At 34.1% G+C, this 66,076-nt stretch overlaps 5 protein-coding genes, 1 long non-coding RNA gene and 1 pseudogene across 6 annotated transcripts; 6 read left to right on the top strand and 1 right to left on the bottom strand.

The window, feature by feature from the left end:
- Positions 1-6,619: 6,619 nt before the first annotated feature.
- LOC106441727 lies at positions 6,620-7,845 on the top strand (annotated as a pseudogene).
- A 16,226-nt stretch (positions 7,846-24,071) lies between these two features.
- On the top strand, positions 24,072-28,853 carry LOC106441729. The gene is made up of 3 exons (XR_002654823.2): positions 24,072-25,168; positions 25,250-25,319; positions 26,923-28,853. It is a non-coding gene; the product is annotated as an uncharacterized LOC106441729 (long non-coding RNA).
- Positions 28,854-37,599: 8,746 nt separating this feature from the next.
- LOC106443425 (alcohol dehydrogenase-like 5) lies at positions 37,600-42,036 on the top strand. Its single transcript, XM_013884989.3, has 9 exons — positions 37,600-37,842; positions 37,950-37,996; positions 38,078-38,406; positions 38,589-38,671; positions 38,792-38,867; positions 41,052-41,116; positions 41,268-41,363; positions 41,491-41,649; positions 41,759-42,036. The coding sequence occupies exons 1-9, from the start codon at positions 37,648-37,650 to the stop codon at positions 41,876-41,878; spliced, it is 1,170 nt and encodes a 389-aa protein (XP_013740443.1). The 5' UTR covers positions 37,600-37,647; the 3' UTR covers positions 41,879-42,036.
- A 139-nt stretch (positions 42,037-42,175) lies between these two features.
- On the top strand, positions 42,176-43,345 carry LOC111201879 (putative defensin-like protein 234). Its single transcript, XM_022694215.2, has 2 exons — positions 42,176-42,818; positions 43,010-43,345. The coding sequence occupies exons 1-2, from the start codon at positions 42,752-42,754 to the stop codon at positions 43,204-43,206; spliced, it is 264 nt and encodes an 87-aa protein (XP_022549936.1). The 5' UTR covers positions 42,176-42,751; the 3' UTR covers positions 43,207-43,345.
- A 1,467-nt stretch (positions 43,346-44,812) lies between these two features.
- LOC106443426 (probable pectate lyase 16) lies at positions 44,813-56,442 on the top strand. The gene is made up of 4 exons (XM_013884990.3): positions 44,813-45,866; positions 45,969-46,072; positions 46,173-46,311; positions 53,461-56,442. The coding sequence occupies exons 1-4, from the start codon at positions 45,150-45,152 to the stop codon at positions 53,680-53,682; spliced, it is 1,182 nt and encodes a 393-aa protein (XP_013740444.1). The 5' UTR covers positions 44,813-45,149; the 3' UTR covers positions 53,683-56,442.
- A 594-nt stretch (positions 56,443-57,036) lies between these two features.
- LOC106437649 (probable WRKY transcription factor 31) lies at positions 57,037-64,827 on the top strand. The gene is made up of 6 exons (XM_048745617.1): positions 57,037-57,537; positions 57,766-57,864; positions 58,115-58,276; positions 58,725-59,117; positions 59,449-59,562; positions 59,665-64,827. Exons 1-6 carry the CDS (start codon positions 57,304-57,306, stop codon positions 60,277-60,279), a joined length of 1,617 nt encoding a protein of 538 aa, XP_048601574.1. The 5' UTR covers positions 57,037-57,303; the 3' UTR covers positions 60,280-64,827.
- Positions 62,591-64,651, bottom strand: LOC106435502 (glycine-rich cell wall structural protein 1-like). Its single transcript, XM_022712874.2, has one exon. It carries the CDS (start codon positions 64,649-64,651, stop codon positions 62,591-62,593), a length of 2,061 nt encoding a protein of 686 aa, XP_022568595.2.
- Positions 64,828-66,076: the final 1,249 nt, after the last annotated feature.

The following is a 66,076-nucleotide window of genomic DNA, read 5'->3' as shown; positions in this document are numbered from 1 at the left end:
AGATGTCGTGTTTTGGAAGACTTCCTTGTAGCTTTTCCTATATATACTGTTATAGTTTGGTACGAAGAATAAAAGTTGACAAATATTTTCTTTAAATCTATTCTAGGATGTCATCTAAATTCGCATGGCCAAACCATGAGAAGGTCATACAATATATTGTATATAATTATAGGGGATTTGCATTCAACTTACCGTTTATATAATTATAGAAATTCATATGTAAGATGCTTACTTAAAAACCTTTTTAATTTGCAGATTGCTAAAGGGATATGGCGCAAACTTATGTTTTCAAAGGAAGAAAACATGAGAGAAGACGAGTATGTGAATGTACTTGAACATCAACAGAAACAAAAGTTTTTGGAATGGATGAAGAATCAATCAGAACTTGCTGGAAATGTAGCGTGCTCTTCTATAAGTCGTTTTGTTTGGCATACTATGTCTAAAACGTGGAAACCAAAAATGCTATCTAAACTCATACTTCTAGGTAAGATCTCTTAATGGTGTCACATCCATAATTATATAACACTAGAGAACATTATATTAACCTAAAATATAGAAAGTGTGTATTCTTTCCTTAAATAAAAGCTACGGAATTACCTAATATGATTTACATATATATGACAATTAATGATTATGAATAATAAAGATTTGATAACAATTTTTGCATCCTTCTTCATTTTTGTTTAAATTTATATTATTAAAAAAAATTAAACAATCACATTAACCATATAATAAAAAATTAGATTTTTTCTTATATGTCATATTTTGAATTTTTTAAAATGACTTTAAATTACAAAAGTGAGGAAACCTTATATGTTATATATATTTTTTAAACGACTTTAAAATACAAAAATGAGGACACCTTATATGTTATATTTTTCTTATATGTTAGAATTTTCTTATATGTTATATTTTGAATTTTTTTAAAACGACTTTAAATTACAAAAATATAAGTTTTCCTTAAGTATATGACTAAAACCATTAAAATGACATGTACCAATTCGACGGTTGATTTGAAAGCTTTCAAAACGATATGGAAGATAAAAGTCAAAATAATTTAACTATAGAAACAATACTGTTCACTTTTTTCAAGAATGTGTTCGATGGAAAAAAATAGGTTTTTATGTCATACTAGAGAACATTATATTAACCTAAAATATAAGAAGTGTGTATTCTTTCCTTAAATAAAAGCTACAGAATTACCTAATATGATTTACATATATATGACAATTAATGATTATGAATAATAAAGATTTGATAACAATTTTTGCATCCATCTTCATTTTTGTTTAATTTTATATTATTAAAAATAATAAACAATCACATTAACCATATAATAAAAAAATAAGATTTTTTCTTATATGTTATATTTCAAAAAATTTAAAATGACTTTAAAATACAACAATGAGGAAACCTTATATGTTATTTTTTTTTAAAAAAAACGACTTTAAAATACAAAAATGAAGACACCCTATATGTTCTATTTTTCTTATATGTTATATTTTTTCTTATATGTTATATTTTGAATTTTTTTAAAACGACTTTAAATTACAAAAATGTAAGTTTTCCTTAAGTATACGACTAAAAACATTAAAATGACATGTATCAGTTTGATGGTTGATTTGAAAGCTTTCAAAACCATATGTAAGATAAAGGTCAAAATAATTCAACTGTGAAAACAATATAGTTCACTTTTTAAAGAATGTGTTTGAGGGATAAAATAAGATTTTTATGTCATAATTTGTCTAATGTCCACTAGAGAACATTATATCCCCTATATTTTAATTGAGAAGCATTTGAAAAATTAGAACTTTAATTTTGTATTAATTAAAAAAAATCTCAAATCCTAGGTGACACTCTAAATGCCTTCTAAATTCCATTTCAAAGAATTCTGCAGCATCTAATATAAAGTATAATTTAATCTAATGGTGTCACATTATTCCATAATTATACAACACTAGAGAACATTATATTAACCTAAAACATAGGAAGTGTGTATTCTTTCGTTAAATAAAAGCTACAGAATTACCTAATATAATTTACATATATATGGCAATTAATGATTATGAATAATAAAGATTTGATAACAATTTTTGCATCCTTCTTCATTTTTAAAAAATTTATATTATTAAAAAAAAATAAACAATCACATTAACCATATAATAAAAAAATTAGAATTTTTCTTATATGTTATATTTTAAATTTTTTAAAATGACTTTAAATTACAAAAATAAAGAAACCTTATATGTTATATATTTTTTTTAAACGACTTTAAAATACAAAAATGAGGACACCTTATATGTTATATTTTTCTTATATGTTAGAATCTTCTTATATGTTATATTTTGAATTTTTTTTAAAACGACTTTAAATAACAAAAATGTAAGTTTTCCTTAAGTATACGACTAAAAACATTAAAATGACATGTATCAATTCGATGGTTGATTTGAAAGCTTTCAAAACCATATGGAAGATAAAAGTCAAAATAATTTAACTGTGGAAACAATACTGTTCATTTTTTTCAAGAATGTGTTCAATGGACTAAATAAGGTTTTTTATGTCATAATTTGTTTAATATCCACTAGAAAACATTATATTAACCTAAAATATAAGAAGTGTGTATTCTTTGCTTAAATAAAAGCTACAGAATTACCTAATATGATTTACATATATATGACAATTAATGATTATGAATAATAAAGATTTGATAACAATTTTTGCATCTTTCTTCATTTTTGTTTAAATTTATATTATTAAAAAAAATTAAACAATCACATTAACCATATAATAAAAAATTAGATTTTTTCTTATATGTTATATTTTAAATTTTTAAAAATGACTTTAAATTACAAAAATAAGGAAACCTTATATGTTTTTTTTTTAAACGACTTTAAAACACAAAAATGAGGACACCTTATATGTTATATTTTTCTTATATGTTAGATTTTTTCTTATATGTTATATTTTGAATTTTTTAAAACGACTTTAAATTACAAAAATGTAAATTTTCCTTAAGTATACGACTAAAAACATTAAAATGACATGTATCAGTACGATGGTTGATTTGAAAGCTTTCAAAACCATACGTAAGATAAAAAGTCAAAATATTCAACTGTAAAACTATACTTTTCACTTTTTCAAGAATGTGTTCGAGGGAAAAAATAAGGTTTTTATGTCTTAATTCGTTTAATGTCCACTAGAGAACATTATATTAACCTAAAATATAAGAAGTGTGTATTTTTTCCTTAAATAAAAGCTACGAAATTACCTAATATGATTTACATATATATGGCAATTAATGATTATGAATAATAAAGATTTGATAACAATTTTTGCATCCTTCTTCATTTTGTTTAATTTTATATTATTAAAAAAATAAACAATCACATTAACCATATAATAAAACAATTAGATTTTTTCTTATATGTTATATTTTGAATTTTTTAAAATGACTTTAAATTACAAAAATAAAGAAACCTTATATGTTATATATTTTTTTTTAAAAATGACTTTAAAATACAAAAAAAATGAGGACACCTTATATGTTATATTTTTCTTATATGTTAGATTTTTTTCTTATATGTTTTATTTTAAATTTTTAAAACGACATTAAATTACAAAAATGTAAGTTTTCCTTAAGTATACGACTAAAAACATTAAAATGACATGTATCAATTCGATGGTTGATTTGAAAGCTTTCAAAACCATAAAAAAGATAAAAGTCAAAATAATTCAACTGTGAAAACAATACTGTTCACTTTTTTCAAGAATGTGTTCGATGAAAAAAATAAGGTTTTTATGCCATAATTTGTTTAATGTCCAATGCGATCAACCCATGATGTATTAATTATAGTTTTATTATTTTTAATAAAAATTTATCCGATCCATCGAAAAGAAATTATATAATAACAACAAAAAATATTTTATATATATAAATAAAATGATCAAATATATAAAAGAAACTATCGATAATATATACAAATAAACTTGCGCAGGTCTTATCCTAGTCTTAAATGAATCATCTCAATTTATAGTCTGATTTGATTCAACCAATTAACTTCGATAATAGAACCATCATTGACATTCTCTTCTCTAATCCCGTTCCTTTGTTATCAAACTCCGAACATCAATCATCCTTCAATTCAATTCAATCTAATTTTCGAACATTCCTCGTAATCGCGCGCGTTAATGGAGATCGCTCCATTTTCGAGTAGATTCAAGCTCTACGATCAACTCGAGCTTCTGGAGTTTCCCAATAAGTTCTTCATCAAACCCGTAGATTCGCATCATCAAGGCTTCTCCGTCGATCGCCGCGACGTCAACATCAAACCTCTCGACGGTATCAATCTTCCTTCTCACATATCTCTATATATGTTTTCTGTTTTGATTAATGAAAATAGCTGTAGCAGGAAAACTATTTCGGACAGGAATCTGTATTTCATTTCGCGAGCTGTTGTGTTTGATGTGACTATTCAGTTGATCTATTTTGCCAGAATAGCTTCTCACTTCTTCTTCTCAGATAGATCTTTGAGTATTGCCAGCCTCACCACCCCTCTGGCATGATCCATCGCCGATCGTTTTAGCTTCTTCGTGTTATTCACCGGCACCACTGTTGATTTCACCTTTTTGATCCACCGGCAAACTTCTTCACCGTTTGAACCTCGATACAGCTTCTATAGCCGCGTTAACCGCATACCAATCGTCAAAATCTTGGCTTTTTTGCTTTTTTTTGTTTTGTTTTGTTTTTGGATTTCTCGTTTTGAATGAGTTATGGAACCACTGGAGAATTGTGGTGGCTGTGGCTGTGATGAAGCGACGTTCAAGACGGTGGAGAAGATATATTCAACAATAAACCAATTCTTCGGAATGTGAAGAAGTAGATCCGTATTTGCAAGGTTCGAGGTGGCTATGTTGGTGTTCATGCTTCGAAGAGAATGTGAAGATTGATTTGTTGGATGCATCGCTTGGGTCTGCCCGCCCTACGCGCGAGATTTAATTATTTTTTTTGCTATTTTGGTTTGTATAGTTGTTATTTGGTCTTGTAATTTGTGCGTGAAGATTGTGAGTAGGAGTGGTATCTCTATGAAAACGATCTATGTTTTAAAGTATGTTTGAGATCGATTGTTTGATTGGAAGATGGATGTATGAAGGATGGTTTATTTACTTTACTCATGGTGGTTGTATCTATATTATAATGTTCGGGGTTTTTTTTAATTTATTTTTACTCATTGGGGGAATACTTGTTGTTTATATGATTTGGCCTTGGAATGATTGGTTTGTGTTTTTTTTTAAATTATTTTATAGATCTTTCGTGGTTAATTGGTTATTGGTTATCTTGTTCAAACCACCAAATTTGAAAATGAGAAAATTTAGAATAAGTTTGTTTGACGTTTTATGTAAAATTGGTTTTGAGGAATGCTATCTAAACCCCACGTTTAGTGTATACTGTGTTATCATATATTTGAACACCAGGAACACACATGACTTAGTTTTTTTATATATTATTTTGTGTTTGTTGATAATTTATGGTGTACACTATCTCAATGTATCATAATGACAGTTAAGTATTTTGGTTGCGTCACAAGTTATATGTACGATTCTATCTTTAAGTGTTTGTTTAATCTTTATAAGTCTCTAATGAATTTATGATAATCCATATGTGCCCCATATTCAACCGGTTTACAGTGGATATAGTGTCTAAATTATTAGGCTTTAATGTGTTTTGAGATATACGTTAAATGATTATCCTAAGTTAGTTCGTTCAGATGATGATCTCAATAGGTTCTTCAAGTTTATATATTTTTGTCAAGTTTTTATATGGCCGTTTTCGTTCGTACTATAAAAATATAGATTTTTATTCCATATTAATTTATATATAGGATACTGCTATAGTTTTTATTTTGGAATTTGGTAGCATGCATATATTTTTGAGACATTTTTCTTTGAAAAACTATATTTTTGAGACTATATTATGGTTTACCAGTCTTATGGACGGATATTAAGTAAACTGATATCCGTTTACATTTTTGGAATTTGGTAGCATGCATGTGAATTTAGTTGTTTTACATTTATTCAAAATTTATTTTATATTGATTATGATACTAAGTAAACTGATGGTGATTGGGTGTTGAACACAAACCATGGATTAGTGTTGATTGACATACAAAACATGTATTATTTCTTGAATGCTTGTTTTCAAGATTCATAGTACTTTTGTTTCTAACTTGTTTATTTTTCCGAAAATGGTAGTTTAAACAATGTGTAAATGATTTATTTTAAAACTAAAAGTATTGTTATTCATTTTTTTGTAATAGAAAATATCTAAAATTAAGTAAACACCACAAAAATCTAATATTGAGTGGTACTTTCTTTTGCCAGCTGAGTGTTATCATTTAAAATGTACACCACTAAATATTTTATATGTCATTATATTTAATACTTCCTCTCTGTTCCTAAATGTAGGATGTTTTACAGAATTTTGATGTTCTAATATATAAGATGTTTTTTATTTTCTTAGGTAACTTTTATTTTATTAAAAATTGTGTTCTTAATCATATTTTAATAGTCTATTTTGTAATTGGTTGAATACCATTAATTTATAGTTTTAATGATATTTTCTAAAAGAAAAATAGTTTTCTTAATATGTGTGTTTCTACCTAAACATCTTATATTTATAAACGGAGGGAATACTAAATAAACATGTTATCCGAATAACCTATTATGATTTTAAATAGTACTGATTATTAGAATTTTTTTTTCTTTTTTTTTCTTTTTTTTTCTTTCCCTTTTCTCCCTCAATTGACATCTTTCTAGGGTTTCGTATCTCGCTCTTCCTCGAGGAATCGATCTTGTGCAATAACAGGTGGTTAAGCAATGGGGAAGAGGAAGTCAAGGGCAAAGCCTGCTACAACGAAGCGAATGGACAAGCTTGACATACTGTCTTTAGCTGTCCTTTTTGCAATCACGGCTCTAGTGTCGAATGCCAAATTAGTATGAAGGAGGTGATTGGTATTGCCACTTGTAGAATCTGTGAAGAAAGCTTTAGCACTACTATCACAGCTTTGAGTGAAGCTATAGACATCTACAGCGAATGGATTGATGAGTGCGAGAGGGTCAATGCTGTGGAAGATGATGTCGAGCAAGAAGAGGAAGTAGAGGAAGAAAAAGTATATGAAGAAGAAGAAGAAGAAGAAGAAGAAGTGGAGGAAGGGGATGATGAAGATGAACGTGTCTCTGTTAAAAGGAAGTTTAACTACCGAGACGATTGATCTTTATTAAAAACCATGCAAGTCCTTTTAGACATTTCCCTTATGTTGTAATATCTACTGACACTCGTTGTTACCTATCACCATCGTTTCCTTTTGTTTTACATTTACTGAAACAGTAATCTCAGCTCTGTACACATAAAAGTTAAAACCTAACCAAGATCGAGAAGAAGATGAGGTTAGTCAAGTTTAGAACCGTCAAGAGCAAGAAATGATAATCATTCGTGAGCGGGGTTTGAGATTTAAAAATAAATTAGACTATATTTTTCCCATTAATTTTCTTATATTTAATATATTCATTATATAGTTGGCAAAGTGTATCATCTTTTTCGTTGACCTTGTTCTACGTTCAATCATAAGTATGTATCAATATTCTTGTGACAACAAAAAACAAAAAAAAAGATATCATTATTCAAATTCAGCGTACAAAACACACACGCACCAACAACCCTATCAGAGAAACTCATACCATCAAGCTCGTTGCCCTCGAGTCTCCTAAAAACGATGAACCAAAAATGAAAGGCCGAAGCTTTAACACATACCACGCCATCACCATGCCTCAGCCACAGGACCTACACTCACTAAAAGAGTAACAATAAGACTCAAAACTCCTCGAAACGTCTGTGGCACTTTCGGCATCATCAAAATTGAATATTAGTTAAATCATATGCATATAGGTCAAGGGTGAAACCTATATCATTTGCTCACAATTGCTAAAGTCTTCAACTTGTTTAGCCTTCCTCTTGTAGACAAGATGATGGAGTTGCTTTCCTCTGTAAACTTCCTGCAACAATCCACCACAAAGCACAAGTGTAACTCTGTTGTCTTTCACTCTACTCTGGTCCACAACAGTAGCAAAACTCATGCCCACACATACAAAGAACACAAAGAGATATCTCAACATTGATATAAGAAACCACAAAGCCAAACAATATATAGATATGAAACGTTCTATGGGTGTATGTCTTACCGGCAAGTCATGTGGTTGCAGCCTTGAGCAATTAAAATCATTACACGACATAGCTGACATCGTCTCCACCTCTTATACCTAGCCAAGCGATGCAATATATATTTAATGAACCTGAAGAATCTGAAACTCTTCACTGCTCATAGATTCACGCCAAGGAACATTACGGTCCACACACGCAAACCTCTCACAGAATGGACACTTCACACAACAGCTATTCTCTGTCTGACTACAACAGCTATTCTCTGTCTGACCACGGTCCACACACGCAAACCTTAAAAGCTTGGTTAAGATCACATAAAGGAGCAAGCTTTAGAACAAACCCATTTTATAGAAACGAAAAGAAAACAAAGAGAGTCTAGAACAGTTGTAAAAAGACAGTCTAGAACACACCTGCTGCTTAGATAGCTTCTTCAAAGTTTTCTCCTTGATATCAAGCAGTACACAATACTAATACTTCTTCGTTTGCAGAAACCTATTACCATGGAATCACAAAGTGAGTAAAGCATTCATCCTTTTATCAAATCACTCGTCAAATCACAAATCAAGCACCATTCAAAATGAAATAAAAGCAAGGGTTCCAGGTTCTCTTGTTGCACTAAGAACAAAACAAAATTTTCATTTAAACATCAATTTCACTAATCTAAATGTGAGTTAGAAACAAAACTCACAGAGATAGAACCTAACCCAAAAAGCATATAAATTACAATCAGGTCGTGAGCTATGGAACTGAGCCATGAAGGAAACAGGTTTAAGATTGAAGCCTTCGGTTAACTTTTCGCAACGCCTTGGAGATTCATCTGCAATCGAAATCAAATTTAGTCAAAGGCAAGAAACAAAAGGGTGAAGCAGGTCGAATCAGATGTCAAGTAAACCATCACCTGAGAGGGATAGTTTGGAGACGCAGCGGCGAAGCCGGAGACGCAGCGGCAGATGAGCCATATGGAGTAGATCTGATTCGTCGTCCATCGAAGCCTCTTCTCCTCCTCTGCTTATGAACACAGCCGTTTCCACGTTCTTCGTTGCAGTAGTAGGGTTCGATGAGCCCAAGATATTAAATTTAATGAAAAGCTGCAGTTTTCCTATTGGACACGTGTCAAAACACCATGAAATGACTTTTCTTCGTGGCATCCTACGTGTCTCTCTAAAGAGAGAGCAAACATGATTTTATATAAATAGATATATAGATAGATAGATGGTTTTTCCCTTTATTTACAACCTCATATAATTTGATTAATCAAATATAAATCATCCCTCAGATCAGAAATTTGGAAAAAGTTATTTATAGCCCATTACTTAGTCTAATATTTTTCATATGGAGATAGTGGTTTTAAATATAAAATTCCTCATAATAAGGACGAGAGAAATCGAGGGACAGATTCTCAACGTTGTGTGGCATGGCACACTTGATCCACCGGTCGATGTGGGGAATGTCCTCCCTCTTGGTGGCTTTGAGGTATAAATTCTTCGTCTTGGGATCTGTATAGTGAATTAGGGTTTCGTTTACTGAAGCGGCAATCAGCGTATCCACATCTAAGGTGAGAGAAGGTATATCGCACCATATATGCCTCCATCGTCTAGACAAGAGGAAAGTACTGATGGCTACTTGATCACATCTGGTAAATTGCTGATCTTGTCTACTGCTGCTTTGATTTTCTTGTCGTCGACCATATTCAGGCATAGCTTTTATTGTAACGACCCGTGAACAGAACCGATACTATTTGTTTAATTTGAATTATAATTAAATATTAAAAAAGGAATGCAACAAATAAATATTAAAATAAACAATTCACGCGTAGCGTGGACACACCTCAGATTTGTTTTCATAATTTGGACGAACAAGACGTTTGCGATTGAGAGGACCAAGCAATCCAATTTCTTATGATTTTTCTGTTTTATTCCTTAATTTCCAGCTAAGTTAATAAGTGGGGGTTTTTGTTTTGTCATTTTGAAAGAACATAGCACCATCAAAGGATGGGAGGAGGATCAATGTAGCTAATCAAAATAGATAAAACCAAAAAACAACACTCCAGTAGGAGCAAAGAAAACCAGAGATAAGGAGACCCGAAAAAAGCGTAAGCTCTACGTAAAAGAGCCTTTCATGCTGATGCTTCCTGGCCAATCTGGGTAGCTAACCATGCAGGACCATTCCTAGCGACGTACGATTGATACCTTTGATCTCTTGTCACACTTACTGCAATTAAATTGGCAATGAGGTTACACGAGCTTGTGACATAGCTGATCTTGGCATCTCTGATGGAATAGATCGCCGATAGGACATGAGAGACATGCTGGAAATGTCCAAAACAGAGAAGTGGATGGTCCATTGCCTTTTTAACCTCAAGAGCTGAGAATTTAAAAAACACTTTCTTAAGTTTCAGATCACTCATGGCTTCAGCTGCCCAATGTAGAGCCAGAACGTTGGCTTGATGCAGCGAGCTTACATTAGCAAAGGCTCTTCTACTGTGAAGTAAAACAACTCCTCTTGCATCTCGCACCACCCAAGTAGCTCCCGCTATTGTAGAACCTCCATCCAGTGAGGAGCCCACGTTACATTTCAAGAAAGAGGCTGGCGGCTTCTGCCATTTCTCTGGAACAGAACCCATGAACATTGCCGAATACTCTACTGTAGGGAGATTATCATGCAGATTAAGCCACACCGCCGTATCCTCCATAGTGGGTTATTGTCTCCTTCTGGAGAAGAGATCAATTCCACCAGTTTATCTATTTTTTCTGCTTCAAAGAGTTTAGACTTTATGCTTTATGTACTTTGATTTTAAAGAATAAATGAAAAAACCAAAAAATGCAATTTTAATTTACCCAAATAAATTCATGTTGTTTTAACTATGTCTTGAAAAATTAGCAAAACATATAAGAAAACATATTGAATACATGACTAACTCATAGATTTCATAAATTTTCCAGCTTTAAAAATGGTTAATCAAACCGATTATCCTTCATGTAATAATATAATTCCATTTACGTTATCCACACGCAAACCCCATTGGTATAACCTATATCTATATATTTTAAATACACAACCATATACATTCCATATTTCTATTTCATTATCAAATTTTAACAAAATTCTCCTCATTCTATCTCACAAAAACTAAAATAGAACCTATGTATATAAAAACTACACTAACATAAAGTGTGTGTGTTCTCGGTATAACTAAAGCGGGCACTTCGTCTGCAAAAACAAACAAATATATTTCCAAGCGAACATCTATTATACTAAGAAAAACCTCATTATGAGAATAATGCAAATACAAAAAATAACAAACATTATCCAGCTCTCATACAAATACACACTACACATCATTATACATGGTTTTCGAAATAAGTAACAACTCAACGTAAATAAAACAACAAACTTATCACAAACCATTGACTCAAAATGTTAACGCTCCTACATCCACCGGCCCAACACACAATAATTTATCATTGATTTTCAGCTACCGTCTATCATTGACAATCAAGATAATTTAAAAGACTCAACAACTGAGTACATGGAATTCGTGCTAACATACCATCACATTCATAACCCCGACTCAACCTTACTTATTCAAGAGACTACTGAATATGTGATGAATAAGCTACCAAACGGCTGCAATACCATAACTGATGATCTCCAAGTTACTCTTACCATCTGGGACTACAACCAAAACGCGACTGCAAGACTTTCTTATCATCACAAATCTAAAGGAAACAAATAGGTCTCCAACTACAGAAGAAGACAATGATATATGCACTATATGCTTCGAAAATTACAACAATGGAAACAAACTATATGCTTTCTTACTATCTACCTACACTACTTAAACCATAAAACCATTAGCAACACCATGGATCCAGATATTGCTTCATCATCTAACATATAACTAAAACTTTCAAAAGACCATCCACCAATCAAAATATGCTACATCAAAAAAATCCAAATTACAACAAAGGACAGCTGCCCCGAGCGTAGCGCGGACAAACCACTAGTATTGAATAAAGTTGAACCAAAACAAACTAAAGAGGAAATGTCATAAACAGTTGTAATCCAAAATATAGGGGGTGATTGATAAGTACTCTCAGTGCTTTCCAGAGCTTCTTTTCTTTACTTTAATTTAACAATCTTGCTTAAAGAAAATAATTTAAAGCAGCTAGAGCACTAAAGTTAAAATAGAAAAATATTAGGTTTGGAATTCAATTTTTCTAAAACTTTATATTTAGTTCTTTGAAAGTTATTGATATAAATCTAATACAATAAAAGCTACAGCTGCATATATTCTAAAGCAAAAAAAGCCTCTAGTAATAATAATATATGAAAGCCTTTTGAACACATTTACGTAAACTTCATAGTCTCCACAAAGTCTAAAAATAATAATAATACAAGGTACCTTTCTGTGTACATACAAGAGAGAGATACGAGGATACATAGCTCAAATGAGGTACTAAAAGGGAGGGGGATTGCCTAATCTTCGTTCAGAAAAGTTTTGTGTTGTGGAGAGATTCTTTTAGGGTTTTATCAGTAGAAACCAAACAGAACAAGGTGTTCAATGCTCATGTGATTAAAACTTAGAGCATTTGTAATCCATACAAGCTAGAGAATAACAATGACAAAGAGTTGGTCAATTTTGGGGCGAGGGGTGCAGAGATACCAGAACAATGATTCATTTGTTTGGATCGGCGAGCTTTTTCAGCCCCAAAACTCACTGTCCATAAACATCAATTATATCTGTATATATAGGGGATCTTTTTATACATATCAAAGTCTTTTATGGCATGATCGCTAGCTGTAGCCGCATATCAGCTGCGCTCAATATGCAGATTTTTGTTGGATCAGATCTTTTCTTTCGCTTTGCCGGAAGCTTTTTAACAAAAACATAAATTCTCAAGTAAAAATAATATCTGAAAAAAGCCTTTTGAATGAACACACTAACATAAACTTCATAGTCTCTACATAATCTAGAAAGATTTTAATAGATATACCAACCTTAAGCTCTTCTTCAAATCCCTCAATATTGACTCTAGTGAAAGTCTTCCTCTCCAAATTGTAGAAGTAAATGTGGAAAGGGTGTGATAGAAGAGGCCGGGCGCAGCGTCAACACAATTTCACTTGTACCAGTCATTCACAACCCGCTCTTGTCTTTATGAAAGGAGGCAATACGTAAGTATGCTCGTCCATTTATGGATTCCAGCATCTTCTAGAACCCACAAGATTATTTCTCTTTCCCGGTATGAACAATATAACCTAATTTACCTTGGTAGTTGAACAAACAACCCGACATATCAAAACCCTCTGGTGACATGTCTTCTGTGTTAACAAAGCTGAACTTCTCTAGCTCTAACGTCGAAACAAACTATAGTAGCAAGGCCTCTCACCTTTCCTCCGAAATACAAAACACCATTTATACATGCACTACAAGAAATTAGCAATATTGCAACAACAAAATTGCAACCTTCATTTATGTTAAAAATTTGCCATGATTATTGCAATATATTTGCAATGATGAATATTCGTTCCAATTTCATTACAATTTTATTGCAAAAAATACAACTAAAATATATGTTGCAGGTTTTCATTTCTAAATTGCAACATTTTGCGACGTAAAAAAATATCTCGTAAATTTTGCAAGAAACATTCAACAGTTTAAAAACCATTGCTAAATTGCAAAAAAAAAATATAAACAATACGTGACAAAAACGTGACATTAGTCATATGTTCCTAAAAAAAAGTTTTGTATATAAAGTACAACAAAATACTATATATATATATATATATATTGGATAATTAGAAATGTACACTATATTTTAAAGGTTTCCGATTCTTGAGATTTTGTAAAAAGTTTTATGTTATGAATTTTATTTTGTTTTGGTCTAGTATGGTGTGATTTAGTTCTATTCAAAAAAGAAATTAGATGAAAAATTAATTTACATATTTTTCAAAAATAATTATAAAATAACTAATATAGTATAGTATATTAATAAGTGTTAATTAGGATTGTTTGATTAGACGAAGTACTATTTTAACAAAGAAGACAATGAAGTAAATGATCTTCAAAGTTTATATTTGGCAACGCTAATGACTAGTCATATTGATTATGTGCCGAGAACTTATAACCCCTAGTCCCTAAATTGATTGAACACAAGTTTGTTGTACAAAAGGGAACTTTAGAAAATATACTTATGGAAATTTAATACCTTAGATCTTGAGGATTTCACTTCATTATTCTACTATGTCCTGAATATGTAAGAGCTCAAACATGAATCGGTTGTTAGATTAAATCCAACCAGAAAAAGTTCTATTGAGTAGGCAATTTAGTTGATGTTCGACCACATTATCCAAGACGTATACGTTGCTTGGAATGGAAGAAACTATGATCATTTATAGTATTAAGTTTAAATTTTTAAAAATGGAAATTTTCCACTAACTAATATCAAAATGCACATCATCAGTCCCAACGTGAATAAAATTAGTTGTGTAAAGAGTTGTTTGTTTTTTTGGTTAAGGGACACAAAAAGAATCTACTAGTAATAAATTTTAGATTCCTTTTTTTGTTATCAGTTGTTCCCATCTTATATTTTGATCCCATTAGTTTGTTGAGATAATATGATATTAAACGATAAGAAAATATCTCATATCAAGATACGTTCAGATTTTATTGTTTTCATATATCTATATATAGACCATATGTGTGCTTTTTAATAACTCTACACTTCTGTACACAATAGTTCTCCGTAAGCTTATTCATCTCCAGTATGTTTTTGTGTTTTACTTCTTTTTAATCAGTTTGATTTAAGTGTTATCTTTGACTTTGTCATTTTTTTCAGATTAATTTTTATTTTGTAGAAGGAAAAGAATGGATATGCATCTTACATTTATGTTTTCGGGAGACACACAAGAAATCACATAGATCATTTGTGGATGAACGGAAAAAGCTAATTAGTGAGGAGTTTGAAAAAATGTAGATGTTTTTTATGGATGGATCATTTATCTAGTTTTCAAATTAGCGTTGATCTCTTTTTATGAATGGTTGTTGAACTTTTAAATGTTTTATTGTATTGAATAAATGTGATCATTTAAATATATATATTATAAAAGTAAATCATGCATCTGCTATTAAATATAAAAACCACAATGATCATTTATGCTAAGCTTGATAGTCTACTAATTTTATTGAAATATTAATTGATGGCACGTAACAACCACCTTGCACGAAATGTAAAAGTAACTATAAGAAATTTTGCAACAACAACTTTTTTTGTATCTTTTATGTAGCAAATTTTTGTAACAATGTATAAGTTGCAACTATACGTTGTAATTTAAACAATCGTTTTTTATTTTTCTTATTGCATTAATACTATATCATTGCAAGAAATAAATTAATTGCAAATTTACAATGTTATTTGCTATAAATTTTATGTAGCAATGATTTGTCACTATTTATAGTTACAAAAAAAAAGTTGCAAAAATACAACAGAATTGTTATAAAACCATTGTTGCAATAATATGACAATTATAGCAACAACTCAATTTCTTGCTAATTTTACTACATATATGCAACAAATGTGAATTTGCAACATTCAAACAGTAAGACATTAAAATTTGTCACATTTTTCTCACAATTTCATTTTTGCAACAATATATTAGATAATTGCAACAATATACCACTATTGCAATATTACTATTTTCTTGTAGTGATGTTTCATGACGTATTCTATCATCTTTCATAAAATGAAACTTGTATTCAATTATTCTCCGTACAAGTTTTTTTCCTGACTCCAATGTCAAAACCTGGTGAGTATTGAGCCTTTCATAACGTGAAGAGGTCATACACAACACTTTGAACTCTTTGCCGATCGGTCCATAGCCCAAATACATTTCTGCAATCTTCTCTTTGGGTTCTGTTCGTTGGAACTATTTTTTGAACATAATGAATAATATATTCATATGTCAAAAATGAAGTTTTATTTGAATGAGAAATAGAAGTCTAATATGTTTGATTTGAAAAACTTGTATAAAGTAGCAAATACATTCATTGGATATTTGAACTTAGATTTGGGTTTTATTTGTTAGTTGGACTTCAAGTTCATTAACTTAAATCAAATATATGTTAATCTTTTATATTGAAAAATATAAAAAAGAAATTCATTTCAAAGTATATTATTTTGTTTGAATTGGTCAAAACAATAATAATTTTACTCTTTAATATCTTGGTCAAAATGTGGAATAAATTCACTTACTAATTGACAAGAATTAAAGTCTCCATTAGTGTACCAAGGAGGTTTCATTTTTGTGTTGAATAATAAAATTTGTGCTTCTCATTATTTTTCTATAATAAAGTTTGTAAGCATTATAGAAAAAATAGACTTTCAACAACAACAAATCACTTTCTCCCACTCAGAGTAGTTATGCTAGTAATTTTTATTGTTTGAGTCTGAGAGTACAACACACAATTAGGTTCGATAGATTCTATTTTTCGGTGATGGTAAACATAAACAATGCTGCAGTTGTATCCTGGGAATCTGAGCGATATGAAACCGTCACACTACGAAACGTTTAAAGATTTAAGGAAAGAGATTAACCATCTCGACTATGTAATTCTTCTTTATTTTTTATATTTTGGTGTTGTAAATTTAATTTATATTTTTATTATTCTTTAAAAATATCAGTTGTCCTATGATAGTAAGATAAAATTCATGCATTCTTAAATCTTTAAATATTGTTTATGCTTATGCAGTAACAGTAATATTTGTTAAAAGTTGTCTTTGAGAACAAGTTAATCGATTCAATAACAGGCAATCAAAGGAAGAAAGAGCTTTGTTAAGCCTTTTTTCAAAAAAAAAAGAAAAGAAAGAGTTTTGTTCATGGATCAATAGTTGTTGACTATTCAGATCCGATTCATACTATGGTTTAGTTTCAATCGTTTATCATCGTTTCTGGTTATTTGATCAATTAATTATTATTATTACTAAAGATTTTGCCCGGACTACGTCAGGGTTTATACAAATATTTTTTACATTTATAATAAATATATTAGAACAACTTTATAAAATTAATAAATTAAATTAAAATGAGTAAAACTCACAATTTTTTTTACTATCTAAATATGTATAGTTTTCCGTTCTACCACGTAAAAATGTCTAAAACCAAATTATCTACATCCATATTTTGAGCATTATGTGCGGATCATATCGAATAAACATTTTAATTTCCTTAAATTTTCTTACATATAAATAGTATTAATGATATCTTTGTTGAATATTGGCCCAAAACAGTTTGAAAACTATATATAACTTTGGAATATCTACACACATGAGGGACATCTCTAATGACGTAGAAGTAACGAAGCATTAAATTAGAAAGGATATTTGGTAAACAGAAAAGTTAACTGAATGTGGAGAAAAAAAGTTTTATACAAATTTGAAACAATTTTTCATGTTAATTCAAATGGTAAAAAATAATTTTAATTATTCTTTATAAATATCTCATTTTTTTAAACCTGATTTGGATCTTTGATCTAACTGGTAAATTCGGTGATGATATGTAATTCGTTTTGGGATTTCTTAAAATCATTTATTTAAAACCCGTCAAAACCTGCAAAAAATTTATTAAAACCTAAGACTCAAGAACGTGTTAACAAATGAGTGAATTTTTTTAAAGAAAAATTAAACTAATTGATTTTTATATTTTTCTTTTAATCATGTATAATATTCACTAATTTATTTTATTTGTAATTCTTTAGGTTGATGAAAATTTCACTATGCGTCTAAAATGAAGTGAATAGAGAGTGAATATAACCAAAATTAATTAATATGATTTGTTATTAGACACTGTTATATAAAATATTAAAGTTTTAATATTTGCTTCTAGAATATTTCTGTTTTGATGAAAAAATGAGTAAACCATCGAATATGGTCTTAATAAATATCTCATAAAATATCTAAATGATAATAAAAATAAACAAAATTAAAATGAGAAGAAACATGAAGAAAGAATGAAAGAGTTCTACTATATAGATGAAAAAACTCATTTAATAGTTCAAATGCTTATTAGTCAATTTTCAAAATATTAAAATGATGTAACTGGATACATATTTGGCATGTAAATTTTGGAAAGGCTATTTTAGCTAGCATTTGAGCATATTCTAATTTAATTAAATAATTTGATATTCGAGAGCAAAAATATGATTCAATACTGCAATCTAATAGCAGTACGCACATCAACGTTGGTTATCAATCTTATGTTATTCAGTTACGACGAAGATACAATATCAGAAAAATCTTTATTAATTTATAATTCGAGAAACAGTTACATAGTTCATCAAATATAGTTTTGAGTTCTCGGTCAAGAAATGGAAACATATTTTAAATTATCTTTGATTTGAAACAATGACTGTACATATGTCAAATATAATTGTTGAAACTAACTTATACCATTATCTTGTAAGACCACCAGCAACATTTTTCAACTTGAAACTGCACAATCAGACGTCCTTTTAGACCCTATGGGGAGTGCATACTTAACTGGTTGTATGAATCTTCCAGCACATAAGCTCAGCAAACACTTATATGCAATGGCCTTCACCTTTCTTGTTTCCAAAATCCTTCAACCTTGGTGCCTTAGATTCGTTGAAAGGGACATCTCTAGTAATCTTGGATTTTGCCTATCAAATGAATTCATAATTCGCCTATGCTTCTCGGCAAACTTTGCAATTGTACGGGAGCCTTCGATTTTTCCAGAGAAGCTACGATGTATTTAGAAGATGTGAATTATGGCGGACTCTCCATCTGTCACATTCATGATCTTGATGTACCATTGACAGACTTTGAACTTTCTCACATAGAACAAAGATAACCACAATAAGAGATAGGAACCTCTGAGCTCCCGGAGAAAGAAGGGACAAAGGCGAGACCCCAAGGGCATGATCACCGGGGTTATTATTGGATACAGGTTTTTTCTGCAGTATTATCCAGCTGCAACTAAGTCATGCACTACACTGGATATGTCCTTGCCAAGGGGTCAAATACTGCATTTAGTATTTTCACAATGTTTTGTTCCAAGGGGTCAAATACTCTTACGCCTTGTCACCGACACAGATCCTTTGTACAGCTTCAGTGTTACGGAACCCGCTGTTTTCTTGGTTAACTTCGCCATGAAAGCGTCCATAGCGGATCACACCATCTTCCAGCATAGACCATCTCTGCAATCATAAACAAAGGAGAACGGAAGGAATAAGTAAGGGAACATCAACACCACATATCTATGAGAGATTCGTAACACCATAAAAAGGCACAAAAGGTTTTACAAATAAATTATTTTGTATAATATTAGCCTTAAGAAAAGCACAACACAAGAGAACATCAACACAGCATACACGTAAGACATGACACATTCTTAACACGATACCAAGACACAAAAGGCTTTATCCAAAAACTATTTTGTATGATACCACCCTTAGAAAAAGCACAACATTAGATCATGATTATCTCCAATACAAAAGAAAAAAAGAAGACATCATCAGCTACATAGTAACATCTAATTAAAGACCAAACTCCACCCAAACCTCGTTTTCTAAAACTGCAAACTAACTCTGTCATCCAATTCAAGACCTTGTTGTTCATAAAGCTACAGCTACACCCTCTATCAGTATAAACCAACAGACACTAATACGCAAATACGGAACAACATTCTCCAGCCATACCTACAAAGAACACCAACCCAACATCATGAACAGAAAACCCAATAAAAATGTCGAGAAATTGTTAAACCCTATGGGAATCGATTAGAAAAAAGGAAGATACTTTACCATTGGATTTGATGGAATCCAAGACGTCCACTACAAGAAAACATATTTTTTACATGGGCGGTATTCGTCGTAATAGGGGCTTTACGACGAATTAACATCGATACGCGTTTCGTTGTTAAACGCTCGTCGTAACGGAGGATTCGTCGTAAAGTCCTAGTTACGTTTACGAGGAAGTCAATTCCTCGTAAAGCGGAAGGAAACTATTCGTCGTAATGCCCTCGTAAATGACGATGTAAATACCTCGTAATAGTTCGTTGTAAAAGCCACGTAAGGCTTCCACGTAAAGTTGATGTAAACTTTACGAGGACTTTACAACGACTCCATGTAAATTCCTCGTAAACGTTACGAGGACTTAACGTGGAAATTTACAACGAATTTACATCTCCATATTTAAAATATTAATTAATTATAATAATTATATAAATTTTATAAAACAATAATTTTAAAATTTAAAATATTTGAAATAAAATTAAATATGAAACCAAATAATTTTAAAAAATATATAAATTCATTAATTAAATAGAATTTAAATTTTGTATACAAAACAAAAGAAATTAAAAAAGGAAACTAAAGGCCAACATCATCGTCATCGAAGTAGTTGGCTGAGGGGTTCGGGTCTGTAGACGTTCCTGCTTCGGGATCCGGCTGGCTCATCCCGAGAGCTGCTCGTCTCTCCGCCAAAGCTCTCTGCAAAGTTGGATTTCCCACCGCCATCACATCCAGCAAACCCTCGAGAGAGTCCAAACGCTGCTGCTGGGTATCCATGCGAGCCTGCATCCGGTCGTTGTCCTGGTCCCGTCTCGAATAGTATGACGAAGTCGCCCTTGCAACTTCGTTAACGGAACCTATTCCGACCGTCCTTCCCTTCTTTCTAGGAGCCACCTATATGTATATATATAAAAACGTATTTAGAGTTAATAATAAAATAAAGAAAAAAATAATAAAATTATTAAATTTTACCTCCTCGAAGATCCGGTCGACCTCTTCGGTTGACAACTTGACGGGTAATCCATCTGCAGACTGTTGGGTAAGTTGCGTCTCTCGCTCTTCAACCCGAGACGCCACAGCGTTGAAGAGTTTCTCGGATGCAGGATCCACAAAAACCCCATCTGGTGAGGCGTGAGTCATCTTGAATAAGTCCGAGAGAGATGGCAAAACTCCCGTCTTCTCCAACTAATAAACAACAATAATAAATAAATTAAATATAATTAATAAATACAAGTTTAAAATAATGAAAATTATAAATTTAAATAAAACTTACAGCTTCGAAACGAATTTCGGCATGAGGTTTTTGGCCGGTTCTATGAACCATGGGCAAATGGCCATCTTTATCCCTCGTTCTTCGGGAAGCGGAGCAGGAGTTGGCTTTGCGGATGGAGCTGGGTTCGTTCCAATAAGTGATGAGGCCATCCCATGCTTCCTTTGTGACCCCGCTCGGTTTTCCCTCATAGCCGTAAATCTCCCACTTGTCCTTCCAATTGGAGACGGTGTTGCAAAGACGAGTTTTCGCCTTTGCAATAAATTCGCTCTTCACCCTCTCGGTGATTCCTACGGACCAGTTCCACCTTTGCTGAAAAAAACAAACATTTTAAAAGATTAGAAAAAAATAATAATTATTTAATTAACAATATAAATATTAATAATATGTAAATATAATTACCGCAAAACATTTAAACCACGTCGTCTTGACGTGATCGGGAGTCATGGTCCAGTTGGGATAAGGGCCGTCATAATATTCCTTCATCGTCTCTGAAACGCTCCGGCTAACACGGTTGTTAGCTCCAAACCTGCAAATATAACAAATTTGTTAAAAAAATTGATCAAAGATTTTAAATTTAAAATTAATAATTTTATGTACTTACCAATAAGTACCCGGGGGTCTATCGGGGTCCAGAACGTGTAAACCCTCTCGTCCGGGCTGGGCAAGCAAATCCTCGACGGTGTATCTTGCGAATGATGCATGAGCTGGCACCCGCAAATCGGGATGAACTGCAGCCGGTGGGGCAGGGTGATCCGGGGCGACAGGTGGAGCTGGTGGGGGAGGCATCTGAGATGGAAGAGGAGGAGGGGTCGAAGAGACTCTCCGAGATGTGTGAGAGTCCGGAACTGTCCCGGAAGAAGACGATGGACCGCTAGAGGAAGATCCATCGCCAAACAAATCCGCATACGTAGGTGCAGGAGCTGCTGGTCTCGGTCTAGGAGCCATCTAGAAAATTTAAAAAAATTAAATTAATATATATCCTAAACGAATTGTTTAAAATAATTTTCTAAACTAATCATCTAAACTAATTCCGTTAACTAATCACCTAAACTAATTCCCTAAACTAATCACCTAAACTAACCACCTAAACTATATAAAAAAAAAAGATAGAGAGAGAAAGTTACCTTAGAGGGGGAGAGGAGTTAGGGAGGATGATACGAGCAATGCTCGTCTGAAAGACTTCTCCCATATATATAAAAACGGTTTCCTCGTAACTTCGTCGTAATGTTACGAGGAAGTTACCAGACCCGTGTTTTCGTTTACGACGAAGTTACCAGGCCCATGTTTTTTCATTCACGACAAAGTTACCAGGCCCGTGTTTTTTCATTTACGACGAAGTTACTAGGAAATAGTATTTTATGTTACGACGAATTTACATGGAAATAATATTTTATGTTACGACGAAGTTACCAGGCCCGTGTTTTTATTTACAACGAATTTACGAGGAAAGTATGAAACCCCGAAAATCAAATCCCTAAACCCCAAAGTTATCATCTTTACCATTATCACTCATTCATACTTTCATCCTCTTTATCCAACTAAAACCCTTAACTTCAACAAAATAAATTTTTTTACCTTAAGAAATAGATATTATACAAGACAACTTATAGTACACATACATTAAGTATCTGACTTAAGCAATAAAAAACAACATTGGGTACAATATTTTGAAAAGATAAAAACAACATTTGTTACATATATTACATCATTCTGAATCGTTTGAGTTCTCATCAACATCAGAACATTCATCGTCGTCACTACAATCAAACTGGTCTTCACGTGCTTCATCTGTCGCATCTTCGGGAAGATCTTCATATTGATGGTTATTTGGGTCGATCAGAAGAATTTCATCAAGTTGTTGATCAGGAACCTCAACTTCATTAATAGCATCTTCTTCTTGCAATGGTGGTTCTTCTCCAGCAACAATTCATCCACGAGGTGTAATTTTGATAGTAGCCAACCAATTAATCCCAGAACTTCGAAGGCTAGGGTATGGAAGAAAGCTAACTTGTTCAGCCTGGGAAGCTAGGATGAAAGGCTCGAATTTGTTGTATCTTCTCCCAGAGTTGAAATCCACAACACCAAATTTGTTAAATCGAACACCTCGATTCTCAACGGGATCGAACCATTCACATTTGAAGATGACACATTTTAGCTTCAATAACCCTGGAAACAGGATTCCTCGTAAAGTCCTTGTAACATTACAACGTCTTTACGAGGAAAGATAAGGAAACAATATTCGTCGTAAAGTCCTTGTTACATTACAAAGCGTTTACGTGGAATTTAATTTTCCACGTAAAAGCGTTGTAACTTTACAACGACTTTACAACGACTTTACGACGAAACAGTTTCGTTGTAATATTACATCCGCTTTACGACGAAACTGCTTTTCGTCGTAACGTCGACGTAATCTACTTGTAAATTTACGAGGAATTATGTTCGTTGTAAAACTTCGTTGTAAAGCCAGTGTTTTCTTGTAGTGGTCAGACTTGAGCTGGACTTTTTCCATGTCTTGAACATCGGGATGAATGAGTAGGAATAGCTTGTGAGCTAGGATAAGGTGAGGCTGCTGAGATCATTCGGCTCCACCGTCCATGGCTGCTTCTACACACTCGATTCAGGGAAAACCTTGAGACGGATCTGAGGAAGAAAGACGCAAAAGAATGAAGCATGCTTTTGACAAAGAATGTGAATGGATTGCTTTCACTCTGCATCCCTCTTTATATGAATGATAGAGGGAAGTCGAGAAGGGATGCGTTTGTTTTAACAGAAACTCTGAACGGCGAAGCTGGATGAAGTAATTGGAAAGGCCACGAAAGATGAAGACTCTAGGTTACGGTGTGTCAAAGCTGATATGGCATATTAAAACAATTTGATTGGCTGGAATTAATTTGCATACGTGGACACGCTAAGAGGGCTTAGTATTCTACTTTTAGTATAGTTTAGATTATTTGCATCCTTGCGTTAACTTGTTTAACTTCTTACAGCCTCACGCTTGATCATCACTGTTGTCTTTGACTTTAACTTTGATGTGCTGAAAGTCGTTTAAGGCTTTAGTTGGTTTCGCTTCAGTAATCGTTGACTCAATCTAAACTTGTTCTTTAGCATTATTTTAAGTAAAATTGCTAGAGTTTTTGTATCTTCTTTGCAATATTCTAAGAGCGTGTTTAACGCTGGATCTTAGTTGGGCTCCTAAGCCCAAAATACCATTTTAAAATTAAAAAAAAAATGTGGTAAGAGCTGGGTTCCAGAAAACCCTACGGAGGAGGTGCCTCTTGTGACTGTCTTTTCGTCTCTCTCTCTCTCTCTCTCTCTCTCTCTCTCTCTCTCTCTCTCTCTCTCTCTCTCTCTCTCTCTCCTTTCTCACAGAGAATCCGTTCTTCTCCGACCAAATCCAGCCAAAATCAGCCACGAGAGAGATCTCTTCATCTTCTTCGACTCGGTGGCCGTGTTTGCTGACCCGGCGAAGCAAAGCTCCCATCAGACCACATCGTCAAAGGTATGATCTCCCTCAATTGTCTTCTGTTCTTCCTCTATCCTCTTCTTGCTCTATCGTCTTCCTATATTGTCATCAAACCCTCGGATTGAAACCTTAATAAGAACTGATTTGATGATTTATTTTTCTCCAGGTGAGCCAAATCGGTCAGGAAGAAGCTGAGATAGGAGCTATTCTGTTTTCGTGTATCTCGGAGTTGAAGAACAAAAGGTAAACTGTGTTTTTTTCATCGTTTATAGGACATGCATGTGTGTTGAGTTGGTTAGATTCAGGGTCGAACATAATGTGATGTTTTGTGCGTTTTTGAGGTTCTCAAGTGTGATCGCGTGAATCAAAGAGGTAGCCACAACAAGATTCATCATACAGAAGAAGATTTAGGTAAGCTTGTGGTGAATTTGAATTCATATAAGTTGAATCTGGTTGTGAAGAGTGTTGATGCTTTGTTGTTCCTCTTTTTAGGTTCTGAAGAGGGTTGTACTGAATCACAGAGGGGGCCGCAGGAAGAGTCATTCTACAGACAGAACATCTGGTAAGCTTCTGGTCTTTTTGTTTACATATAGATGTTGTTTGATGTTTACGACATGTAGATAAACATAGAAATAGACCTGAGTTGTTCTTTGAATTGCTTTCCCATGCTGATTAATTTTGCATCCTGTGAATTGTTCTTTGTTTCTTTGATCGCTTATTAGTTTGTTTGCTTGTTTGCTCTATGTATAATCATCATGTTTTCATCTTGTTAAAGCATTCACACATCTCCGATTTGATGTTTCTTTTTGCTGATCAATTAAAAAATGCAATAAGTAATTTGATATCTAAATCATAAAAAGTCTTTTATATTAAAGTCGTGTTTCTTGATGTCTGTCATTTATGGTGTGTCCTTTGTTAGATAGAAACATTAAAACATTACAAACATTAAAACTTCATATAAACAAATCTACAACAAACAACTACTTCCTAAAACAATTAAAAGAAATTAAAAGCAACATTAAAACTTAATCTACTTTCCTCTATTAAAGCTTCCTTTAACTTCGTTTACTTCATAAACTTCATCTCCTTCATCTTTTCTCTAACTCTTCTCTGTATGGATTCTCATCAAAGCCAGTCTTCTGGCTTTGTACACCTACTAAACAGTCAACTACCTAACAATGAATACCCAACTCCGTTTATGAGTTCTTTACCTAGTCCAGACCTTGGAGGTTCTGCTTCACGTGCACAAAATGGTGAGGACCGTAAGCAAAGGTGCAAGTGGTCAACATCTGAAGACCTGGTCCTCATCAGTGCATGGTTGAACACCTCCAATGATCCACTTGTTGAAAATGAGCAAAGAGCAGGAACCTTTTGGAAGAGGATTGCCGCTTATTATAATGCAAGTCCCAAGGTGGTTGGTTTGGCTAAGAGAGAGCAAAGCCACTGTAAGCAAAGGTGGGGGAAGATAAATGAGGGTGTCTGTAAGTTCGTGGGTTCATATGACGCTGCAACAAAACAGAGGACCAGTGGCCAGAGTGAAGATGATGTTCTGAAGGCTGCACATGAAATTTTCTTTAACAATTACAAGGTGAAGTTCTCGTTGGAGCATGCCTGGAGGGAGCTTAGGAATGATCAGAAATGGTGTGGGACTTATGGAAGTAGTCAACAAAGCTCTGGTTCAAAAAGAAAGAGGGTGGGGGAAGAACAATCTTTTCAGTCATCATCATCTATGCCCAGTGTCAATGGAGAGGATGAACCAATGGCTAGGCCTATGGGTGTTAAGGCAGCAAAGGCGAAGGCTAAAAGGCCAGTGGGAGAAGAAGGGAAGAATCTGCAAGAGTTGCGGCAAATGTGGGAGATAAAGGCGAAGGACTTAATTATGAAGGATAAGCTTAGCAAGACCAAACTGCTTGACAGTTTGCTTGCAAAAACAGAGCCACTTAGTGAATTAGAATGACGCTTAAGAACAAACTGATTACTGGAATGTTGTCAATGTAATCCTTTAAAATATAAGTAGATCAATGTTAGTCAATTAGTAGTCTTTGTGATAAATGTTATCAATCTTGCTTAGAAATATAAGTTGATGTGTAATATAATAATCTTTGTGATCAATGTTATCAGTCTTTTAAATATAAGCTGATGGTTTTACTTTTTTGCTTTTCAAGGGAACAGAAACCGAAATGGAAGCAAGAAAACCAATTTTTTGTGGCCTCTCAGCAAGAGGAATCATACCGCCTCTCCCACAAGAAGATACAGATGATGATGTTGCGGATATCACACCAACTGAAGTTGAAGTGGTGGAGATATCAGATGAAGAAGAAGAAGATATGGTGGAGTTGAGCTTTGAAGAATACAGGGAGAAACATGGGGTACTTGATTAGGGTGGAGGAATCGGTTGAGGACATCGAACCTGAGTTCAGAAGGATGCTGAAAAGGATGGAACAGGAAGAGAAGAAGCTGAGAGAGGAGAAGTTCAAGGTACTGAACTCGGGAATCAAGCTAGAAGTAGGTCAATCTTCTAAGGGTGATGGTAAGAAGAGGAAGAGAAGAAGCTGAGAGAGGAAGGTCACGGACAGGCTCCTGTATGTTGTATTTTGGTTCTTGCAGGTCACAGACTCATGTATGCTGTGTAGTCATGAGGATTGTATGTCATGCATTTTGTATGTTTGTGTAGTCACTAGTCACGACACTCTTGGATTATTTTGTAGTCATGCATTTTGTATGTTTGTGTAGTCACGAGAGTTGGTAGTCTTGTATTATTGGTATGGTAGTCTTGTACTTTTGGTTCTCTTGTTCTATAAATTAAGAACTAATTCTCATTCTACAACACAACTCTTCTTCTCTCATTCAAGAAACACAACTCGTATTCTTTCATTCAAGAAATACAACTCTGCTTCTCTCATTCAAGAAACACAAACCCTTCTTCTCTCCTTTTTTATATTCTCAGTTTGAATCCGTGACATTTTTCAAATTATGCTTGTTCTCCCTTTCGCTATTCTCATTTCAAACAATTCTTGTTCCAAACGTTTAACAAAAAAAAAGAAAATTCTCTTTCCATATGGCATCTTCTTCACAAAATCCTTTCGAGGGATTGGATGATGAAAAATTGGACAAAAAATTTGATCAATATTTTGATCAACATTTCGATCAAAATTTTGATCAACATTTTGAGCAAAGTTTTGAGAATTTTACCATTAATTATGGTAATCAAGAAGAAGAAAAGAAAAAAAGAAAAAAAACGAGCTTACATCGAAAAAAATCGTGAAGAAGGCGATATACGTTTATGGAATGATTATTTCAGTGAAATTCCAACATATCCTGATAATCTATTCCGACGACGTTTTAGGATGAACAAGCCATTGTTCATGCATATTGTTGATCGACTCTCCAATGAAGTTGAATTCTTTCGACAAAAGAAAGATGCTCTCGGAAGGCTTAGTCTCTCTCCTCTTCAAAAGTGTACCGCTGCCATTCGTTGTTTGGCATATGGTACTGCTGCTGATACGGTTGACGAATACCTCAGACTCGGTTCATCTACAACTCGGTCATGTTTGGAAAATTTTGTGGATGGAATAATATATTTATTCGGCGATCAGTACCTAAGAAGACCAACACCGGCTCTTCAACATCTACTTCATATTGGTGAGCATCGTGGATTTCCCGGGATGATAGGAAGAATCGATTGTATGCACTGGGAGTGGAAGAATTTTCCCACCGCTTGGAAAGGTCAATATTCACGGGGTTCGGGAAAACCCACAATCGTTTTAGAGGCGGTTGCATCGTATGATCTATGGATATGACATGCATTTTTTGGACCTCCAGGTACCTTAAATGATATCAATGTTCTTGATCGCTCACCTGTTTTTGATGACATAATAAAAGGTCAAGCTCCGCAAGTCACCTTCTCTGTCAATGGAAGAGAGTATCATATGGCTTACTATCTCACCGATGGTATTTATCCGAAATGGGCAACTTTTATCCAATCAATTTCAATACCACAAGGGCCGAAAGCGGTTTTATTTGCGCAACATCAAGAAGCTGTCCGAAAAGATGTCGAGCGTGCTTTTGGAGTCTTGCAAGCTCGCTTTGCCATTGTTAAAAATCCAACACTTTTTTAGGATAAAGTCAAAATTGGGAAGATTATGAGAGCATGTATCATACTCCATAACATGATAGTAGAAGACGAACGAGATGAATACACTCAATATGATGTTTCAGAGTTCCAATCAGGAGAAGACACCGGAAGTTCACATGTGGATCTCACGTTCTCTACAGATATCCCTAAAAATATCGGCAATATGATGGTTGCCCGAACTAGAATTCGTGATAAACAAATGCATCAACAACTGAAAGCTGATTTGGTTGAACATGTATGGAGTAAATTTGGACGTGGTGATGACAACAAATGAGCTCGGATGTTTCTTTCAAATTATTCTCGTTTATTTTACTAATCTTTCTTTTGATGTTCTTTTTAAAAATTAATTTTTAATATTTTTATTTTAATATGTTTAATTTAATAAATAAATTTTATCTTTAAAAAATTTAAGTTAAATAATTTTTTTTCTTAAGAACCCCTAATTAAAAACTTACCATTGGAGCTAAAAAATTAGATGCTCTTAAGATCAAACTCTTAATTATGATTAATTACTAAAAAATTATTAAGAGACCAACTTTGGCTCTAAGGGTTAAACATGCTCTAATTGCTTTAAAAGTTTAGACTTCAGAGCTTTTGTTTTGATGTCTTAACGTTTGCTATTAAATTGTTAAATATGTTTCTTTTAATTAGTCAAAAATGTGTTTGTTAATGCTTTTACGTCGCTAAAGATAATTATTTGCTTTAATTATCAAGACTGCGTAACATTTTTGATGTATTGTTTCAGATTTTTTCTCTTCTCTATTTGGAGCATAAAAAAATTAAAGTTTTAAATATGGTGAAGATACCATAGTCATAAACAACATTTTGATCTTTAAGAGATCAAATGTATGAATGTAAATAGATTTCGTGAGTCTACGCCCCAAATTAAGTTTGGGAGAGGTCTGCCACATATAAATCATTTGCCATAGAAAATAAAATGTTTGCTGATATTGATCAAAACATTTATATTTCGTCAATGCTTAAATGCAAGTTGTAAAAAGATTGACCATGTAAAAACAATTAAAATTCTAAAATCAATATGACTGAAACTGACATGTGTATTGTAGTTTCTAAAGTCAATATTGTTGAGAATAACCTTATAGAATGGTGGTTTTGATGGTACAAATAATATGTATATTTTCTAAAAAGCAAAAAAATGTTTTGAAAAATTCAAATCATATATAAGTTGGATTTATAAATCAACTTAAGAAAAACTATGAAGATAGTTGTTTGTAAAATGTGATTTCTGAGAATGAAATACATCATAAATAAATTTTTTAATATTTTCAGAAATTATTTTTTATTCATTTAAATTTAAAAGAGTCGTAGATCATTTTTCTAAACTCTTAAAAGATGTTAAATGTAAATATGCATGTTTTTCAGTTATCTCAATAAATGTGGTGGAAGCTTTGCTTACAAATATGTTTTGGAAAACTCAAATCATAAATAAGTTTTTGTCTCTTCTTTGCAATATTCTAATTGCTTTAAAAGTTTAGACTTTAGAGCTTTTGTTTTGATGTCTTAACGTTTGCTATTAAATAGTTAAATACGTTTCTTTTAATTCGTCAAAAATGTGTTAATGCTTTTACGTCGCTAAAGATAATTATTTGCTTTAATTATCAAGACTGCGTAACATTTTTGGTGTATTGTTTCAGATTTTTTTCTTCTCTATTTCGAGCATTAAAAAATTAAAGTTTTAAATATGGTGAAGATACCATAGTCATAAACAACATTTTGATCTTTAAGAGATCAAATGTATGAATGTAAATGGATTTCGTGTGTTGACGCCCCAAATTAAATTTGGGAGAGGTCTGCCACATATAAATCATTTGCCATAGAAAATAAAATGTTTGCTGATATTGATCAAAATATTTATATTTCTTCAATGCTTAAATGCAAGTTGTAAAAAGATTGACCATGTAAAAACAATTAAAATTCTAAAATCAATATGACTGAAACTGACATGTGTATTGTAGTTTATAAAGTCAATACGGTTGAGAATAACCATATAGAATGGTGGTTTTGATGGTACAAATAATATGTTGTTTGCTAAAAAGCAAAAATATGTTTTGGAAAATTCAAATCATATATAAGTTGGATTTCTAAATCAACTTAAGAAAATTATGAAGATAGTTGTTTGTAAAATGTGATTTCTGAGAATGAAATACATCAAAAATAAATTTTTTAATATTTTCTGAAATTGTTTTTTATTCATTTAAATTTAAAAGATTTGTAGATCATTTTTCGAAACTCTTAAGAGATGTTAAATGTAAATATGCATGTTTTTCAGTTATCTTAATAAATGTGGTGGAAGCTTTGCTTACATATAAAGTTGTTGGCAAGAGGCCAAATGAACTTAGTGATGGTTATCACAATATGATTTTTTTTTGAAAAATAAAAAATTAGTGCCATACACTGAATTTCGTGTATAATGGTTAATTGTATCTTGAATAAAAGATGACAAAAATCATTAGACAATTGATCTTCACTAATCTCGACTAATCTCGACTAATCTTAAGAAATTATGTTCATTGTGATGACAACCTAGGATCCTTTTATTAAAGGTATGTCATGAGATCAAATTGTTATATCATCTAAATGAATGGGTAGCCTGTGAATTAAGATGACGGTAACTCTACCTAACTGATTGGAGATCCCAAGAAATAGGTTCAAGGAGACAACTAAGTCAAACTAAATCTGCCCAAAACACTCACTACAAGAAAACGCATGCTTAACGAGGAAAGTTAACGAGGAAAAACAATCCTCGTAAATTTACGTCGATTTTACGAGAAACTTACGTGGAAAACTAATGTCATCGTTATTTCCTCGTAAAGTAACGACAAAAGCGTTTCGTCGTAAAGTCGATGTAATTTGACGTGTCTTTTATGAGGAAATACTATTTCCTCGTAAATACGACGTAAACTTCGCGTGTTATTTACGAGGAAATAATTTACGTGTATTTAGCGAGGAAATTTTGAATCCACCAACTTTGTAGGTGTTACACGTTTTTTTTTTGCAACCTAATTAATTTTCGTCGTAAATTCATAGGAAAATTAAAACTACCAGATTCGAAATTTCCTATAAGTATGGATGTTTGAACATAATTTTAAACACACCATCAACAAAAACGTGAAAGAAAAAAATGGCTGGCTCCGGGACTATTTACAAGTTGCGGAAGTGGATGTATATGCATAGAGATGCTAACGGGAGAGTGACAAAAGAATACCTTGCGGGTCTGGAGACATTTATGCATCAAGCAGATTCAACACCGCTCGCCCAAGAAAGTGGTAAGATGTTTTGTCCTTGTCGGAAATGCAACAATTCGAAACTGGCAAACCGTGAAAATGTTTGGAAGCATTTAATAAATAGAGGTTTCACGCCAAATTACTATATCTGGTTTCAACATGGAGAAGATTTTAATTATGATCAGAACAAAGCTAGAAGAACCGGTTGATCATCATTTGCATAATGAACATAGTTACCATCAGGAGGAGATGGTAGATTATGATAGGGTTCATGATATGGTAGCTGATGCATTCATAGCTCATGATGAAGATGAAGAACCTAATATAGATACAAAAAAGTTTTACGAAATGTTAAACGCCGCGAATCAACCACTTTACAGTGGTTGTAGAGAAGGTATCTCTAAATTGTCGTTAGCTGTTAGAATGATGAATATTAAAACAAATCACAATTTACTTGAAAGTTGTATGAACGAATGGGCAGACTTGTTTAAAGAGTATTTGCCAGAAGACAATGTGTCTGATGATTCTTATTATGAGATTCAGAAACTGGTTTATAGTCTTGGGTTGCATTCGGAGATGATAAGGAATATGGGGTTTGGGGTTTGGGGTTTCAGATTTTAGGAATTTAAACATAACACTCGTTAATTCTTCGTAAGTAAAAATCATCGTAAAGGACTCGTAAGCCAACGAGGAAATAACGACGAAATATAAAAATAAAGAACGCGGGCTCGTTAATTCCATGTAAGCGCAAATCATCGTAAACACCACGTAGGATGAAATCGTCGTAAACACCACGTATGCGAAATCGTCGTAAACACCACGTAAAAGGAATCGTCGTAAACACCACGTAGGACAAAATCGTCGTAAATACCTCGTAGTGTAAAAACCAGAAAAAAAAAGAAAAAGGAGAAAGATACCTGATTCACATGTGGCAAGACTTCCAGCAATTATAATACGTAAGTCTCGCCCACATGAATTCTAATATCTTCTTCTTTTCTTTTTTTCAAATATTTATAATTTGAATAGGATTTTTCTGAGGAGTGTGATTTGAGATATGGTGTGATTTGAGAGTTTGTGTATGGTTTGAGAATAAGAGTTGTGGGTATATTTATAGGAAAGTGCGGCTCGTCAATTCCACGTAAGTAAAATCGTCGTTAATACCTCGTATATAAAAACAAGGGCCTTTGTAATTCCTCGCTATTTCCTCGTACAATAAAACACGGGCCTTTGTAACTGCTCGCTATTTCGTCGTAACCTTACGAGGACTTTGCGACGATATGTAATCTTATATATACCCCCGAGCGCTCACTCTTTCTTTCCTCTGTACCTCCTCTCCACTTCCTCTCCATTTCGTAGCAATGGTAAGCGTCTCTAATTCCTCTCTAATTTGGTTAGTTTTGGATAGATTAGGTGGTTAGTATAGGGAATTTAGATAGGTTTACGGATTTTATGTTATTTAGTGTTGATTAGGTGGATAATGTTGGGAAATATACTGTTGATGTTAATTTTAAAAATTAAATTTTTTTCCCAGGTTCGAAAAGGAAGATTTACTGCCCATTACAGAGAGATGTTCGGTGAGCCAGATAGTCGTTTAGACCCCTCTTCTTCAGCTTCCGGTTCTTCGGGTCAGGAGACTGTCCCCGAGACTCGTACACTCAGAGAGTCTCTGGGTTTACTTCTTCTAGTGCACCATCGGCTCCTCATGTGCCTTCCCCGATGGCTCATCCGACGATGCCTCTTCATGTGCCTCCTCCGATGGCACCTCCGATGGCCGCCGATATTCATCCCTATTTTATGGTGTCTCCGAGTGCTCCTTACTCGTAGTATATTGTAGAGGACATTCTCCGTCTGTCAGGCAGAGAAGGTTTACCAGTCATCGACCCCGACCGACCGGACGGAACTTTGTGGTATGTTGCATTAATTTTTTTTTAATTCGTTTAAAATTCTTTTATAACATTAAAAAATAATTTATATTTTAAATTTGTATTTTCCAGGTGAGGGGTTGACGGATGTCTTGCATCGGACGTAACCGACACAATCAAAGGTTACTTCTCCATGGCACATCCGAACTGTAGTAAGACGCCTCACTACGTCAGAAAGATGTGGTTCAATATTTACGCTGTAAGTTTCTATTAATTAATTATATATACTTTAATTTTTTCATGATTTATATATATAATTTCTAAAAAACTAATTGTTAATTTATTTTTTCTAACAGAAAAAATATAATTGGGCCTTGGGGATCATTGAGAGGGTGAGGAAGAAGTTTAACGCGAAGGCGAAAGTTCGCTTGTTGGATACGGTCTCCAACTGGAAGGGTGACTGGATCTTGAAGGGATATGAGCGTGGCAAACCCGCTGAGCTCACCACGGATGTGTGGGATGGCCTCAACCGTTATTGGCGTCTTCCTGATTCCATTAGAATCGCCCAGTCTTGCTTTAACTCCCGTAACACGGTCGATGAGCACGGAAACGGGCCGATGCTTCACACTACGGGCCAAACCCCACGCCGGTGTCCGTTTGGAAATGGTAATTAAATATTTTATTAAATAAATTTTTTAATATATATATTTTTATTCTAACTTTCTTAAATGTTTTTTAGGCCAAAGAGACGGGACATCTCCTGTCTCTTATGAAACTTTACGAGAGGACCCACAAGAACAAGGCGGGCGTATTTGTAGATGACAAGTCCGAGCAAATCTACAACGACGTGGTTGCTCGGGTTGAAGACCGCCAGACCCAGCTGACCCAGTAGTCTACCGACGGATTACCCGTCACCTTATCCACACTTGAAGTGGGTAAGATTTACGAGGAGGTAAATTTTCTAAAATTTTAATTTTTTATTATTCATTTAATTTAACTTTAAATTTTTACTAACAATATTTATTTTTTGTTTTTAAAGTTTTCCCAAAAAAAAAGGGACGGACGTTGGGGATTGGTTCCGTCAACGATGTTCCGAGAGCGACATCGTCTTATGGTCAGCGACGGGATGATGAAGTCACTGAGCTGCGTAACGAGTTGACCGCGACAAAATCTGCGTTCACAGCTCGTGTGGGTGGACTCGATCGCTTCTTGGACTTTATAGCGGCCACAAATCCGGAATGGGAGACCATGTTCAGGAACATGCGACGACAAAATCCCATTCTAGGCGAGGGACCATCCGACGACACACATGCCGAGGAGGATGTAGATAGGAGTAGTGATGAATTCCTCTGGGCGATGCACGACTCTTAGTTCTTTTTTTTCCGTGGTTGTATTATAAATTCAAAACTTATTTATATATAAAATATTTGCGTATTTATTTATTTTTAAAATTTTAATTTTATTAATAAATTAAATAATTTTAAATATTTTTTAATTATATTTTAAAATTTGTTAAATAATAAAACGAAGTAGATTCGTAGCTAATCTACGACTTATTTACGTTGAACATTTACGAGGAAATCACGAGAAATGTTAAACGAGTATTTTACGAGGAAATACTTTCAAGGTATTTACGTGAAAATTACGGGGAAAACATTTCAAGGTGATTACGTGAATTTTACGAGGAAATACTTTCGAGATATGTACGTGTCGTTTACGAGGAAATGCATTCGTGGTATTTACAAGGAACGGTAGCGACATTCTTACGTCGACTGTCTACGTGGTCTTTACGACGATTTGTTTTCTTCGTTTTTACGACGAAATATTTTCCTCGCTAATTTACGACAAATTGGCGAGGAAATATGTGTTACGACGAACGAGTAACGACAAAACGTGCTTCCTCGCTAATTTATGTTTTGACAATATCTTTGAATATGACAATAAAACAATATTTTACTAATCTTTATATATATAGTTACGATTTTAATAATAAAATAATAATCCCAAAATATATATATAGAAGAAGATACAAATACATGTGAAAGTTTGAAACAATCTATTCAATGAAAAAATATACCGTAAACTTATTATGTTTTAAAAATTGATAGACACATATATATTATAATATATATCAATTTAGAACTAAAAAAACAATATTTATATAAAAACAAATGAAAACAAAAATCCGCGCGGTTGCGCGGATCCAGATCTAGTTTATAATTAAAATAATGATAAGCACCTGAGGTTCTTACCATTAGAGATGGTCTAAACCTTCTTTCTTGTATTACTTGCTCTATATGATAGAATCCTAAGTGGGTTTATTAGGCCCAAAATATAATAGATGACAACAATCCTAAACGAGTGACAAAGATGACAAATGCATCCACCGTGAAAAAAAAAACAAAACATTTCGATTTGCACACAAGACAACATCTTGATTGATATCTAGACATATAGACTTAAAATCGTTTAGGAAAAAAAAAGAAGTAGACCTAAAAACTATTTCAAAAAGAAGTAAATTTCTGGTAAACTAGACATATAGACCTAAAAACAATTTCATATAAACTTTGGATGCCAGTTAGTAACAATCTTTTGATGGATCTTCACTGTCTTAGACCATGTTTTAACACTTTACGGTCTTTTGTAAAATTAAAGACTTCTTATCAGATTTCTTTTGACTCGGAATTGATGACGAAACTAAAGACTTCGTATCAGATTGTTTATATGGTCTAACCAAGAACCACGTGAATGTTTTTTTTTTGCAAAGAGAACCGCGTGAATCTTGCCATCTCAGATGTAATATTCTTTATACAAAATCATTTGTAAAAGAACCACGTTCATCGCACAGACTATTTTGTTTGTTTGTTCAAATTTAAACTATCTTATTCTGGCTTTTACCCTTTTGTATTTATCATCAGAAATTATAGTTATAGTTATTATCTGGCTTTAAGCCTTTTGTATTTTGTACCACACAATATATTTGTTATCTGGCTTTTAGACTTTTGTATTATTCAATATTCGCCAACAACCATGTCGATAAATATTATACACTGATGCAATGCGCCAAAGTTTTTTTTTTTTCATTTTCTTGTATGTTTGAATATCTTTATTTCCTTACGTTTCATTATGAAACAGACTAAAATACAAAACAATAAATAATAGGCAGTCCCGACTCCTTTTCATATAGAGATGATCGAACTTAATCATGAACTGTCCCCTAGATAAAAAGATATCAACTTAGGTATTCATAAATAAAAAGACTATAAACCAAGTGGTGGTAGCCTAGTGGTAATCTCTTGGGACTTGGTGTGTACTCACATCAATTATGGGTTCGATTTTCTCTCGGAACTAAATTATCACTATTTGGCCAGTTTGGGCTTGGGCTTCTGCCCAAGTGATTTACATGGTGGACCATAACAGATGATTGGTCCACCCCTGACATTAGTCGGAAGGTATTCCAAACACGGGTCAGGCAGTGTGGTACGCTTTCGGACTAATCCACTCTGTAGCACTAAGTGTGTTCCTCCCGGGACCGGATCAGCCGATAAGGTTTATCAAAAAAAAAAAAAAAAAAGACTATATATGGAGTTGTTTTATCAGAGAGAGATATATCAATAAAAGAGCATTGACTCTCTCTTTCTCATATCCATGGACAAGACATCATCATTCTCCAGCCACGAAGGAAAGCCCATTCGATGCAAAGCAGCAATATGTAAAAAAGCAGGAGAACCATTGGTGATCGAAGAGATCCACGTTCATCCACCTCAAGCTTACGAAGTTAGGATTAAGATCGTATGCACAACTCTTTGTCACACCGATCTTGCTTTCTCGAAATATGACAGTGTAATATATTTTTATTTAACCAAAACAAGAAGATATACTACTTTTTTTTTGCATGGGAAAGTCCATACATATAATCTATCCTTCACCAAATCTTTTAAATTTTCCAGGGACCACTCGCAAGGTTTCCTCGAATTCTAGGACACGAAGCAGTTGGGTAAACCTTCTTTCTAAATTTCAAGATATTGAACTTTTCTTTCAAGAAATTGCCTAAGTAAGTACTTATATTGTAATCCAGTTTGGTAGAGAGCATAGGTGAACATGTGGATGGATTCAAACACGGCGACGTGGTATTGCCAGTATTTCACCCTCACTGTGAAGAATGTAGAGACTGCAAATCTTCAAAGGGCAACTGGTGCACAAGATTTGCCGAAGATCTCGTGTCAAACACGCGACGATACGGAATGGCTTCGAGGTTCAAGGACTCTATGGGAGAAGATATTCACCATTTTTTCTTCGTCTCAAGTTTTTCTGAATATACCATCGTTGATATCGCTCATCTCGTTAAAATCTCCCCTGAAATTCCCGTTGATAGAGCGGTTTTGCTGAGCTGCGGTGTCTCCACAGGTTCCATAATTTTTTCTTTCAATATGTTGTCTCAGTGTTCGTAGTAGAGATATATGTTCTAAAAATTATTGGTGAAAACGTAGAAAGAAGTAGAAACCAGGGGTGTGGTGGCTATTTTTAGAAAGTTAGATAGATGGGGGGGGGGGGGGGTAATCACTGATGATTTGTTAATTTGAAAACAGGAATTGGAGCAGCTTGGAGAACGGCTGACATTGAAGAAGGCTCCACCGTTGCAGTTTTTGGCCTTGGTGCTGTTGGACTAGCGGTATCGATTTTATTCTATTAATATAAAACTTTTTCTTCTATGTAAATAAAACTATTTTTGTTAATTTGATAATTAATAATTCGTTGGCTAATATCAAAAATTAAATGATTTGGTAAACAGGTCGGAGAAGGCGCCAGGCTGCGGGGGGCAGCGCAGATCATCGGTATTGATATCAATCCTGATAAATTCGCGATAGGTAAAAGCTGTGTTCTTATTATTTTTAAGTTGTGATATATTTAAAATAAATATTTTTATTTTTATTTTATATTACTATTTTCATTTGGCTTATTCTGACCACGTTGAGTTTGGCACTATTTCTTTGTCCATATTACCAACTCCAAATGCAATACTTTGTTCGTTGTCTTCCATTAATTATAACCTGATCCGCGCAACCGCGCAGATTTTTGTTTTTATTTATTTTTATATAACATTTTGTTTTCAATTCTAAATTGGTATATATTATAATATATATGTGTTTACCAATTTTTAAAACATAATAAGTTTACGGTATATTTTTTTCACTGAATAGATTGTTTCAAACTTTCACATGTATTTGTATCTTCTTATATATATATATATTTTCGGATTATTATTTCATTATTAAAATCGTAACTATATATATAAATATTAATAAAATATTGTTTTATTGTCATATTCAAAAATATTGTAACATTTCACAAATTTAGAAAGTTTTTTAAAAATTAAACTTTTCGCTTCATAGATTTGTATTATCGAGTAAATAATTAAACATTTAGTTTTTGTTTAATTTTTAAAATAAAGTATATAGTTTAAAATTTGTTTTCATTGGTTTAAGGTAGTAAAGACTAATTATTGTTAGATAACATGAATTTTTTTATTTAAAAAAAGACTTTATAATATTAAAAGTTTACATCGACAAATATTTAAATTATTAACATATGGAGGTATAGTATTACAACATTAAATTATATCTATTTAATTTATACTATCTATAAATCAAATAGATCATCTATTGTTTAAATCCAATTATTGATAGCCCAATAAAAATTTCTGTTAGGCCCAAAATTTAAATGATAAGATTAGAGATTAATTGTAAGATGACTGTCTAAGAATAGGTCCATTAGGTCCTATTGTTAAATCAAATAATTGTTATTGATAGATCATCTATTGTTTAAATCCAATTATTGATAGCCCAATAAAAATTTCTGTTAGGCCCAAAATTTAAATGATAAGATTAGAGATTAATTGTAAGATGACTGTCTAAGAATAGGTCCATTAGGTCCATTTTTTAAAAAAATCACACATGAATCAAAGTTGTGACTTCTGTTTTAATATATAAGATGATTTCGATCAATACATGATTAAAAATTAAATTATGAGTTTTCCTGCACCATGCGTATATAATATTATATATTAAAAAATTAATTTATATTTGGACATCTCTATTTTTATATTTTAACTTTAATGTTTTGAAAAAGCCATAAACATACTTTTTGTAATTTTATTTCTTTTTATTTGGTTTTACTATTAAAATTTGATTTTATTTAGTTAAAAAATTGAAATTGCATTTATAAGAATAAAGTTTTAACTATAATATATTATATTTAATGATTATTTATTGTAAATATCTCTTATCACCTAGTTTTATATGTATATATATATATGTACATTTAAATATATAAATTCTAATAAATTTTAGTTTTTCGTTTTAGTTAAAATATGTTAAACTGAAAAATCAAATTGTTAACTAATATAATGAACCGATAAATTTAAATAAAATTTCAGTCATTTACTTATCAAAAAATCATTTGATTAGTGTTGCTTTAGTGATATATAATGTAAAAATTATATTCATAATTATATTTATCTTATTATTATCAATGTGATATATATATATATATATATATCTTAATTTAATAGTGATATATGAGGTATTACTTATTAATATATTTTAATAGTCTTGCTAAAAATAAATATTTATATAGAAAATTTACATTAATAATGATATAGAAGTTAATAGTCATTTACATTTTGAAAAAAAATCTTACCAAAATGATATAGACGTTAGTAATCTTTACCATATTAGAAAAAACTTTACCACAAAATATAAATATTTATATGAAAAAAATATATATGTCACAGTTATGATAGCGCAATGTCACATTTTTCCAGAACCATATGTGTGGAGGACTAGGGGATAGTGTATTATATCTATATCCATGATGAAAACAATAACAAAAGTTATAATTTACATAATAAAATTATTGTTTGAAACAATGAAACACCATTAAAAATAAAACAAAAGATTTCATATTAAGCGTTATATAATTAGTTATATAGATCAGCAAAATATTATTCAGCATGTACAAACTCAATTATAATTATTTACCTTGCATAATAGGTAAGAAATTTGGCTTCACGGATTTCGTCAATCCTACCTTGTGTGGAGATAAAAAGATTAGCGAGGTATGTTAGTAAACAGATAACATCATTTCACATATAGATTTCACATCATAATTAAATAATTTATCCAAGAAAAATAGAATTAACTTTTTTTTTGAGAAAGGGCTAAAAATAGAATAACTTCTTATTTTTTTTTTTGGATAATCATGAAAAGGTGATTAAAGAAATAGCAGGCGGAGGAGTTGACTACAGTTTTGAATGTGTTGGTATAACTTCTGTATTGAGCGAGGCTTTCCTTAGCACCCGCACGGTACGTGTATATCGGATCATGCATTTTCTTATCCAGTTCAATATCATTCTGGTTGTTAAAATACAAACAACATTGATTTATTATGTATTTAACGATTATAAATAAATAAATAAATAAAATGAAACAGGGTACAGGAAAAACGGTAGCGTTGGGGATAAATCCTGCAGCTCCAACAGAATTGGATAGTTTTGGTCTTTTCAGAGGAAAACATGTTTGTGGAAGTTTGTTTGGTGGTCTAAAACCCAAGCTAGATATTCCCATTCTCGTGGATCGATACTTAAAGAAGGTATATATATATATAATTATATATCTTTTATTACAGTTTTGTTAATGCATCCAAGTTGTACTTTATTTCCAACTTACATGTTATGATTTCATGGGATTAACACTTGCAGGAGCTTAATCTGGATAGTTTTATCACACATGAACTGAAATTTGAAGATATCAATAAGGCTTTCGACTTATTAGAGAAAGGAAAGTCTCTCCGGTGCATTCTGTGGATGGATAAGAAATAAATATTTTATGTTAGACGACCAAAAAATATTTTATGTAAATGGTGATGTGTCACTAAGTCTTCTCTGTTTTTGTCTTTTTCTCATTTTGATAAATTATTACAAATATCCTTCTGTTTAATATTAAGAATGAATGATGAAAACTATGAGCTATGAACTAATCATGTTTTAGCTTTGTGTGCAGCTTTATTCTAGCATTATTATGAACTAATCATGTTTTAGCTTTAAAAATAAATAAACATCTAAAACATTATAAGAGGAAATAAGTTGGCTTACAAAATCAAAAATTTTACAGATTTTATTAGTAATTTGAATGCCTTTAAAATAACTATATATATAGCAAAATAAAAATCAAAGTCATAGCTAAAAAACCTACAACTTCAATTGTAAAGCAAAGGAAAACTAGACTACAGCTTCAACAAATCAAACTCAATTCACGAATTTAAAATCACCAAGTGTGTCTATATATTCAAGTTTGAATATCATCAAGTGTAACAGAAAAATCTCTTACATTGAAAAATATTAATTGATTTATTTTGACCAAAATGCCTTTTTCCAACAATAATTATGCTAATCTAAACATGATTTGGAAACCACTAAAATTACCTTTAAGGAAAAATAAATTAAAGATTACCTTCCAGAACTAGCTAAGATACCCATTAATTGGTTTTAGATTTGGTATTTGAATACATACGTTCCAAATCAGGTTCATAAGACAGTAATGATCACAAAAGCATTTGTTCAATGTGTATATAAATTAGATTCACAACACATCATATTCAATAGCACTAGACCACTAGTACGATATAGAGACAAAATTATAATTTTTACTTGCACAAAAGAGTGAAAATATAAAATTAACACAGTAAAAGAATCATGAGATCTGCTACTGTTTTTATGGTTTCTTGTATTCTCATGTTTTTCGTTCGGATCCATGTCAAAGGTAACACGTATACTTTCTCTTTGTTTTTATTAGTTTTACGTAAAAGTTAACAACTCTAAACTTTGCGAAGTACGCTGTTTCCCTGGAAAAAGTGGTAGACCATGTTCTAATTTTAAGTTTGTTAAATTATCACTAACTACAATCTTTTGTTAAAAATTTAACGATTTTTTGTGGTTTATATGAACTAATAGATGTAGAAGCTGGACTGACTCCAATGGGTAGCCTATGCGGCCAGAAGGATATATTTACCGGGAGATGCGGCCGTGATGGAAGCGAAACGTGCATAAACGACTTTGTTAAAAAAGGAGGTGATAGCAATAGGCCATATAGTTGCAAGTGTGATTACTTTGGCAAAAAACATATATGCCGATGTAAAGTTCCTTGTTAGCTTTCGTTATAGGTCTAAAAATTAATCTTTGCAACAATAAATAGAAGAAATTAGTTTTATTGTGGTGTGCATCTTAAATGGCTTTGGACGTTAGAAGAAATTGATATATTCATATTTATTATGGGTTTCTAACTTAAAACCAATTGGTGATTAGTGAATTGACCCTAGCATTCCTAAAGAACGACGATGAATAATGCATTCCCTAACATTTCTAAAGAAATCACCATTCATAAGGAATAATTTTTCCTTTTCATTCTCTACCATTCTTTTTTTTTTTGTAGATAAATAAAGAACAAAGTTATTCCTTGTTAAATATGGGATGAAACAACCATTCGTTTTCATTCCTGAAAATTTATTCCTCTACGTTCTTTTCCTATTCGTTCCTCTTGTTTTCAGAATGGTCACCAGTCGGATGTCTCTTAGAATTTCCGATGTGGGATACTTTATCCCTAATACCCATCCTCGAGATTATAGTTTTTATCGGCCAGAAATTTTGGAACTTTAAGACATTTTATACTCGGTCAAGCGAGTCTTATTAAGTCAGGGTCAAATACGACCTTTATACCCGGTCGAAATGGTCATATTAATTAGGAGTTTAGGGTATTTAGGATTTGGGCTCTGATACAATGTTAGATTCGAGTTTATTATAGACTTTCAACTTAAAACCAATTGGTGATTAGTGGATTGACCATAACCCTTTATATATTACTTAATGTCTCTTAAATTTCTTGACTTAAGATATGTTATCCCCGGTAGAAACGCAAAGAAGAAAAGAGCCGCAAAAGGTAATAGACCTTTTAAAGCCTGGTTTTGTTCAGATTCGGACCATTTTTCTCAATGATCTGATTAGTTTATTTTGAACTGAATTTTGGGAAAAAATTGAATGAAAATAAGTAACTACAATACCAAGTAGTTTTTCTTTTGAAAACTGAATTTTGGGAAAAGTTGAAAGAAAATAAATAATTACAATACCAAATTATTTTGTGTATTCTATGAAGAAACAAGATTCAACGATTGAATCATGATCAGGTGTGCTAGGCTGTTCATGCTCTGAGGCTCCAAAACGATAATTTGCGTGTGTTGACCTTGATTTGAGCTTCAACCATATGCATGAAGCTCATGCAAAATGATGATTCTTTTGACTCAATTAGATATGGGTATGAATAGAAATGGATCACGCGAGAGGCTTCTGTCTACGGTCATTGATGGACTCTTACCAGTTTTTGAACGGATACAATTCTAGTATTGGATTGCACTATGTGAGTTTTGGCGATCCTCATCCCATCTTTCAAAATTTTATGCCCATTGCATTTCTTAATTGGGAAAAACTGCCTCTCTTGGCTCCGGATGCATCAAGCAACCGCAGAACAATTCTGAAAATGTTGCATTTGTATATTCTGATGAATTCATTCTGTTTATAATAACTGTAGGATGTATGAAAGGGTATCCCCTAAATTTATTGGGTTAAGACCATTATCATTTCATTTATATTTTTGATAAATCTGGTTATGTTATGAGAGTTGTGCCGAATGAAATCTTCTAGCGAAAAACACCCTCCTATGTACCATGAAACAAGTATGACTAGTCGATTGGTACAGGTACATATAAAAAGCCGACCAAATAAACATTACACTAATAAATGTATAATATAATAATTATCAAACACATATAACTATTCGAAACTGGATTTTCCATCCAAGCAAATTGGTTAGAGAAATGTTAGTGGGGAAGCACGTAGGTGTGATCTTGACATCTTGTACAACAACACCAAAGTCTCACCAATACAACTTTTATCTTTAGGCCAAAATTAGACAGGATCGTGTTTACCACACTATCTGATCTTTCCGACATAATCTCTCATCTAACACTCCCTTAAGTACTTGTCATCCATTTTTTCTCTTTTCATAATCTCCCTTCTCAAACCTTAAACCCCCTACCAGACCATGACTCCTTTCTTCATTTTGTGTCTCTCCGTGACACTATTCTTATGTCAGTCCTTGGTTAGAGCCATTAACAACGGCTATTACGGGTATAACCCGGTGGCCAGCTACCTACCCGAGAAACCTCAGAACATCATGAATCCGGTGGACTCGTGTTGGCGGCTCAAGTCTGACTGGACGGCCAATCGCAAAGATTTAGCCGATTGTGCCGTTGGATTTGGTTCATCAGCCTTGGGCGGCAAGAAAGGTAGTATATATGTTGTCACCAACCCTAATGATAATGCAGCGAACCCTCAACCCGGTTCTCTGCGATACGGTGTGATCCAAGACAAGCCGCTGTGGATCACTTTCGCTAAGGATATGGTCTTAACCTTAGAGAACGAGCTCATGGTCAATAGCTACAAGACCATCGATGGGAGAGGGGCAAAAGTGGAAATTGCGTACGGACCTTGCATTACGATACAAGAAGTGACGAACGTAATTGTGCACGGTATCAGGATCCACGACTGCAAACCGGGCAAGTACGGAATGGTGAGGAGTAGCACAACGCACGTAGGTCACCGGAAAGGATCGGACGGTGATGCGATCGCGATTTCCGGTTCGTCTAATATTTGGATCGACCATTGTTACCTAGCGAGCTGTACTGACGGTCTCATCGATGTGATCCATGCTTCCACGGGAATCACCATTTCCAACAACTATTTTACTCAGCATGATAAAGTCAGTTCATTTCAATTTTCTATTCATTTTTTGAAATCATTAGTTTAGAGCTCGAGCAACTAATATCACATTTTGATGATTTAGGCTGTTATTTATTTATAGGTGATGTTGCTTGGACACAACGATGATTTCGTGCAAGATGTGAAAATGAAAGTGACCGTTGCATTCAATCATTTTGGACCAGGACTTGTGGAGAGAATGCCAAGGTAGTTAGTCTTTTTGTTTGCTAAATCACTAATTACTACATAGATGTAAATTTAATACAGAGTTAGAGATATAATAATCTATAAAATGTGGTGGCTGCAGGGTACGACGAGGGTACGCTCATGTGGCAAACAATAGATACGATAAATGGATAATGTATGCAATTGGTGGTAGCGCCGATCCAACCATTTTCAGTGAAGGCAACTATTTCATTGCTTCTGATAATTCTAACAGCAAAGAGGTATTTTTTACTGTGTCCTCCTAGTGATATACTTATACCCGTATAAATCAGTGTTGGGAAAGATAGCGGAAAATATTTTCTTTGAGAGGTTAAGATGAAATGTAAACGGTTTATATTTGTGATAGCTTTTGTATTTGGGAAATAGATTTTCTACTAAGACTTGTGTTTAGAGATTCTTTTAGAAACTTTTTTAGAACTCTTTCTTGAATGTTTTCTCTCAATTGCTTTGCTTGATTCTTGGATGATACAAATGATGTTAAGCACCCTTATTTATACAAGTGAAGGAGCAAACTCTAACATGTTCTAGATTTCTCTAAATTATTATCTTATTTCAAAATATCTAACATTAATTATTCTACACAATATACTTTCTCTCTTCTTCTCCATAATTCTAGATAATTCTTCCTCCTTGTGTTCTTCTTTTGAGCTCTTAATATGGATCATGATTTTTGGGTTTTGGGCTAATGGAGGAAAAAAACAACAAATCTCCCCCTTTCCGACTTAGCCCGAAACCGTTGTCATGCCGGTGCCTTTGCAGCAATCTTCAAACTTCTTGATCGGTAATACCTTGGTCATAAAGTCTGACCAGTTTTCGTCGGTGTGTACCTTTGTGAGATGTATGAGCTTCTCTTCCAGAACTTCTCGGATCCAGTGATGTCGGATATCGATGTGCTTTGAGCGAGAGTGAAACGTTGGATTCTTTGCTAAGTGAATAGCACTTTGGTTGTCACATAGCATGTTATACTTTTCTTGCTTTACTACCAACTCAAGCAAGAAGTTCTTCATCCATAGCATCTCCTTGCACGGTTCTGTTGCTGCGATGTACTCCGCTTCCGTGGTGGATAAGGCAACACACTTTTGTAGTTTCGATTTCCAGGAAACAGCTCCCCCTGCAAAGGTAATAACAAAGCCTGATGTCGATTTCCTTGAATATATATCACCAGTCCAATCTGCATGGGTGTAACCATTCAACTCCAATTTTTCATTGCCAAAACATAGACACTTCTTCGTTGTGCCTCGTAGATAGCGTAGGATCCACTAAACTGCTTTCCAATGCTCCTTTCCTGGATTCGCTAGAAAGCGACTTACAACTCCTACAGCATAGGCAATGTCGGGTCTGGTGCACACCATAGCATACATGAGACTGCCCACTGCTGATGCATATGGGGTAGTCTTCATTTCCTCATTCTCCTTCTCACTTGTTGGACTTTGCTTCGAACTTAGCTTGAAATGTCCAGCAAGTGGAGTGCTCACCTGCTTTGCTTTGTGCATGTTGAATCTCTCCAACACCCTTTCAACATATCGTTCTTGGGACAACCATAGAAGCTTCTTTGGTCTATCTCAAGTGATCTTCATTCCAAAAATTTGTCTCGCTTGCCCCAGATTTTTCATCGCAAAACACCTTCCCAAATCTTTCTTCAATGCGGCTATCTTGTTGCGGTCTTGGCCCACAGTTAACATATCATCAACATAGAACAATAATATGAGAAAGTCACCGCTTTCGTACCTCTTTATGAAAGCCCAATGATCATTTTTGGTTTTCTTGAAGTTATGATCCACCATGAAGGAGTCAAACTTCTTGTACCATTGTCTTGGAGCTTGCTTGAGGCCGTAAAGACTCTTCTCTAATCGGCACACCAAGTCTTCTTTTCCTGGAACCTTGAATCCTTCAGGTTGCACCATATAGATCTCATCCTCGAGTTCACCATATAAAAAGGCCGTCTTGACATCGAGTTGTTCAATCTCCAAGTCTAGAACCGCTGCTAGACCAAGAACCACTCAGATAGAGAACATCTTCACCACTGGAGAGAACATTTCTTCAAAATCTATGCCTTTCTTCTGGTTGAATCCTTTCACAACCAATCGAGCTTTGTATCTTGGATTTGAGCTTCTCTCTTCATACTTCAACCTGTACACCCACTTGTTCTTCAAGGCTCTATTTCCTTTTGGTAGCTTCATCAGCTCATAAGTGTGATTATCATGCAAAGATTGCATTTCATCTTGCATAGCTTCAACCCACTCATCTCTATGAGTGTCTCCTATGGCTTCCTCATAGCTTTGAGGCTCACCCTCATCTGTAATATTAACATACTCATCTCGATAATATCTTACAGATGGTCTTGTCTCTCTTCCAGACCTTCTTGGCTCGTGTTCTTCCTCTGGTTCCACTTGATCTTCTTCTCCACTTTCATCACCATTTGGATCAATGATGGGAACCCCTTCGCCATCCTCTCCAATCACTTGTTGATGGTCTTGGGGATTATGAGCATCTTCATTTCTTACAACCCTTAGCTTTGGTTTCTTTGATTTGTTGATGTCTTCGATTGTTTGATCTTCGAAAAAACAACATCTCTGCTCCGGATAATTTTTCTGTTAACCGGATCCCAAAGCCGATAGCCGAAATCATCTCTTGGTAACCCAAGATAGATGCACTCTTTAGTCTTGGAGTCTAGCTTGGCTCGTTCATCCGTAGGTATATGGACAAACGCTCTGCAACCGAACACCTTCAAATGGTTGTAAGAGACCTTCTTACCCGACCAAACTTTCTCCGGGACATCGCCTTCCAAAGGAACTGATGGTGTAAGATATGACGTCCACTGCAGTCTTTATGGCTTCTCCCCAAAATGGCTTGGGTAGTTTAGCGTGAGAGAGCATGCACCGAACTCTTTCTGTGATCGTTCGATTCATTCTTTCAGCTAACCCGTTCAGTTGTGGCGTCTTTGGTGGTGTCTTCTCCATTCTAATTCCATGAGCTTTGCAAAACGCTTCAAAGGGACCTCGATACTCTCCACCATTCTCAGATCGAACACACTTGAGTTTCTGACCCGTACTTCGCTCTGCTTGGGCTACAAACTCCTTGAAAGCATCAAGAACTTGATCTTTTGACTTCAAAAGGTATACCCTACCTTCCTTGAATGGTCATCAATAAAGGTGACGAAATATGATGCCCCTCCATTGGATTTCTCGGACATGGAGCATACGTCAGTATGCACAAGATCAAGAATATGCTTTCTTCTCATCGGCGTAGACGATCTTCGGAAAGCGATTCTATGTTGTTTTCCGGCTAAGCAATCATGACATGGTGAGAGAGAGATACCTTTCATATCAGGAAGAAGTTTCTTGCGAGAAAGTATATTTAAACCTTTCTCACTCATATGCTCGAGTTTTCGGTGCCATATATCCATGTCATCACTTGCGACATTTACTTCTTCCTTGCAAAGCTTGGCTTGAGTCACGTATAATGAGCCTTCTTTTCTTCCTCGAGCCATGATCAAACTTCCTTTGGTTAACTTCCATTTGCCACCACCAAAATGATTGTCCAAGCCGGCATCATCGAGCTTTCAGTTGATATGAGATTGAGTTGCATGTCGGGAACATGTCTCACATCCTTGAGAACTATCTTACATCCAGTGTTTGATGTAAGAATAACATCCCCTTTTCCAACAATCTTGATTCTTCCTTGATTTCCCATTTGAACATTACCAAAGTCACCATTTTGGTAGGTTGTGAAGAAGCTTCCATGAGGGGTGACATGAAAAGACGCACCAGAATCAACTATCTATGAGCTATCATCAGAGCTAAGATTACATTCTCCAACGAGATATAACTCTCCGCTCTGGTCTTTCACAATGGTGGTAGTCTTGTCTTCATGCTTCTTCGTAGGATTGAGCCGGTCTGGTTTGATATTACCGGCTTGTTTGTCTTTCTTGAAAAACTGACATTCCGACTTCATGTGACCCGGCTTGCCACAATAATAGCAGGTGACTCTTGGACGTGACTTAGATCTTCCTCGAGATTGGTCTCGTCCTATGCTTCTGTTGTGACCACGAGTCTCTTCTCTACCTCGTCTATCAACAATGTTAGCTTCTGAATAAGAACTCGAACCTCACTCCTTCCTGCGAACTTCTTCGTTTAGAAGGCTATCAGTGACGTGTCCATGGTAAGCTTTCCCTCCGGTGCTGAATTGCTTAGAGTGACAACTAGTGTGTCCCAACTCTCCGGTAGTGAAATAAGGAGTAAAAAGGCTTGCATTTCCTCTTCAACCTTCATATCAACTTTGTTAAGCTGATTTACGATCCCCTTGAAATTGTTCAAGTGCTCCATCATGCTCTGGCCATCCTTGTACTCCAACTTTACCAACCGTCGAACAAGAAGAGCTTTGTTTCAAGGTGTTTTCTTTTGAATCATGGATTCAAGTTTTGTCCATAATTCAAAAGCATTTGTGTAGGTAGAGACATGTTCAAAGAGAGATCGGTTGACATACTTACGTATTACGGCAACCGCCTTTCTATTAAAAATCTCCCATGCTTTATCATCCTTTCCTTCCGGCTTATCCTTCATGATGATGGACTCATGCAAATCCTTACAATAAAGGTGATCTTCCATCATCGGTTTCCAATAAGAGAAGTTGTCCGTCGTGAGCTTGAACATGTCACCTTCAAAGGTAACGGTGGCCTCCATCTTCACTTCTTCAAAGATAATGGTAACCTTGCTCTGATACCAGCTGTTGGGAAAGATAGCGGATGATATTTTCTTTGAGAGGTTAAGATGAAATGTAAACGGTTTACATTTGTGATAGCTTTTGTATTTAGGAAAGAGATTTTCTACTAAGGCTTGTGTTTGGAGATTCTTTTAGAAACTTTCTTAGAACTCTTTATTTTCTCTCAATTGCTTTGCTTGATTCTTGGATGATACAAATGGTGCTAAGCACCCCTATTTATACAAGTGAAAGAGCAAACTCTAACATGTTCTAGATTTTTCTAAATTATTATTTTATTTCAAAATATCTAACATTAATTATTCTATTCAATATACTTTTTTCTCTCTCCTTCTCCTTAATTCTTCCTCTTTGTGTTTTTCTTTTGCGCTCTTAATATGGATTATGATTTTTTGGGTTTGAGCTAATGGAGGAAAAAACCAACAATCAGGAACTAAATCTGACACTAAATGCTATTTTTAGATACCTGAAGTTTTTTGTGGATACCGGTACGTATAAGTTTTTTTTTGTAGTTGGGGACTAGCATCAATGAATCCTCATTGTATTTGTATTTCCATGTTTGTTCTCTTATAGGGTACTATTGAAAAATTACAAAAAACACAACACAAGTAAGATTACTCTAATTAATCTGAATTAGGCTGAGTTGGACCGATTGAATTTATGTACTTCATATACTAGACATTAGTTGAACGTTTGGAACACTTATCAGTGGGAGTAGAAACTCTATAAATTAATACTCGATAAATTAATAAATACGAAAAAATAATAATTTTTTTTTGTTCCGAGTTGAGTCAATTCAAAATATGACATAAATCAATAAGATAATAAAATATTATCTTCTCAGAGAATACTATATAAATTTGTAGTCCCATTAAAATCATAAATTAATAATATATATACATTTTATATAAGTACAACTAAAATTAGGGGTGTCAAAATGAGATAACTCGCTCAACTCCGCTCAGCTCATAGTGAGCTCGGCTTTTTCATGAACTAGCTCAACTCAGCTCATTTATTATATGAGCTTCAATATGTAAACACGAACTCATATCATCTAGATCATGAGTTAAATGAGCTAACTCGTTATCTAAACAATAATAATAATTATAAAATAAAATAGTGATAGTGATAGAATAACTTCTATAATATTGTTCAAAATTTAAATATTAAAACATTCAAAACATAAATATTAAATGCTAAATAAAAACCAATACATGACAAAAAAAAACACCTAATATAAATTAAATTAAAGCAAAACCAATGATCCAAATCCCTATTCTTCGTGAGAGTCTTGAGCCAATTCATCTTCAATGTATTATATGTATGTTTTACCTTTTAATTTTAGAAGATAAATATGATTAATATAGATATTATCTTTTAAGAAGATTTGGTTCGATATTTTAATTTTAGAAGATAAATATGATAAATATAGAAATTATCTCTTTTTTACATAAAATAGAAATTATCCAAATATAATATATATATATAATATATTATATATTATTGTAAGTATAAAATGAACAAGCTCATGAGTTAGCTCATGTTCATTAAAGATCGTTCATATAACTCGTGATTTAATTTAAGCTCGATAAAATATAGAGATTTTGCTCATGAAAAAACGAGCTGAGCTGAGCCAGATCATGAGCTATAGCTCATTTTGACACCCCTAACTAAAACCTCGTATTTTTTGTTTTATATTGATAATAAAATTATCTCTATTTTCTAAACCCTTCAATATATTTTGATAATATTTAATAAAATTATATCTAAAACCAAATTTAAACTTTAAAGAATACATATACACTAGATAATTTAATAAAACAATATAAAAGTTGAATTTCTAAAATTTAGAAAATCAGCTATTTCTTATTTTATAAAAAATATTCAAAAATTCAAAAAAAAAACGTTTTATAAATTAACAACTCTATAAATTAATAAATTATCATAGTCTCAATGTTATTAATTTATGTATATTACTGTATATATAAAATTTCGTTAGTATTACTCCATTGGTTCACGAACATATCATTTTGACAATTTTCGCATAAATTTAAAACGTTTTTTGAAAAGTTTTTGTCCATCATTAATATATTTAAAAAGCTTTCCAACTAATATATTAGGATAATAAAGTTAAAATTGAAATATTATTTATAAATTTGCATTAAAAATGTAAAATAACAATTTTGTCAAACAAACTAAAATTTTAAAATGACATTTTATAAAAAGAAAAAACAATAATTAGTTTACCATGACTATTGGACCACCCAAAATTTTCCGCTGTTTTTTAAGTGACGGCAGCTTACCATTGGACGTTTACACGGCTGATTTATTTCTAGACGTCCTGTTTGAGTTAAGTATAATGATCATCAAGATAAACACATACTCCATATGGATACAAATGTTTAATGTTTTGACTATAATAAATAAATTATTTTGTTTATCACTTTTTGGATACACCAAAGTTTCACCACTAATATTCTTACAGTTTATTTAATGTTTTAATTTTAAAGACAAGTACATTACCTATATTCTAAAACATCAATCTTTCTAAAACATCGTATCATTCGTATACGAACGGAGGAGTATTATAACTATACCTATGGTAAATGCATGGAAATAGAATGCTAAGCCTAAATCAATTTAATAAACAGGTGACAAAGAGAGAAGTTAAAGGAGGGTGGAACAATTGGAGATGGAGAACTTCAAAAGACGTTTTCAAGAACGGCGCTTACTTCGTTCCTTCTGGTTACGGCAGCGTTGCGCTTCCATATAGTTCTGCTCAGCGATTCCCAGTCGCTCCAGGGAACTTGGTTCCTTCTCTAACCGCAGACGCTGGCCCTCTTAACTGCTACCGCAACCGCCCATGTTATTAGTATTGAAGAGCTAAGCGTAAATGCAATGGAAAATGTCACATGTGTGTATGGAAAATGTCACATGTGTGTGTATACATACTCTTTTCGATGTATCTTATTTTTGGTATATCCCGTTATTATCTTAGTTTATACCGTTTAATATGTTTCGGTCTGCTGCGCGCTTTTGCTACATCATATGTGGTTATGAACGATGAGATACATTAAGAGTTTGTTGCACCAAATGCATATTTTGATTGATATTTGTGTGTATACATTTATAATTGGAAAGTTTTTCTTATACCCAAGATTACATTTATAATTGGTAACGTTATTTAGTTTTTCTTATATTAGAGTCTTGTTAGTTTGGTACGTTATTTAGTTTTGAAACAACAACATTAGTATTAATTGGTCAGCCTGGTTTATATCATTATTTCTCCTTTTCTTTATACTAAAAATTGTAATATAAGGTTCGGCAGCAGACCCAAAAATCGAAAGCAAAACAAGGATCGGCGGATCAAATAAAATAAACCAAGAAAACAGATTTATAACCAAATTTTGTCAGATGAGCAGAAAGCCATGGGACCGGTCCGCGAAATTCCATCAAATCGAGACCTATTGCCCAGAACAAATTAAAATCCAGACGAATCCTATTTCATCGCGAAGAATCGGAACTTAATTACTTTGAATGTCAGGAAATAAATTCACTAGAATGTCTTTGAAAAGCTTGTTAGGTTGTATATGGGATATTACTTTTGCTTGTCATTATAGTCCCTTATATATATAGTTCTGATATTGATAGGCGGATCCATTAGGTATTGACTATTGACTTCACAAACAAAAACTGAAGACTTTTAAAATCGTTAACTTTATCTAAACGCAAGCTCATTCCAACCGCCTTTTATGTTTCCATCTAATTTTCCACGTGTTTGTACAACCAGATAATTTCTTACATATATTAGCATTGAGTGAATGGATTGTTTTTGTTCAATATAAACTTTCAAAATTAACATCAAAAGAAATTGGTACGACATTATTGTAAGATAGCTACACATACAATGATGCAATTAACTATTGTATAGCAGCAAAAGAAGACTTAGAACATCGGATGTCGGCGAGATATGGCTAGAGGTCGTATGAACATTTTTTTTTTTTAAAAGTCAGTGTTAGTAATTAACTTTGTAATTATTCATTTGACAATAGAAAGCTGTACACATTGAAACTATTTGAAAGATGAAAACTAAGAACTAAGCTACACGCACATTGATTGAAACAACTGCTTGAGTTGCTTAGAGCACTTTAATGACAACTCTTATTGTTGTCTTTAAAAAAAAAATTATTTAAAAATAGTGGATCTCATTTTATAGTCAAGAGTTGCCCCTTCTGCCTCTCCTGTAGGAGGCGACTTTAGTTTGGGTTTTGGATCGTAAGCGGGCCCCACTGATACGTGGCGGTCCGCGATTGGTTCGATTTTTTTTTTTAACCAAAAGAAGAAAAAAAACATCTAAAAACTTGTGTCTAAGAACTGTGCCCGTTAATTATGCTCTTAGTGTTTGATTGTTTACTTTATTTATCTTCTTTATTTCTTGAGGTTTGCATGTTTTCTTGCTCGATTTTATTTGTCTTGACTTTTCCTTTGTTTAGGCTTAATTCTAGAACTTATTTTAAAGATAAATCATAATCTATGTTGGATAGATTTATTTTCCTAAAATTTTAATAAGTGATAACTAATAGTTATGTTTCGATTTTATATCAGTTGCGATTAATAATGCCTCATGGCTCCTGTGAGTCACTAGATCTAGTTATTAACCACGAGCTGGATAGGTAGATAGTCTGAAGATCAAAGAGATCAGAGAAGAATACACTGTATCTGTCTTAAATGTACGTTATCTTTTTTTTAAAGTAGTCATTAGTCTATGTATATGTAGTACATGTATATATGTTTACTCGTATGTTTAGACCTTCGTATGTTCTCTTTCTGTTAAACAGAATTCCAAAGAGTTGAAATAGAGAGAACTCGATACAAACAAAACAAAGTCAAAGGAAGTGAGCGGGTCCCATGGTAATATTTGTCAACACATGAACCGGCAACAACGTAAGTTAACTCTCGGACTACTACATGGGACCCATTCGGAAAGCCGGTCGAGCCGACCCAATCTCGTCAAACTTTTTTTTTTGGTTAATTTGACCATATTTTAGTATTTATTACAAAAAATGCGTCTTAAAAACTTATGGCAAAAAGTCCTTTAAAATGTTCATTTTCTGGCCGGAAAGATATATTAAAGGATGAATTCTATTTCTAAACTCTACATAAAACTACTTTTAGATTCGACCCAACTTGCATTTGGACCTATCAGAAGTTCGATTTAGGTCTAATGCTAAAATTTACTAATTATAAATCCGAAAAATTCTAAAATACGCAGGAAAAAGTGTACTGTGCGAATCATTCGAATCGCAACAAAATTAAACTACAAACTGTATCTAACAATTTGGCGGGAGAATAAAACGTTGCAAGAATATTAGTCTGCCAAAAAAAAAAAATCCAATCACGTGAAAAATGCCGATTTATTTGCTAGCGGTGTTTTTTTTCTTCCTCTTCTATCATTTTCTCTAATATTTTGATTATCTGAAATAGTCAAAAAGATTTTCTGAAATGAGGACAGAATAAACAAAAATTTAAATCACAACTGATTTTTAATTTGATAAAAATAGCTGTTCATACAAATCACCTGCTTTTCGCCGCATTCAATATCTTTGGGTATATTGACATGTTCAATAAGATTTTTTTAAAAATAAAAAAAAAAATCATATTGAGTTCTGAAAATCTAAAATAGATCATTTTTAAAACACAAGTTTGACATTATCGAGATATCTTAAAATAGTTGATTTGATTCATCTAAACCACGGATCGAACACGTCTGAGAATACCGTACTAATATAGCCAAAACTAGTGTATAATTTCAAACAAACAGCATGGTGTTGAAATATACAGAATGGAGCCAAGCTTTTGTGCAGCTAGTAATCATAATTGAAACAACACGTAGTCCACACCATTTCTCAGATCAGAAAAAAAAAATGACAAAAGAATAAGTAAACGTGTTAAGTGTGAGGTCTATTTAGTTGGACATTTCTTGTCTGGTTGAAGTATAGGACTCACGTCTCTCTTTAAGTGTCAGGTGGCAGACAAATGACGCACACCCTGACGCTTTTTAGCTAAACTAAAAATCTCCAAGAAATTTCTATGAATATAATAATATATTAAACAAAACTCAATATACACAAGTACACAAACATAGATACATTCATATAATCTATATATAACTAAAACAGAAATAATAAGATATATATCTCTCAGTCGACGTCAAAACCCTTTTTGTAGGCGAAGCATCTGGACCGGTAAGAGACTCTCTCATCAATCATAGCCACATACCAAACTATCTTTCTCTCTCTAATATATCTTTCTTTGCTCTTTTATCTTCTTGATCTTCCTATATATGGAGAAACACCAAAAGGGTACAACGATACTATACGGATCCAACAAACTGGATTGATTACCCACAAGTACTTATTCTTTTTGTTCCTAGCGTTTCGGAGAATCCGATCAAGAACAAAGTAAACCATATTATAAGTATTATATAGACTTAGATGTTCCGGTTTCCGGTGAGTCTAGGAGGTTCACGTGACGAAACCCGTCACGATCAGATCACACCGTTGGACGAGCGTCGTGTAGTGGTTGGTGAGGTTGACTTCTTCTCGGATAAGAGAGATAGGGTTTCACGTGAGAACATCAACGACGACGAAGACGACGAAGCCAGTAAGGTTCACGTCAAAATGGAGAGTTCACGAGTTGAAGACAACGATCGTTCTAGAGATGTAAATGTAAGTGTAATTGATTATTCTCTTTGCTTTTGGTTATCTATATTAAAAGGTTTATTTTTTTTCCTTATATTTTTGTTGAAATTTTGTTTCTTGGCTTGCTGAGATGAGAATGCTCATAACACTAGTCTAGAAACAATTATTTTTTCACAGAGTTGAGTTGTTATTAACATAGGCAGATGAGTTGAATATGGTTTATGAGTTAAGATGGTGTGGATATATTAACTACAGATCGGGCTGAATCTTCTGACGGCGAATACGGGAAGCGATGAATCAACAGTGGATGATGGACTGTCAATGGATATGGAAGATAAACGTGCAAAGTTTGAGGTACATATTAATCATAAAAAGTTGATCATATATTTTCATTTTCGTTTCCTAATTAGTTCCACAAACAAAATTAATCATATCTTCTTCAGCATTTAATGTGATTTCGTAGACAGCAATAAAAGTAAAAGTAAATATAAACGAGTATTTTACTAGCTTTTTCTCTAAAATTTACATTTTTCGATGACGAAATTTTTTTTTTTTTTGAGGAAAAGGTTTTAATATATTTTGTGTTGCAATAAATGAAACGAAGAACGCACAATTGCAAGAGGAGCTGAAGAAGATGAAAATAGAAAACCAAAGGCTAAGGGAAATGTTGAGCCAAGCGACCAACAACTTCAATTCCTTACAAATGCAACTTGTTGCCGTCATGAGGCAACAAGAACAACGCAACTCCTCCCAAGATCATCTGTTGGTAATTTTACATCTCCCTTTTAAGCTTTTGGAGTTTTACGTGATTGATCTCAATCTGTACAATCTCTAATATATATTTGAGGAGTCTAGTTTTTCATTAAATCATGTCAATAACAACTAACAAGTAAACCATGTGGATAACCGACATGTTTGTATGGTTGGTCAATCGTTTGTCGTTTATGTAAGTTTCAATCGCACCAACTCGTTTACATTTTGTCGTTATGACGGATATACATTTGAGGATAAACTTTAATTGTACATAACGTCGGCACATGGGGCTTAAATACTAAAAACGACTCTACAATTGTCATTTCTATAATTATAACACAAGCACAAAATTCATGTTCAACGTATTTATTCATCTTCTTGAAAGTATAATTCCTCAGCTAATTTTTAGTTATAAAAACGCAAAAAATTAAAGTTATAAGATTTCTTTAACATATATATAGGCTACGGAAGGTAACGCAGAAGGAAGTAAACGGCAAGAAGTGCAAACCATGGTGCCAAGGCAGTTCATGGACCTCGGGCCGTCTTCTGGCGCGGCCGAGCAGGATGCTGAAGTGTCATCTGAAGAGAGAACAATGCTGCGCTCAGGATCTCCTCCTTTGCTTCTGGAGAATTCAAATCCCCGAGAGACCGGAAAGAGGTTACTTGGGAGAGAAGAAAGCCCGGAATCCGAGTCTAACGCCTGGGGAAACCCTAACAAAGTCTCCAAACACAATCCACCTTCCGGAAGCAACAACAACAACAACGGAAACAGAAACCTTATTGATCAGTCCGCTGCGGAAGCCACCATGCGAAAAGCCCGTGTCTCAGTTCGCGCCCGGTCTGAAGCAACTATGGTAACGCTAACTCATACTCCCTCAATGATTTTTAAAAATATCTGAAAAGATAACATTTTTATATTTTAATGCAATTTTTAAGGTAATAATATAAGTTTCAAAAAGTTATATTTATTGAACTTCTATCGAATTAAGAGTGTGAAAAGAGTTTAAGCACAACATATTATATTTATAATCAAAATTTAATATGTTTTTCAGTTACCAAAAAATAATATGTTTTTTAAATATATGTGAAAATACAAAACATATATATTTTAGAAACGGAGAGGACATTATAAATAGCTATATAAGGTTATTTTTATAAAAGCTTGTAATAATGCTGATATAACAGATAACCGATGGATGTCAATGGAGAAAGTACGGACAAAAAATGGCTAAAGGAAACCCTTGTCCGCGAGCTTATTATCGCTGCACGATGGCTGGTGGATGTCCTGTTCGTAAGCAAGTACGTTTGCTCCTACATCTACAGTCGCCAATAAACATAAACATATATATATATAAGCTGCGCTTGAAACAGAGAAAACCTTAACCAATGATGTTTAAACAGGTGCAACGTTGCGCAGAAGACAGATCTATTCTCATAACCACTTACGAAGGAAACCACAACCATCCGCTTCCACCAGCCGCAATGGCCATGGCCTCAACAACCACCGCAGCCGCAAGCATGCTCCTCTCAGGCTCAGTGTCTAGCCAAGACAATTTAATGAACCCAACAAACCTCCTAGCTCGAGCCATCTTGCCTTGCTCCTCAAGCATGGCCACAATCTCAGCCTCCGCGCCGTTCCCAACCATCACACTGGACCTCACCAATTCACCCAACGGTAACAACCCGAACATGACCACTAATAACCCGTTGATGCAGTTCGCTCAAAGACCCGGTTTCAACCCGGCGGTGTTGCCTCAAGTGGTTGGTCAAGGTTTGTATTATAACCAACAACAATCCAAATTTTCTGGTTTACAGTTACCCGCTCAGCCGCTGCAGATGGCTGCAACTTCTTCGATGGCCGAGAGCGTTAGTGCCGCCAGTGCAGCGATTGCGTCCGATCCAAACTTTGCTGCGGCTTTAGCGGCAGCAATTACGTCCATTATTAACGGCTCCAGTCATCAGAATAATAACGGCAATAATACCAATCTGGCTACTAGCAACGGTGACAATATATAGGCAGTAAGAGTCTTTGTTTTGATGCTCGATTTTATTTTATTGGTACTTTGTTTTTTGAGTTTTGGATGTGTAATTATTCGTATCCTTGGTTTTGCTTTTGTTCGTAAACAAGAAGGGTCTTTGAGAACATGTTTTTCCTCTTGTTCTTCGTGTAAGATCAACGTTTTTGTGGGTACTTGAATTTCAGTTAAAAATAAAATTTCTTTAAATTTGGACGAGTTTACGCTCTCACTAACGCACAGAAGAACAACTTGGTGCCTACTTGAAGATTATTCTCATGCATTATATTATTCTCATACATTATTTATTAGCTTGTATAGCTTGCTGCTCTTTCGAGTTTTTGTGAACCGTATAGCTTGCTGCAATATTATTTCATCTAAAGTTTACATAACCAACCACAAGGTGGTGGTCAAGTAGCAGGCGGTAGCAACCCGACTTCGGTTGCATTTTACTACACTTTCACCTTATGGTCCCGCAGGATATAAGCCATATTTTGGATCTCATTTAAATATCCGAAGAGAAAGTCCGTTGGATTAGTTTGAGCTCTTCTGTAAGTTCAGGATACCCCAATGTTAATCATAAAAATAAGTTTACATGACTACTTTCGTAAACCTTATAAAATCATATTTGTAATATTTAGAATTACCTTTTGTTAAAAGAGGAAGATAATTTCAGGAGGAATCAATTCTGGTGATTCGTCTAAATTAGAAAGCCATGGTTTTGTGTCCTCCAATCAGTGGATTTTTACAAAATTATGGGATAGAGAACAACTCATGAGCATACATGTCCCCCAAATTTCCCAAAATATCATTATTGATACTTATTGTACAAAGTGACTTTATATTGGAGGAAATCAAAATTTTGGGTTAGAAAAAAAAGTTTTGGACTCCCAAATTTGACAATTCATATATAGTATTTGATCTGGCTTCAAAAGTTTGAAGGGACAACATAATTTTCTTTTTACCTCCGTTCTTAAACTAGATGATCTTTGTTTACTAGTAAAGATTGACTATTATAAAGGTATATGCACTTTGTCCTAAACGTTTAAACTTACTCTGATCCATAATTTTCTTACTTCATTCGATCTCAAACTAGATGATCTTGCTTTTACTACTAAAGATTGTCTATATAAAGGTATATGCACTTTTGTTCTAAACGTTTAACTCACATACTTTGATCTTGCTATTGATTAACTAAACATTGGTTCCACGAAGTACGAACGAACTGGCTAGCACTAAAGAAAGTTTGGTTTATGTTGTTTGGCTAAATATTACAACGATAGTATCTCTGTAAGAATTAATGTGGTTGAATATTTTTGTTTCGAAGTGAGAGATGATATCTGTGGAACTACCAGAATTGTAAGAGTTTTGTAATCAAGCACAAAAGCTTGAGAATTGTGGAGAGTGTGAACTCAACAAATAAGATTGAATCATTGATAGCAGGTGAGATCATTTAGATATACAAGAAGCTCAAAACTGTACTCACTTGCTATGATTTAGCAATTGAAAATCCTTAGGATGTAGTATCTTAAGTAATGTATATATAGCCTTGATAGAATTAGATGCCAATTGTCTACTGTATATTATTTATATGTTTGGTTTTATTTTGCTTAACATTGTTTTGTTCCAGTAGAGCGCTCTTAAACAACGTGTTTAAACAATATTTACTTGGAAACTATGATGAGGCAAAATTGAAAGGCATTACTATGGAGATCCGTATGACTCAAGTAATTAAAATTGGGGTCAATGAGTCTTTCCAGTCGTTCAGCCATTACTAGGGACAAAAAAATGCCATCCACAACACACATAACATTTTGATAACTTTAGATGATCGAGTCTACGATGATTCGTAGGGCACAGTTAAAAAAATAATATATATTGATAACTACAATAATAAACATCTACAATATAAAAAAAAACATCTACAATATAAGTAATCGATATTTCCAAAATATATAAATTATGTTCCTAATATATTAAAAAAGAATGTTCCTAATATATTAAGGTTATGATATATTACTACTTGGGTACTCAATAGACAATTGTTATAAAAAAAAAGGGAAAAAAAACGCATCAGTATACATGAATTTATTTTAATGTATATGTGGGGCTACAACATACTGCATGGCGTACGTACGTTTTACCTAGTAAAAACAAAGTCCTGTAATTTTATTATGTTGGAAAATGAATTCATCGTACATGATTTTATCGATGAGATTATTACATAAAATAACTAAAAATCAAAAATTAAAACGAAAATCCTTATCAAATGGAACTGAAAGTGAGATAGATATCTATCGCCTCCATATTCCTTAAGGAGAATTTTTATCTCCATTGATATTGGTTTGATAAGTGGCACCACCGCCATTTCCTCCTCCAATTCCAATACCAAAGCCAATGCCCATTCCAAAACCTACTCCTACTCCTCCTCCATTGCTTGTACCGGTTCCTTCTCCCGTCCCATATCCCTCTCCTCTTCCACTTCCACTTCCTCCACCGCTACCTCCACCACCACCACCGCCACCTCCTCCACTACCACTACCTTTACCCATCCCAAAACCAGCACCATAACCACTACCGTAACCATATCCATTGCCGGAACCAGCACCTCCTCCACCACCACCTCCACCTGCTCCACCTCCTGCTCCAACACCAGTACCAGCACCGGATCCGCTTCCGTGACCAGAACCTCCATTGGCACCACCACCTTCTCCGCCACCACCACCTCCACCTCCTCCTGCTCCTCCAACTCCAACACCAGCACCAGCCCCTGATCCACTTCCATGACCGGATCCTCCATTGGCACCACCACCTTCTCCGCCACCACCTCCTCCACCCCCTCCACCACCACCTCCACCTCCTGCTCCAACACCAGTACCAGCACCGGATCCACTTCCGTGACCAGAACCTCCATTGGCACCACCACCTTCTCCGCCACCACCACCTCCACCTCCTCCTGCTCCTCCAACTCCAACACCAGCACCAGCCCCTGATCCACTTCCATGACCGGATCCTCCATTGGCACCACCACCTTCTCCGCCACCACCTCCACCACCACCTCCACCTCCTTCTCCAACACCAGTACCAGCACCGGATCCGCTTCCGTGACCAGAACCTCCATTGGCACCACCACCTCCACCTCCTGCTCCAACACCAGTACCAGCACCGGATCCACTTCCGAGACCAGAACCTCCATTGCCACCACCACCTTCTCCGCCACCACCACCTCCACCTCCTCCTGCTCCTCCAACTCCAACTCCAACACCAGCACCAGCCCCTGATCCACTTCCATGACCGGATCCTCCATTGGCACCACCACCTTCTCCGCCACCACCTCCTCCACCTCCACCCCCTGCTCCACCAACTCCAACACCAGCACCAGCACCGGATCCGCTTCCATGACCAGAACCTCCATTGGTACCACCACCTTCTCCGCCCCCACCCCCTCCACCTCCTCCTGCTCCACCAACTCCGCCACCAGCACCCGCACCGGATCCGCTTCCATGACCCGATCCTCCATTGGCACCAACACCTTCTCCACCCCCGCCTCCTCCACCTCCTCCTGCTCCACCCGATATTCCACCAACTCCGACACCAGCACCAGCGCCGGATCCGCTTCCATGACCTGATCCTCCATTGGCACCACCACCTTCACCGCCACCGCCTCCTCCACCTCCTCCTCCTCCTGCTCCACCAACTCCAACACCAGCACCCGCTCCGGATCCGCTTCCATGACCCGATCCTCCATTTGCACCACCGCCTTCTCCGCCCCCGCCTCCTCCACCTCCTCCTGCTCCACCCCCTGCTTTACTAACTCCGACACCAGCACCCGCGCCAGATCCGCTTCCATGACCTGATCCTCCATTGGAACCACCACCTTCTCCACCCCCGCCGCCTCCACCTCCTCCTGCTCCACCTGCTGCTCCACCAACACCAGCACCTACGCCGGATCCACTTCCACGACCTGATCCTCCATTGGAACCACCACCTTCTCCACCTCCGCCGCCACCACCTCCACCTGCTGCTCCACCAACTCCAACACCAGCACCCGCGCCGGATCCACTTCCATGACCTGATCCTCCATTGGCACCACCACCTTCTCCGCCGCCACCACCACCACCATAGCCACCACCATAACCATTCATACCAGCTCCATACCTTTCTCCATGGCCATACCTTTCACCACCATATCCAGCACCATATGTTTTGGAAGGTTGTCTATAAAAACTGCCGCATCCACGCCAATTCCACGAAGAACAACCATCATCCTCGTTTTTATTCTCCACATTATCTCCAGAACTCTCCGCAATCAATGCAAAAACAATGCATGAAAGAAGAAGAAGCACGTATAAAAATCTTGAGTGAGTAGCCATTGAAGTACTCTTGTTGGTTTTCAAAGAACTAGAAAGCAACTTTGGTTTGGTTCCATTTGTGCTTGGTTCTGCTCTATATTTATAGTGCGAATCAGAGTGGAAGATCGATTATTATATTTTGTTTTTTAATATATCAGTTCAATAGTCAGACCAGTGTTGGTCCATATGCATTTACACTTGCTGAGGTTCCAAGGTACGTGACCTATAAGGCGCGAAATATTTTAAAACAAAAACATATATTGAGTAGTGAGAAAAAGAGATCTAATTAAGTCAATGAAAAAGTCCTACAAAGTCAAAAGTCAGCTGTTCATAGACAAACAGACCAAAAACATGCGTTTCTTTTCTTTTCGAAGGAGTTTATATTGTTTAATATTGTTCAGAATTACCAAATAGCTATGCTGTTACTTGTATACGTCCATATTGATAAACATTCTAAACTATACTCTTTTGTTTTTATGATTGAAATAAACACGGTGCATTTTTCCGGCTAATGATACCTTTGAATTAGTCATCAACTAATGTTATATACTGTATAAATAAACTAACAAATTGTCAACCTGGATTGGGTGAGTTATCACTAATCAAAACTTCTAATAATATAATTTCACAGTATTGGATTTGCCACTGTTTTCTGATAAATCGTTGAAAACTCTAACCTCCTCCAAAAAGATGATTCAATCGTTGTTTTATTGATAATTTTAGTCTACCGATCAGTACTTATCATCATGCAATGAATCAAATTTTACATAATAAATATGATGGCTAATTATTATTACACAGTTATTATTTGTAGTTATTTCACAGCTATTTTCTAATTAAAATATAATATTATTTCACAGTATTTGATTTACTAGAATGTAGAAGCGATAGCAATAATGCATTTAAAAACCAGGGTACAACTCTCTTTTTTAAACACTTTTTGAAACGCAGTTACACAGGGTTTCAGAAAGAAAGAGAAAAACAGGGTAAGACTCTATTTGTTAAAATGTGTTGATACTAAAAAATAGTACAATAAAATTAAAATTTAGGTGTTAGTCAGATAACTAGTTACGTTGTTAAATAAACCAACCCATACTTGTATATGGATAGTATTCGACACTTATATTATTTAACCAACTCTTAGAAAATCATCATCAATCAGAAACTCAGACATATTTTAACATTTAGAAAGACAGGTGTATTAAAAATCAGATAAATTGTAGTAATCGTTTAAAAGATGATATGCATATAAACAAAACCGGCTGATATGGTAGGAATCTATAAACAATTTAGTAAAAAAATTTATGCATAAAGATTCCAAGTTTATGTATATTAGTTTTTGAAATTTTGAAAGCTGTACATCATCAGATACACTTTCCAAGAGTTAGTACATAGCCTACGGAGGGAACGAAATGCGCGTAGGCATGATGAACAACCAAAGGATGA

This window comes from Brassica napus, chromosome C1 (genome assembly GCF_020379485.1).
Source record: "Brassica napus cultivar Da-Ae chromosome C1, Da-Ae, whole genome shotgun sequence".
NCBI classification, from domain to species: Eukaryota; Viridiplantae; Streptophyta; class Magnoliopsida; order Brassicales; family Brassicaceae; genus Brassica; species Brassica napus.
The sequence above is the reverse complement of the archived record's forward strand: the minus strand, read 5'-3'. Positions and strand labels throughout refer to the sequence as shown.

What these genes read in the sequence shown, in the direction of transcription:
- LOC106443425 (XM_013884989.3), top strand. Translation starts at nt 37,648, where the DNA reads ATGGACAAGACATCATCATTCTCCAGCCACGAAGGAAAGCCCATTCGA. An exon ending in TTGGTGCTGTTGGACTAGCG is followed by an intron (nt 38,672 to 38,791) that starts GTATCGATTTTA and finishes TTTGGTAAACAG; the next exon opens with GTCGGAGAAGGCGCCAGGCT. An exon ending in TGGATCGATACTTAAAGAAG is followed by an intron (nt 41,650 to 41,758) that starts GTATATATATAT and finishes TAACACTTGCAG; the next exon opens with GAGCTTAATCTGGATAGTTT.
- LOC106443426 (XM_013884990.3), top strand. Translation starts at nt 45,150, where the DNA reads ATGACTCCTTTCTTCATTTTGTGTCTCTCCGTGACACTATTCTTATGT. An exon ending in CTTGTGGAGAGAATGCCAAG is followed by an intron (nt 46,073 to 46,172) that starts GTAGTTAGTCTT and finishes TGGTGGCTGCAG; the next exon opens with GGTACGACGAGGGTACGCTC. An exon ending in ATAATTCTAACAGCAAAGAG is followed by an intron (nt 46,312 to 53,460) that starts GTATTTTTTACT and finishes TTTAATAAACAG; the next exon opens with GTGACAAAGAGAGAAGTTAA.
- LOC111201879 (XM_022694215.2), top strand. Translation starts at nt 42,752, where the DNA reads ATGAGATCTGCTACTGTTTTTATGGTTTCTTGTATTCTCATGTTTTTC. An exon ending in CGTTCGGATCCATGTCAAAG is followed by an intron (nt 42,819 to 43,009) that starts GTAACACGTATA and finishes ATGAACTAATAG; the next exon opens with ATGTAGAAGCTGGACTGACT.
- LOC106435502 (XM_022712874.2), bottom strand. Translation starts at nt 64,651, where the DNA reads ATGGCTACTCACTCAAGATTTTTATACGTGCTTCTTCTTCTTTCATGC.
- LOC106437649 (XM_048745617.1), top strand. Translation starts at nt 57,304, where the DNA reads ATGTTCCGGTTTCCGGTGAGTCTAGGAGGTTCACGTGACGAAACCCGT. An exon ending in ATCGTTCTAGAGATGTAAAT is followed by an intron (nt 57,538 to 57,765) that starts GTAAGTGTAATT and finishes TATTAACTACAG; the next exon opens with ATCGGGCTGAATCTTCTGAC. An exon ending in ATAAACGTGCAAAGTTTGAG is followed by an intron (nt 57,865 to 58,114) that starts GTACATATTAAT and finishes AATGAAACGAAG; the next exon opens with AACGCACAATTGCAAGAGGA.